We start from the raw sequence: 54,094 nt of genomic DNA, 5'->3' as shown, positions 1-54,094 counted from the left end.
GTGCTAGAGGCACAAGACAGTACACAGACGTGAGGAAAGACCGGCCAGCCGAACAACGGCCCGAGCTGGCTGTGCAGTCGTGTTTTATTACCCGCGCGCCTTGATCATTGGTGCGCGGGGGATGATGATGACGATGCTGCTACAGGGCTCCCCCCCTAGCGAGTGGCCGGAAGGTAATGAGCGATGTGGAGGTGTGGTGCCCAGGAAACTCGGGGGCGAGGGTGCATTTGCGGTGGTTGCGGCGGGCAGCAGGACTGGAGGGGGGGTCGATGGGGAGGGCTAGTGGGATTGCCAAGTTCCAGGTCCGGAGAAACACCGATGGAGCAAGCGTTGGATGTTTCTTGAGGGGCCTCGAGGAAAGCTGGCTTGAGACGTTCCAGTGCGACAGTTTGTTCTCGGCCGCTGACCAGGATGGTGTAGTGGGTGGAGGCTCTGTGCTGTACGGCGTGAGGACCAGAGTAGGGTTGTTGCAAGGGTTTCCTCACGGCGTCGCACCGAAGGAAAACATGCGAGCATGTTTCGAGGGCGGGGTGCTGGAAACCGGTGGCAATGCGTGGTGTGCGGGTGGGGCTGGGACGAAGAGCATTCATCGTGTCTCGTAGGCGGGACACATAGCCGGCTGGTGGTACGGCTGCGGGGTTCGCTGCGGCAGAGATGAGGTCGCCGGGGAGTCGCAATGAGGTTCCATAGACCAACTCGGCTGTTGAGCAACCCAAGTCGGGTTTGAAAGCCGATCGGATCCCGAGAAGGACAATGGGGAGAACTTCGGTCCACGGGACTTGAGGCGACGCCCGGAGGGCGGCTTTTAGCTGACGGTGAAGCCGCTCCACCATGCCATTGGAGGCCGGGTGGTACGCGGTAGTACGAATCCGTCTGGCGCCCAGTATGTTGGTGAGGCTGGTGAAGAGGGCGGACTCAAATTGGGCGCCGCGGTCCGTCGTGATGATGGAAGGAACGCCGTACCGCGACACCCATGTTGTTAGGAGGGCCGAAGCGACGGTGGCCGCGGTGGCGTCGGGGACCGGGGTTGCTTCTGGCCAACGGGTGAAGCGGTCAACGATAGTGAGCATGTAGCGGTGACCGTCGCAGATTGGGAGTGGTCCCACGAGGGCCAAATGGATATGCGCGAAGCGGTCGTCGGGGGGAAGGAACTGGGATGGGGGTCGGTGGGTGTGTCTCTGTATCTTGCAACGCTGACAAGAAAGACAGGTCTGCACCCAGTGCTTGATTTGCTTGCGCATGTTGGGCCAGACATATCGTTGGGTAAGCAGGCTTTGCGAGGCGCGTATGCCGGGATGGGAAAGGTCGTGGTAGGCTTGGAAGAGTTGACGTCGGAGTGATGCGGGAACGAAAGGCCGTGGCCGACCCTGAGATGTATCGCAGGCGAGAGGCCGGACCGAGCCAGGTAAGGCGACGTCGTCAATTGTTAAAGCGGATGTGGGGTTGGCGCGGTACTGTGCCAGCTCATCGTCGGTGAGTTGGGCTTGCGCCAAATCGTCGAGAGACGGTGGGGAGGTCGGTATGCCGATCGTGCTGACACGACTGAGGGCGTCAGCTACCAAATTGTCGGCACCACTGATGTGCTGGATGTCGGTGCTGAACTCTGCCACGAATGCAAGGTGTCGAAGTTCCCGGGGACTATATGTGGTGCTGGCGGAGGAGAACGCGTGGACGAGGGGTTTGTGGTCCGTGAATACCGTAAATGTGCGACCTTCCAAAAAGTGACGAAAGTGCTTGATTGACAGGTACACGGCGAGAAGCTCTCTGCCAAACGTGCTGTACCGCGTCTCCTGGGGCTTAAGTTTACGGGAGAAGAAGGCCAGCGGTCGCCAGGCCCCGGACACATGTTGTTGGAGAACGGCGCCAACGGCTACGCTGGACGCGTCCACCATGAGCGAGGTTGGGGCGTCGTGGCGTGGGTGGAACAGAAGCGACACGGATGCAATTTCCTGCTTGATGCTCTCAAATGCAGCGGTAGCTTCTTGTGTCCACAGTAAACGAGAAGGAGATCTGTCGCGCTTGGTAGTGAGCAGGGCTTCGAGAGGGCGGAGCTTGGAGGCACAGGATGGTATAAAGCGCCGATAGAAATTTATGAAGCCCAAGAACTGGCGTAGCTTGGTCACCGAAGTGGGCAAAGGAAAATCTCTAATGGCGGCGACTCTAGTTGGTAGTGGCCTGATTCCTTGGGAGTCGACGTGGTGGCCAAGGAAATCGAGCTCCGAAACGCCGAATTCGCTCTTCGCCGCGTGAATGATAACGCCGCTGTCTTGTAGGCGGGAGAAAAGCGCGCGTAGATGTTGCTCATGTTCTGCAGGAGAGCGGCTTGCGACGAGGATATCGTCAATATAGGCATAAACAAAAGGAAGCCCGCGGATGATGTTGTCAACGAACCTCTGAAAGGTCTGGGTGGCATTCCTCAATCCGAAGGGCATCCTGAGAAATTCAAACAGGCCAAAAGGGGTGGTAATGGCTGTTTTAGGGATGTCCTCTTCGGCCATGGGAACCTGGTGATAGGCACGAACGAGGTCGATCTTGGAAAATGTATTGGCGCCTTCCAGCTGTGCAGCGAAGTCTAAAATATGGGGGATGGGGTATCGGTCTGGAAGCGTCTCTCGGTTCAGGGCACGGTAGTCGCCGCACGGGCGCCAGTCGCCGGTCTTTTTCGGCACCATATGTAATGGCGAGGCCCACATGCTGGATGATGGTCGAATTATGCCGAGCTCCAGCATATGATCAAACTCGGCTTTCGCTACTTGGAACTTTTCGGGTGCTAGGCGACGCGGGCGGAAATGGACTGGTGGGCCACGGGTGGTGACGTAGTGGAGGACGTCATGCTGCACAGGCTTGGTCCAGTCCGGCGGTTTGGTAAGAGCCGGGTACTCCTTCAATATGGAGGCGAAGGGCAAGTCTGGAGCACAGCAGGACGAGACGCGCAATGGAGAAATAGGCAGTGTGAGGCCGTGAACAGATAAGGAAGTGGTACGGTCTATCAGGCGCTTCCCGTTGACATCGACGAGCAGCTTAAAATGATTCAAGAAGTCAGCTCCCAGAATTGCTTGAGTGACGTCTGCTACGAGGAAAAGCCACCGGAAATCTCTTCGCAGCCCGATATTTAGGGTGAGAGATTTCTGGCCGTAGACGGGGATAGTAGAAGCGTTAGCGGCCTTGAGGGGAGAAGCAGGGTTGTCGAGATCGGGAAAAGCTGCTGCTGGCAGGAATGACGCTGACCTCAGCCCCTGTGTCGACGAGGAACCGAGTGCCATTGGCACGGTCGACGATGTGAAAGAGGCGGCTGTCGTCAAGGCCGGGTCCACTTGCCGCCATTAGTGGGAGGCCGGCGGGTTTCCCGTCCAGGTACAAGGAAGCAGGCAATGATTGGCGTTCGCACCAAAGCGACGGTGGTACCAGCAGAGGCCACCTGAACTGTCCGACCGAGAGCGCGATCGGCGTTCCGACGGGGGGCCTCGGCGGTGTCGAGGGCGGCGCGGACTTGGGGATCGCGGGCGGGTGACAAGTGACGCGACAAGCTGCGTGAGGTGGCTGATCTGCTGCGCCATCACCTGAATGTCGGGTGGAGAAAGGGGGGAACGATGGTCGGCCTGTGGCGGAGGAGTGGCGTTCTGTAAAGCCGCAGGTCGCTCAAGGACGCTGACTTGGTGTGGTGAGGCGACTTCCATGACCGCGTCAGCAAGGGAAGCAAGCTCGTCCAGGGGTAGGTTCGACGCGGTGGCCAGAACCATTTGGACGTTAGTTGGCAGGCGTTGCATGAAAAGTTGGTGCAGGAATCGGTCACCGGCTGCGGAAACGTCGTCTCCCAAAAGCTGCTTCATCCGACGTAAAAGCTGCGTTGGACGCCTATCGCCGAGCTCTTCTGCAGATAACAACTGCCTGAGACGTTCGCGGTCCGATGTGGAAGTGCGTTTGAGCAAAGCAGCCTTAAGTCGGTCGTACGGGTGCTCGGGTGGTGGGGAGGTGATGAGATCGTGCACCTCTTCGGCGGCGGTTGGAGACAGAGCCGAGATGACGTTGTAGAACCGGGTGGTCTGGGAAGTGATGCCGGACAGATGAAACTGCGCTTCGGCTTGGGCAAACCAAATGGCTGGATTGCGGTCCCAGAATGGAGGTAGTTTGACGGCGACAGCGGTTACGTGTGGTGATGATGGCGCCGCGTTGTCGCCTTGAGACATCGTCGGAGAGGGTTGGGATTGTTCGAGAAATTGTTCGGGTCACCAATGTAGTGCTAGAGGCACAAGACAGTACACAGACGTGAGGAAAGACCGGCCAGCCGAACAACGGCCCGAGCTGGCTGTGCAGTCGTGTTTTATTACCCGCGCGCCTTGATCATTGGTGCGCGGGGGATGATGATGACGATGCTGCTACACGTTAACCAAAAGCAAGGCGACTGTTCCGTCGAAAACATACCAGTGGACACATACAGATAAATCGTTGATCGAAGACGGAGGCAGGGAATAATGACACCGGTACTTCTACAACGCGTGGAGTCTCGTGTCTTGATAACACGTCAGTGCTCTCTAACCTCACTTATGGATCTGCCCTTAGGCGGGGACAATGTGCAGCAGCTGCGTGACTGCACGCCGGACGACTTCCAGGAGGTCATCAACCTGGTACATATGGCCACAAAGCCACTTCACGTCAAGAGACTGAAGAAAGCACTGAAAGAGTGGAAACCACAGCCAGGTAAATCGGAAACCAGGTAAACAGGGAACCAAATTTTGAAAAAGGGCAAGATCTTCATGCACAACGTGTTGGCACGCGTGCGTGCTACATAATGGCAGTAGAGAAAGCCGGCAAGAGTTCCTTCGTTGAGTCAGGCCTCAAAGCCCGACCTCACAAACAGAGAAGTTTACCAACTATTTTCTGTATTCTCCGTAGGCATTCCTAATCATTCTAGTAGCGTTCACGAGCCTCCTAAATGGAAACAACGATCGCATTGGCTCTTGTGGGAACGCCCAGTTCTCCCTATGTATAACTGCGGAGAAGTGGAGGACAGTGAGGTAGAATTGCGAGCGGTTGTATTCCTACCCAGAGACTTGACTCAATCGACAGTTGTGCTACCGCCACATAAGCCTTTCTGTCGTTTCAGGAAATCAAAATGTATGTGTCAGCCTAGGAATATTAACGACATTATGTTACAGTCTCGGCAACCTACACTGCGGCAGATGGAGCAAAAGGGGAGCTTCACGAACTACTTCGACGAGCGGATCTCCTCTCGTACCACGACAAGTTCACGCAGATAGGTGAGTCAAATGTGTGTGAATGTCGCCTGATTGTTTCTTTAAAGCGGAACTAAAATTTAAAAACAAGTTGCTATGAAATGAAAGTTAGTGTTTGAAAAACATGTTTTTAACCGGGACTGCTATGCTGTGTGGGGTGGAAAGCCCTTGCACGTGCATCATAAACTAGACAGCACAGATTCACGAGTGGCAACAACATACACTTCTTAGTGCCGAAGCAAGAAAACGTCCGGCATAATAGAGGTTGTAGCTGCGCAACGAAATCGAGTTCTGAATTATCATCGGAAGTACGCAAACGAAAGTAGCGTGTAACGCAATTTGAAGCGAACTTGTTTTTGCATCTTACTGCCCCTTTAAGGCAAACAGCGGACGTGACGTGCTGCCTTCACCAATCGCTGCCAGGTGGGTGGGGTCACTGGCACGGCTGTGTGCTCGCGCCGGCGCATACAGGCAATGAAAGCAGTGGACGAGCAAATTGGAGTACCGACGAAGTAAGCAACGCAGTTGTGAAGTTCGATTGAAAAAGGAGGGCACGGTAGTTTGCAATTTGTGGAATGAACGAAACGTGCGTCCTATTTAGAAAAACTCCTTGATTGTTGCAACGGTTGCTTCCCTCCACTTTTGAAAGCAGTACGGTTCCGCAAAATGGGAGAACTAGCTTCGCATCGTTCTTTAAAACTGCCTATGCATGAAACACTTGATATATTTCCAGTCTCCTTATTTTAGCTTGACCCTACTGATGTCAAATAAAGTATTCATAGCGGAGTTTGAGCCCCTGTCTGTCTGCCTCTTCTTCTGGATCATCCGTCCTCATGAAGTTGAGACGGCTACAGAAGCGATGTCGACAATTGTATATGATACTTTTTTTTCGTTGACTGCCACGTTTCAATTGTTGATCTTCTATACACAGGTCCAACAAAGCTTACAGAACATGCGAGTGGTGTATTTTTTCCTCGGTGCCACACCCTAACGGCGAGCGGAAACGGGCTCGTTTACTCGTTCAGAGCTGTGAGTGAGTGCCCTGATAGCGACACACTGCGGTAGTTTCGGTATCGCTTGAATGCGCTCGAAACGTGGTTTGAATTGGTGTCGCTGCCGGCGCACTTCTCCACCCGTCTTAACGATTGAACAAGACTACTTTCACCTGTCGCTAGGGTTGCGCACCGAGGGGGAAATATACCGCTCGCGTGTTCCGTAAACTTTTGTAGGGCCTGTACTTCTACTCTCGCGACTAAGCATACTCTCGTAAGAAGCTCCGAAGGCGAAGCATCGCCGACGCTGGCCAAAGAACCGCGAGGAATGGCCGTGTGCGGATGGGACTCAGTGGCTTTCTGACGGGCTGACGTTACTACACCGGAACTCGGTGTCTTTCTGTCGCGAAAATGTTGTACACGGGTCTCATTTTGCAGCGCGAGCACCGCCATGTATCGCGGTCGACGGTATCCTTCCTGATATTTCTCGGGTTCACTCACCTTTCAGTGTCTACTATAGCACCCGTAATCGCAGGCAATCCCGTTCAGATTGTTTTAGTAGTACTTATATGACGCATGGAGTCACGTGTCTTCAAACCTTTACCTTCCTTTTGGAATTACCCTTAGGCTGGGACAAGGTTCAGCGGCTTTGTGACTGCACGGCGGACGAATTCCAGGAAGTGACTAATCATGTTGGCATGGCCGAAAAGCAACTTCACGTCAAGAGATTGAAAAATGCGCTGGGCCAGTGGACACGACAGTCAGGTAAATGAACCACCAAACTTGAAGACAGGGCTACACCTTCGTGTACCCCGTATTAGCGTTCGGTAGCGGTGATTACTAGCACACTGAAAACCGGTTAAGGGTATCGGCGTTGGCTGAGAAATCCGGCCTTGCACATAAAGCGGTTGACCAGCTAATTCCAGTGTTCATTATGTAATCCAATAATTAAGCACATGACTTCAGTCCCGAGAGATGTGCATGGTGGACCTCAAACCCGTTGACCGTCATGCCTCCCGCATTTCCGAGCCATACGCGTTTCGGGATTCGCACAAACGAAGTAATACACGACTATTACCTTTTGTTATGAAGCTTGGGACGCAGGTCCTCATTGTATCGGAGAATCTTCTCTTAAATATGTTCCGGGTAAGTTGGGGCGAAATGTTACATGCCCTTCTACTCAAATTCTTCCTCTTCCTGGTCGAGCATGCTCACGTATCCGTTATTGACAGTTCCCTTATGCTGGCAAGTTGACTCTATCTTATCTTGACCAACCATTTTAAATCTCACTCCTCGCACGTTGGTTTTGTATCGCTTACTATGAACTTACTTTGCAGCCGTAACGATGCCCATTGGGCGAAACCAGCGGGAGCGTGAACTCCACGAGCTACTTCAGCGAGCGAATCTGCTCGCCTACTACAACAAGTTCATTGAGAAAGGTGAGCCAAAACGCGACTTTGTGTTGCAGCAGATGCTTCCGTTATTTTTTAACGGTTAAAAACGATGGTTTCTGAATGATTCGCCGAACGATTTATCTGAAGCCAGCCTTAATAGATCAGTGGCAGTGTGGACACGTCGGACCATTTTGTCTCTGGCTTGAAACAGCACGAGCCCTTATGCGACGTCCATATGCGTTGGGTGGTTCGTCCTCCAATGCGATTTTAGCTAAATAGCTTGAAGCATGTGCTGATACCAAACGTGACAAAGGTAGCTGATAGGTGAGCAAATTGTGGACGAGCTTAGGATAATAACGTCTCGCGAATTACATTCCCAAGTTAGTTTAACGATCTACGACATTCTGGAAACGTGCTACGGCAAGAAGTACCAAAAGAGAGCAAACTATGCACGGCATACGTTCATGGGCTCAACCAGGTCTACCTGTACGGATGGATTCTCAGAACGTTACCAACGAAACCAAACAACAACGAAACCAAGCCAAATATCATGCCAAGCCGGAGCACGGGCAAAGCACGAATGTGTCGTCGACACAGGCAGTGAAACTAAAAATTCACTTTTTCGAAAAACCGCGAGGAGTTTGGGATAACTATTTTGCACACATAATCAGTGTTCCCTTATGAACACATCGTGTGAGTACCATTTCATTCTGTAACACTCGGAAAACGGCGTACCTGAGCTTTAATGTACACCGGGATCTTCGTTAGTGATTGATTGGAATTTGTAAATCAGGTCCCGTTGTTCCCTGGCTTTATCTGAGCTAGAGTTCACTTGAAGAATAAAAAGAGCGACGTCATTTATTGAATGACCAGGCTGTTTGAAATGACGAGAAACCGGAAGATTTGGCTTTTTGTTAAAGTCCGACCGGTGGTTGTGGAATCTGATCCGAAAAGACAGTACCTCGTTTCACCTACGTATTGTGCGTGACACGCGTTGGCACAAATGACGTTGGATCAACGTCTACCAAAGTCACTATGAATCTTGGCGAAGAAACTAGAGTTTGAGCTATTAACCACGTGGACTCTGCATTAGTTTGCATATTTGGCTGTCCTGGCCATGTCATCTCCTAGACTAAGCACCTTTCATAAGTTTTCGGGAGCGCATACTTTATTCTCGGACATCTGCGTCTTAATGCTTCGTATTGCCCACCATTAGTTAAAAATACTATGTATGTTGCACTTCCTATACCGAAATTTGAATATGCTTCTGGGATATGGGAACCTCATCAGATTAACTATGGACAAGCGATAGAAGCTGCACAAAACAGGGCCACTCGATTCTTCTTAAATTACTACTACAATCAGAGTAGTGTTTCCGATATGCAAACCGATCAATCCCTTCCTACGTTAGCTCTGCGAACAAAGAGGTCGCTTCCTTCAAAATTTTTATAACAGTCACTGGAGCAATAACTTGTTGAGCAGCATCTCCGAGGCTGGACCTTCAAGGTTAAGTTAAAACATTGCAACCACGATTACATTATTTACTCGTTTTTCGTTTTTTTGCCCCATGACCAAGTGCTGGAGGGAGCTTCCACAAAACATCGTCACTATCAAAGATCCTCCGAAATTTAATAGCTCCGTGAGAAGGCTTTTCTGTAGCGTGCCACCGACTGTTTCACTTGAGTGCTTCGTGTTGGTTTGGTGCGTCTGTACTTGACCACCATAAAGTGTTTTATATTTACTTGGTGCTGCTGTATTGCTAAGTTTCTACGTGACCAGTATGTGTATAGTATTAGTATATTTAGTATTTTATATATAGCTGAACAACTTTTCTAATGTTTCAGTCAGTAATTTTCGCAAATTAATCTGTAATACCCTAATTTGCATAGTTGATTGTTGATAGTTGAGTTTTCATATTACCTAGAGTACCCTGTTGATATGTCTCCTTTTGGAGTTATAGGAGTGTATGCGTAGCCAGTGCCACCTCCGTTACGTAATGCCCCTCAGCGATCATCAGACTAATGACCAATACATAAATAAATCCAGGGGGCTATTTCACTCACTTGTAGAGCAATGAACTTAGTAAATCTCACTCGTAGAGCAGTGCCTTGCATGCTCTATAATGCATGCTAGTAGTAGATCGTCTTCATGAGATTTCGCACGTGTTTAACGTAAGTGTTGAACTTGATCGTAGGCTGGGTCAGTGTGCAGCGGCTTTTTGATGCGACGAAAGAAGAGTTTCAAGAGGTCGTCGACAGTGTTGGCATGGCTGAATACACATTTCACGTCATGAGATTGGAGAACGCACTGGCACATTGGCGATGGCACACAGGTGAGCTACGCACCATTGAACTGAGGCACAGCACTAGGCCCTCGTGTACTCCATCTTGACATTCGTGCGCCGAACATGTTGACATAGAGAATGTCGATATATTTTTCTTCGTTGATTGAGAAGTTACACGCTCACTCACCCTGGGATAATGCTCTCTGTCCAAATTTTAGGAGCTGTTACTTTTTTTTACTATCGCTCTCTGTTCTGGCTATCGTCGGACTGAGAGCGATTGCGCTCAAAAAGTCATCGCGCGTTATGGTCCGCTGCTTCGAAAGCATGATGTTCAGCTATTTTTTTCCGATGGCATGGCTCGTGAATATAACTGTCAATTATCATCAATTTGAGTGAATTGGGCACGCTTTTCATATCGGTGGGGTAAAAAAGTGACATTTACTTTGAAAATTTCCGAGTTGAGTTGTCAAATGTTTACATAGTTAAACTTATGGTACATGACATTCACATCAGGAGGCGGCAAAAACAAACCTAATAAGAACAAACGCCGTTGATCGCATGATTCTAGGTGGCGTAGCTTTTTATTAGAATTCAATGAGACGTTTTATGGGGCACCCAGTATAACCTACTCAATGTTCATTATTTCGAATACGCACAATGCAACGTAGGAGGATTCACAAATGCGCGCTTCATCTCGATGCAGGCTAACTCGGAGGTGTTCATAACGGGGAGCTTCACGTCAAGATGACAAAATGTCCCATATGCCACTTGGAGACCGCCTGTGCCCGTGCGACTCGGTAGCTCCACCCACAGATAATCTTACCTAATCTTACTGCAATCGGAAAATGCGGGTTCGAATGCAACCGATGGTGTATTTCGTCTATCTATCACGCCGAAAGACCACTATCACCTTTAACAAATCTCTGCCACGTGTTTGCAAAAATAAAAATAACATATATTGCTCAGCTGACGCTGCAATATTTTAGCCCATCAACCCACGAACGAAATCACATCACGCCGTAGGGACTCACGTGGCAATGCTCCCTTCATTGACCGACAGGTTTCACCCGGGGCTGAACGCGAGCAGCACCGCTTGCGGGTAGTTCCTGGTTTCGGCCGACTGACAGTATAATTGCCCAAAAACGTTGCGCCACATGAACGCTGCCTGTTTCTGCGACTGTTACCTCGTTGGGTGTCGGTATTAGGGAAAGCTCCTACTACTACAGATGAGCCGATACACTCTCAATGGTAATGGTAATCGTAGGGTATTGGTACGCACAGATACACTTTCAATGATCATTTTTCCAACGTGCCGACCAATAGCCTATTTTCCAGTCCAATTTTCCAGTCCCACTCCGGCAAAGAAACAAAAACAACCGGAGATTTGCCAACTGCTTGAACAAGCGGGACTTGGCTGTTACAAGAAGAAATTCTTGGAAATAGGTGAGTCAAAATGATTAGCACAGCTTGCGCAGCACAAAACACACATGGCGGTTGTTGGTCTGTGCAGGCTATTCTAAGTGTGTATCCATGACCCCGTCTTTCCGTTGGAGCCTAAACACACTTTCAACCACATTCCATAACTTTTTTTGGTCACCATCACATTTAGCAATGGACTGATCCAAATATTGTTTCTTTGCAACGTCTAGCAGATTTCGAAGCAAATTATTGCATCGCTTATATCATGTAAGCAAGTCAAAGTTTGTTGGATGAGAGGGACATTCTTTGTACATATTATTTTGTGTTTTATTGATTTGAGGGCACTAGAAGGTACCCAAGATTTCTTCGGAGTATTTCGTTTTGGTAGCAAGTGTCCGACGAGATAATTTTGTAATAATCGATTGCGAAATACAAAAAAAAAAAAACATTTTTCTTGGGCACCAGAACAACCAGGAAACGAATATATCTCTGAAGACAGATATCGCTCAGCCTGAGCAAAATCGAAAAACGATCGAAAGGTCCCCAAATGGCTGACCGGAGTCGTATTACACGTTACATAAATAAAGCTCGTGGTCACTGATGTCGCAAGCAGCCACACCTTGTGTTAAGAATAATTCGTTTAGATTTGTAATAATATGGCCAATAAGGTTGTTTTTATGGGTGCCAGGAAATCTTGTAGGATGACCTACGATTAGTTGGAAACCATTGGTACTACGTATCTCATTATATGCTTTTGAGGTAGGACTGCTGCTCATCAAATCAATGTTTAAGTCTTCCGGTAAGACTACGTTATACCTTTGAGACCAGCATGTGAACAGTACCCGGTCCAGCTCATCTAAAAAGTGTGTGACAGAACTTCGCGGCTATGTGGCTATGATCAGCAGGTGTGAAAATTCAGGAACACACCCGTGTATTGTGTAGTGAGAGTCATTCATATCACATAACCACTTTTCAGATAAAGGAACAAACGATGTACCACACTTCAGAATTTGCGAAATCAACACAGTAAGATCGTCAAAATGGCTGTTTATGCTTCTAATTTTCAAATGAACAGCAGAGAATATTGAATTTACCATTTCTGCCAAATCACATAACGTAATACCAGTTTATGGTTAATAATAATAATTCTACATACCATCTACAAACGAAAAAAAAAGGAAAAACACAGTTCTAACAGCCAGACCTACAGCAGATCACTGATATGGGTAATTCGATTAGCTTCAGCGCATTCATGACGCCTAACAACAACCTCTATGTTGTACGGTAGTATTGTAGACCACAATCTTTATTTAACCCAGCTCAACGCTTATTCAGGAAAGGACTGTGCATTTATAGAATTTAGAACATCGTTCGACACACTGTACCATTGCTGGCGAATAGCAAAAATTCCACGCTAATCGTATAATTCACAGATAGTGTCTTTCATTTCGAATTGCGTTACGTTCAAACGCCAATTTGAAGCTATTAGCGGCAGTAAGTCTAGCGCGGTGAATATCGGTTCCGGTGTGCCACATTGGTTCCTCTTGGGACCGCTGTTATTGCTTAAGTAGGTGTCTCGCACCGTAAAACCCCGAAATATTATGTCTTATTCCTTATTTATATCAATCATAATTCTGAAAAAAAAATTGCTCATACTCGATGATTCGGAGACGATTGTATTTTGCGCTGAAAAATAACAGGTTTGTGCACTATGAAATAATATAGCATGATGGCGTATGCACTTAAAACTCCACAAAACAGTTTTGATGACATTTACAAAGGAAAAGGTTCCGCATTAAGTGGATTACATTTCTTGCGGACATTGCAGAGACACTTACTCTTTGGACTTTAGTGTCTAGATGGTAAATCTACGAAGTTCGTGCAGTCCAGCTGTCACCTTGTTGATTGAACCCTACACCCCAGCAAAAAAGAAAAAAACAACTCAAGTAATCTCGTCTGGTCCTTTCTGTCCCCGTTACTGCCTAGTGCGTATCTACTGTGTTCCTCGTTCGGATACGAAAGCATACCGCAAAATAGAAAGGAAACGCTCATTTGCATGGAAATCCACGCTCGACTGACGAAGTAACCCATTTCGTTAATTTCTTCGGAGATCACTAGTAAGGGCAGTAGTGGTTTTTTTCGGTAACACGTACAAATGTGGGTATAATAACCCTCATGCGACGCATTCGTATAAGTTGTATTCATAAAGCCTCAGATGATTTTAATCCCAGTGTTGAAATTTCCCATAGGCGCAGACGATATGCAGCAGCTTCACGACTTGACTGGCGAAGAGTTCCATGAGGTCATCGACGGGGTAGAGATGTCCAGGAAGCCGATTCATGTAAAGAAACTCAAGAAGGTACTCGAAGAATGGACGACGCACGCAGGTAACTGAATGACCACCAAATTTGAGGGAAGGGATCCGTTTTCTTGCACATCGTGTTGCACACACTTGCCCACTCAATGATATTATTCCCTGTAGACTCAGTTTAGTGCGTGACGTAACAGCGACGCGTCGGCGCTGCTCTCGTGCTTGCTAGGCAAAAATCGCGCTTTCATTGACTCACTGGGTGTTATTTCATGGCAATTACTAAGGGCACGCCGCAAAGTGGTGTAGCTATTGCAGCTGCTACGCGGTACAGAAAGGGCAACGGTTAACCAATCCTGCTACTTTAGCCTAAGTCATTTAAGGCATTCAAACTATTGATTACCAGTGAATAGACGCGAATACAGGTTAACAGCTTCATCGTAGTTGGATTGGCTCATTTTATATCCCTGACATTGCGGTTTTAGCGCTTTTCATTAATTAGATTGGATAGGTGCGAGTCTGAGTCCGGTGCCTATATGTAAAAGGCCCGTTATCTTGTTATCACTGACAGCCGCCATGTTACCGTGTTGCCGTTAGAGTGAAGTGTCTGTGGAACAAAGTACGCGGGTAAGAGGGACTGGGGAGCTCGACCCGTTTTGACGCATTGACCATTCTTAAGTACGACGTTATAAGGCTGTTTTTCCGCTTGTATCTGAAATTCACAAAGGAAATCTGCTTGGTGTGTTCTTCTCATTCTAACCAGCATGAGGAAGCAAGCTCACGATCACGAATGTATCAACGATCACTTCTGCGGTTAGCGTGGGCAACCTGTAGAGCTCAGAGTGGCTAGTAGTATTACAATATGTCACGTCATGAATGCCACCCCAGACTGCCGTTGGCCCTAAATCTTATATATAATCTTCTATATATATATATATATATATATATATATATATATAAATAAAATGTCGCTTGCTGATTGCTGATGAAGGCCCAATAAGGCCGAAGCGGCTGTCCAATGCTGGTGTGGCGACGTTTGGGACTTATAAACATATATATATATATATATATACGGGGGCGTATGCTACATAGTGCGACATTTCTGGGCGTAGTGACATTTTCGCGCGTGACACTATATCTATTTGAGAGACGGACTTATGCTGCCATAGAGTGAATCACTTATGCCAGAGAAACCTACAAAAAAATTGTGGTTACCATTCACTGCGTAATAACATAAACACGGCCACGGAAACTTTCGTCTTCATGTGTTTCCTATGTGCAATGCCGATAGATGGAGGTTGAAGAATGCATGGTCATATTTATTTTGTTACGCAGTGCTAGGTAACCACAATCGTTTCGTAGGTTCCTCTAGCATAAATTATTCATTTTGAGGCAGAGGAAGTCTTTTCGTGATAGAGGTATAGCATCAAGGACGTATCACTTCCGGCACGAAAATGTGACTGACCTTTTATAGCATACACCCTGTATATATATATATATATATAATGCAGGGGAAAAAGCCATTAAAGGAACAAATAAATGATACTAGATGTGTTTGTAATTCAAACTTACAGATTAACATGGCTTCTATGGCTGCACGCAGAAAAACAGCTACTCATGGAACGATGCGGCAGCACGAGAGGACACGTGTTTCGCCGTGTTTGCGGCTCGTCGGCCCTGGGTAGCTGCGCATCGTTCCGAATTGGCAAACCAGGGGTCACTCAGCGAGCGATATACACCTGGGAGGGTGACTGAGCACTCCTCAATGGCACAGTGCAAGCCAGCGAATTATAATGCAGGGGAAAAAGCCATTAAAGGAACAAATAAATGATACTAGATGTGTTGGTAATTCAAATTTACAGATTAACATGGCTTCTATGGCTGCACGCAGAAAAACAGATACTCATGGAACGATGCGGCAGCACCAGCGGACACGTGTTTCGCCGTGTTTGCGGCTCGTCGGCCCTGGGTAGCTGCGCATCGTTCGGGATTGGCATCGTTCGGGATATATATATATATATATACTCAAGGATACTCATGGAACGATGCGACAGCACCAGAGGACACGTGTTTCGCCGTGTTTGCGGCTCGTCGGCCTGGGTAGCTGCGCATCGTTCGGGATTGGCATCGTTCGGGATATATATATATATATATACTCAAGGATACTCATGGAACGATGCGACAGCACCAGAGGACACGTGTTTCGCCGTGTTTGCGGCTCGTCGGCCTGGGTAGCTGCGCATCGTTCGGGATTGGCATCGTTCGGGATATATATATATATATATATATATATATATATATATACTCAAGGATACTCATGGAACGATGCGACAGCACCAGAGGACACGTGTTTCGCCGTGTTTGCGGCTCGTCGGCCTGGGTAGCTGCGCATCGTTCGGGATTGGCATCGTTCGGGATATATATATATATATATATATATATACTCAAGGATACTCATGGAACGATGCGACAGCACCAGAGGACACGTGTTTCGCCGTGTTTGCGGCTCGTCAGCCCTGGGTAGCTGCGCATCGTTATATATATATATATCGCATATATATATATATACGTAAACGTAGACATAAATATATATATATATATATATACAAAGTGAAAATAGCCGAAGCTCTCTAGCTGCACGTTGAGCATATATTTACAATTTGACCGTGCACTCCCAGCCAAGTACAGCTGTTTCGTCCTACTTGTGACTCGTCAGCCTGGCGTAGGGAAGCGACAAGACCTTGGGTCGGCACTAACAGTGCGTCTCGGCGAGACGTCAGTGTTCCACGGTGATGGCGCCACCTCTGGATGCCGCAGTGCAAGCTAGCAAGTACATATACAAAGTGAAAATAGCCGAAGCTCTGTATCTGCGCCGAACACGAATATGACATAAACAGTGTTTCTGAAGTTCGAGTGGTATGCCAAAGCAACTTTGGATTTACTGATAGCGATATCTCACGTGGATGATTTCACAGTAGAACAACAAGTACATTGGCTGCATTGGTACACACATTCACAGATCCAGCATGAGAGAGAACGTGTCCATATCTTTTGCTGCTTGTATAGGGTTATGGTTGACCCGTCAGAAAGCAACTTGTGCAGCTGCTATGCCGAAAGATGATGCTCCAAGCACCCAGAGTGGCTTATCCATTCCACTGTATCCATGCAGATGGTTTTTTGAAGCAGCTCTGCGTTGAGTGCTCATATCTGAGCAAAAAAGTTCAGAATAGCGATCAGAAACCTGAAAACTGAAAATTCTACTGGCCGAGATGCTGTGTTTACGCCACTGGTGTGGTGCTATGCTATGCTAAGCGGCAGAATGGAATGGGAACTGGCCTACCTCTCATCGAGTGGGTAGTGGAAAAACGCAGTATTTATCCTTCTTGAATCGTTGTCGGAACAAGCAAGCGAAGCAGACCTGCCTGCCACTTATCTGTCACTGAATTGAACTGCACAAGTATCCAAGAGGTTCGGAGTTTTTCAGAATCGGTATCGACAACATGTTAGGGGAAGGACACTAAAAACTATCCACAAGTCTGCTCCTAATTACGTATGTCTGACATTCATTATAGTTAACTTCAACTTTTTTTTTAACAACAGCTTTTTCCATTCCTCCTCCTAATCCGCGCTCCTAATGCTTCCGGATTAAGAGGAACATGTGCTTCCACGGCGTATGGGTGACGTGTGTGAGCATCTGCCACCAAGGCTGTGGCGCGTTCGAGGGGAGTTCCTACATTCGTCAATGGGGTCGCAAGCGATGCAGTGATTTTCAGAGATAATCTAATAGCAAACGTTATGGTGATTGACTTGTGGCGTTTTACTACATTTCGACTACACGTTTTCCAGGCACATCGCAAGTTCGCCTACCAATACTGGTCGACAGATCTCCTGAGACTGCGGCTGACAGAGCTGGGATGCATTCTGCCATCGACAGGAGAGACGTCGAGCAAGTGCGAAAGTATATGCAGGAAAAACCGTGGCTAAAGATGTGGCTCAATCCAGATACGGATGAGTCTGCTATGCATCGAGCTGTGAAGAAGAACGCGTTTAACGTCTATGCCCTTCTGCTGTCGGAGAAATGTGTATTCAAGAACACTGCCGAAAGTGATTGTCTTCGGGGCTTGAATAATCTCCAAAAGTCCGAACTCGAGCGACAAGAAAATTTCGTAACCCAATCCCAAGAATCTCACATCTATGCCCTCAAGAGCAGATCGAAGAGCCCATCCGCTCGTGAAGGATTTGACGAAGTTCTCGATAACTTGTATCGTGCTCTCGACAGCAGCGACTTACTCCGGCCCGTGTTGAACGTAGTATCAAGGGCCCCCTATTTGAGTATTCTCTTGGACTTTGAGCGAGAGCACACCCAGTGCATGACGGGCCACGGCAGTGAATGCCTCGGGATAGCTTATCCAGAAAAGCAAAGAATCTTTGTAGGAGCCAAAGGGCTCCGCGGCGGACCAACGCAGGCCACGAATGATCGCACAAACGAAGTCGCAGGGATCATGGTCCACGAGCTATGTCATTTTGCTCTTTCTCTGGTATACAGAAATGAAGCAAAGCCCTACCGGCACACGGATGCAATCAGAAGAAAAGATTACGCAAGTATCCTGGAGGACGCTAAAGCTAGAAAAGACTTGCATTATATCTTAAAATGGGTATTTAATGAGGAAGACAAAAATGAGGATGCAGAACTTATTGTTCGGGTACCTCATATTCTTGCTCTTGATCCTACAGAAGGCGACAAAATTCTCAGGAAACAAGTCCCGAAGCTTTATCAGTTCTTCAAAGAGCACGTCATCCCTGATATGGTACAGTGCATACGGAATGGTTGTCCTATAAAGGACATTGAGGAAATCAGGGAGTTCAACGGAAAATTAGGGAGGGCGTCTTCAACAGAGGATCTGAAAATAGAATTTAACACAACGCTTGACCACAGTGTTCTTGTACGTAAGCCGTTTGTTGTCCTCGCAGCATCAAATCTATCGTTCCTCGAAGTAATGGTTAATGATCTCGTGAGAAAGGAAGGTGTTTCCTATCTGTTTCTCGAGGCATCGCAGTTGAAGCAGGAAACATATGCCATTCTAAACGAGAACAAGTGCAGCTTCTTGCTGCTGTCGTGTGAGGGCAAAGCTGACCTCGAACGCATTCTCAAGTACTGGAAATATCTGCATCACATCACGGGCACGAACGCCATTCTGCTGACGTCAATAGCCAACCTGGTGCACTGTCGCCAAGAGGTTGAGAAGATAGCACTATCTGAGAGCGAAGTTCACGAAGACATACGGTGTGCTAGTTATGAGAATGTCACATCAAAGTGCAAGAGAGCAATTGTCGAAAAGTCAAAGATTGCACTTCAGGCTCCCGACCACCACTCTGATATTCACCTCATCCTAGACACGAATTGGTTTTTGAAAATTTGCGACGAGAAGACGTTTCTAACATTGTGCAGAAAAAATGTTCTACATTTTGGTCCACAGCTGAAGGCACTTAGCGAAAATGTAAGCAAGTGCTACATTGAACAAAAGTGTCGAAGGTCCGTAAAAGTGGATTTGAAACAGATCGAAGAACGTTCAAGGCACGACGCTTTCGCTATCCTCGGGTGCGAAGAGGAAACACTTCGGTCATATCTACCAAAACGGCATGCTCTGAAGCGAATGAGCACCTTGAACAAGTTCGAGGAAATCGTCATTCTGGACAGCGACGGTGACTACAATGATCTTGTTGACATGGAATACTACAAGGGGAAGACAGTCCACCTGCTAGAATTCGATGATGGATGCTTCATATGGAGAGAATCAAATGGCGCCCTTAGTCACCTTCCCATGATCGGTGAAGAAAACTGCTCAGCAATTTCTCTACATGAAAGAAGTGAGAAAGTCATCGTTGTGTCCGGAGACTCAGGAACGGGTAAAACCGTGTTGGCGACCCGGCTTTGCACAAAAATCAAGGACTCAGACAAGCAAGCATGGGTGATTCATGTCAGTAATTATTCGCAGGTGCAAGAGGCTATGACTATACACAGTGGACAAACTGGTGTAATTAATTTCATACCGTTCGCGAAGTTGTGTGGCGTATCAACAAGCGGAGTAGAGTTTGAACTGTTTCAGAAAAGCGTCACTGAGGGAGGTCCGTTTAACGTGTGGGTCATTTTCGACGCCCTTGACGAAATTCAGGAGACTAGCCAGAAAATTATCCTTGATCTCACGAAGGTCTTGGTGAAAGCAAAGCTTTCTAAGATACTGCTGTTCACACGCACCATATGTACAAATTCGATTCAAGATGAAATGCACGTGGTGTCTTTCCACATGAGTCCGTTCTCCGAGGACGACCAAGTGCAATTTCTGCAGAAATACACTGATCAAACGCCTTCATCTCTATTGGCTCCGGCCAGTAACACTCAGGCCAGTGGCAAAAGGTTCGAAAAGCTCCTTCACCAGGTTAGAATGAAGGATAGGTCCATTCTAGGCAATCCTCTTCTTCTCCGAATGATGGCCGAGGTGGGGCGAGGAGAAACTTCTGACCCCGATTGCTACGACTTGGTGCAAAGTATGTTGAACTCTCATAATTGCTATTTTCTGTTATCCGTGTACAGGTTGTTTGTCGAGTACAAATACCTGCGATATCGCAAAGAAAAAAAGAATGAGGATATAAGAATAGCCGCCGTCCAAGATGATGACAAGAGGTTGAAGTCGAAATTTTACAAGGACTATGGTCGTCTAGCACTCAAGGCGGTTCTCTCCCAGGACGTCCTTAAGGGACTGCTAAGTGAAACTGAGTCCCGTGACTTGGAACCCAGTGGGAAGCTAACGACGTGTGTCAAGGAGAACAGGCTAAAACACGGTCTGATACAGGAACTGAGCAACGATGTGCCTCGCTTTGTGCATCAGAGCTTCGCCGAGTTTTTCGCAGCAGATTCGCTCTTCAAGAGGGTACAAAAAGTGGATGCTAGAAGCCGTGAAGACATCACACGTATCGTTTCCAGGTTGTATGGACAATCTAGCTATGAGGGCATGTTGACTTTCTTGGATGGATTCGCAGCGGAGCAACACGCACTACAGAGCAGTATTATGAACAACGACACTGAAAGCGGTAAAAGAGCTGCAGAATGTGACTGCTCTCCGACGGTCTCAAAAGAACACCTCTACACGTCGCTGCGCTGCATGGTGATCAGGGCTTTCTAAAGTGGCTTCCGATTAACGAAGCACTGACAGAAGAGGATATGTTAGGTATGACACCTCTCATGTACGCCGATAAGACTCGCTCGTGGGAAAGGCTAGACACTTTGTGTTCCCGTAGTGTCGGTCTGGCTATCAACTGGTTTGATCAAATTCCGACGGCGTACGACAACATTACCACTCAACTTGATTTCGATAGTTCTATTTTACGCGATGTCGTTTACCACAGGCTCAAGGGACTTTTATCTGTCCTGCTTAGAGAGTTTTGCAAAAGTAAATGGTGTTCCTGGCCACCAGAGTCCTTCAGGGGAAACGTCAGCCTTTCTGAAGCCGCAGTGCATACCCCTGTGGATATTGATCGTATTAAGAATGAATGGCAGGGTACCCCCTACACCAAAGTGCCATGTTGAATAGACTTGATATTGTCCAGTTGCTCCTGCCTTATTCCGCACTTAACGTACGTGATAGTGTTGGCGATACACCGTTTCAGGCGTGCACTTTCATGGGTTGCACAGACATCCTGAAGCATCTACTCCCTTTAGAACCAGATCACGTTTGGTATGCCTCTGAAATTAAGCCCGGGCCACCACGGTGTATAAGCCTGTGCCACGTTGTATCTTTGCATAATTCTGATACTGTAGACGTTCTACTCCCACATTTATGGACTGGATCCTCTATTAAACATGACCTGTTGCTTTGTAGCATTGCTCTGGGACGCACTGAAGTGACGAGAGCTATTCTTCCTCACAGTGATGAAAGTGATCGCCGTACGCATCTAGGCACATCGACTTTACAAGCAAGCGTGCGCTTTGGTTACTTGGATGCGGTGAGACTGATGCTTTCTCACACTGATGTTGACGGAAGGGACATGCAAGATATCAGACCACTTCTCATGGATGTTGACGACAGTGATTCGCAGCATAAAAGTGGATTCTACAGGGATCGGCAGTTGGATGACGTAGAAAACGAGAAGGAGAACGATTACGAATGTAATGCTCGAATTGCCATTGTGAAACTCCTTATTGTTCATTCGAACACCGGCTCCCTTAACATCGACGCCAAAACAGCTCTGTGGATTGGCATCAGGTGTACAAACCCCTTTGCCACTTTCAAACTGCTTCTTCCTCATTTGTCAGACTCATCCAGTGCCATAAGACAAGCAATCTCTGCCCATTACGCTGCAAAGGCCGGAGAGGGTGATATCCTAAAGTATTTGTTTCCTTACGCTCCAATTAACACAGTAGATGAAAATAGACGTACACCACTGGAGTACTGCAGCCGTAATGGACACTTGACATTGGCGAAGCTTCTCCTTCCTCTTACAGCATTTGGCGCACTTGAAAGCGTAGCATTGCTGCGCAGTGTGCTCGGAAGCAAGCGTCGTATTGGAGAGGTGCTTCTCCCCCACTTGTTCAAACATAGTATCGACATCGTGTTGCCAGCTGTCGTTACGCTCGGATGGGCGGACGCGATAAAATTGGTTCTTCCCCATGTTGATGTGAACGCTCCCACACAGGGGGAAAGGACGGCGTGGCATGAAAGTGTGAGCCGAGGTGGCTCCGTGCAGCTCTTTCTGCCGTACACAGATAGACATGACAGTGACATGAGTATAAACATGGCACTGCTGTTGAATGCTTGCAAAGTGTCGAAAGCCAGTCGCGAATCATCGAACGCAAACGATAAGTACACTGGGGAAATGAACGTTGGAGATGTCAAAATATTTAAGCTGCTTCTCCTCCACTCGAGCTTCAATATTGCGGATGCAGATCGGGCCCTCCCACTCGACGGGAGCGTCGCAGTCACTGACATAGTCGAGTTATCCTGCCCGCATCCGTTGCTGAGAAAGCTATCCTTTCCGCATTCGCTACTCACGACTCGTAGTATAAGTGTGACAGAGTTCATCGAGTGTGTTGAAAGCACTGAGAGGGAGGATGTACTGAAGTATCTCATTTCCTTCACCCCAATTAACAAGTCCCATGAAAACGGAGATACACCACTGGAATACTGTAGCCGTAATGGACACTTGATAGCGGCGAAGCTTCTCCTTCCTCTCACCGTAGTTGACGAACCTTTAAACAAACCATTGCTTGTGAGTATGTGCGGTGGCAACTGTCATGTCGTAGAGATGCTTCTCCCCCACTCTTTGAAACATATTAGCGACAGTGTGTTGCAAGTTCGCGCCATTTCAAGACAAGACGGTTCCGAGAAGTTGCTTCTTCCCCATGTTGATGTGAACGCTCGTACGGTGGTGAAAAGGACGGCGTGGCATGAAAGTGTGCGCCGAGGTGGCTTCGTGCAGCTCTTTCTGCCGTACACAGATAGACATGACAGTGACATGAGTATAAACATGGCACTGCTGTTGAATGCTTGCAAAGTGTCGAAAGGCAGTCGCGAATCATCGAACGCAAGCGATAAGTATACCGGGGAAATGAACGTTGGAGATGTCAAAATATTTAAGCTGCTTCTCCTCCACTCGAGCTTCAATATTGCGGATGCAAATCGGGCCCTCCCACTCGACGGGAGCGTCGCAGTCACTGACATAATCGAGTTATTCTGCCCACATCCGTTGCTGAGAAAGCTATCCATTCCGCATTCGCTACTCACGACTCGTAGTATAAGTGTGACAGAGTTCATCGAGTGTGTTGAAAGCACTGAGACGGAGGATGTACTGAAATATCTCATTTCCTTCACCCCAGTTAACAAGTCCGATGAAAACGGAGATACACCACTGGGATACTGTAGCCGTAATGGGCACTTGATAGCGGCGAAGCTTCTCCTTCCTCTCACCGTAATTGACGAACCTCTAAACGAACCATTGTTTGTGAGTATGTGCAGAGGCAACTGCCATGTCGTAGAGATGCTTCTCCCCCACTCCTTGAAACATATTAGCGACAGTGTGTTTCGAGTTCGCGCCGTTTCAAGACAAGAAGGTTCGAAGAAGTTGCTTCTTCCCCATGTTGATGTGAACGCTCGTACAGTGGTGAAAAGGACGTCGTGGCATGAAAGTGTGCTTCGAGGTGACTGGGTATCGATGCAGCTCCTTGTACCCTACACAAATGCACCTGATAGCGACGTCAGCCAGAACAGACCGTTATTGTTGGATGCATGCAAAACGCCGAAACAGCAAGAGGAAGAAGGGGAAGATGAAAATGAAGGTGAAGAAGAAGAGGAGGAAGGAGGGAGAGGAGAAGAAGTGGAAGAGGGTGATGATTATGATTATGACGATGATGATGAAGAGAATGGGGAAATGCGCGTTTCACGTATAAAACTATTGAAGCTGCTTATCCTCCACTCGGACTTCCATATTGTGGATGCGGATAGGGCTCTGCCACTCGACGGGAGCATCAAAAACATTCACATGATGAAGTTACTGCAACCGCATTCAAAGATTAAGAAGCCTCTGCTTGTGGACACACTGCCTAAACCCGTAATGCTGGTAACATCCATGTGCTGAAGCTCCTTCTGGGCCATTCACTTTTTTTTAACGGTATAGTGATCACAGATGTTCCATCACGCTCTACCTGTGCGTTTTTGCCTTTCTTTCTGTCGTCATACCATGCTGCTAAATCATTGCGCTCTAGCCGTCGTCATCTACTCTTCTAATCAATCTCACCATTTTTGTACCGCGGTGCCGTTCTCGATTGATATTCTTATTTACAATGTCGTCACCTTGCTGTCGAACGGAATGGAATCCACGTGCGACGAAATGACAGTTGCAGGTGGCATGTCATAAATTCATATCATCTATCCATCTGAGGATCACACTTCATTATAAAATGACATCATTCGCATTCATAATAGCATTAACAACAATATAATGCCCGCAATAATATTGCAATTGTATTCGCGTTTGTTTATTGATACCGCATTCAATGTTAGCATTTTTCGGTAATAAATATTTGCAGCAATTGAGTTGTCTCTCTGATGTGTCTTTCTAAGAAGATGAGATATTAATGTTTGCGAGCGTTCCAGAGGGGTAGATATAGCTCATGATGGAACTTGGATGCTACGAACCAAAAGAAAAATCATTGTACTTTTATTATGTTCAGAAGGGTTTTCTTCATGACAACTGATGCCGAGGTAATGTAGAGTCATAGAGTGATCCATGGAGCCAGCTGTGATCCAATGTTTGTACAAATTTGGCAAACCAAGATAGCCATGACCCTCCCGAGCTTGGCGAAATGTCGCCTTTCACGCGTGGGTTCGGTTCCTTGGTCGGCTAATGCATGGCCTTCGGTTGGCCACTGTCTACACACACATGTCGTTCTGCTGTATATACCACAGAGAAATAGGGCAAAATGAACGTCTTAAGAGTATTAAATAAATAAATAAATTAACTATTTAAATTGTAATTAAATGTAGTCACGTATGTTACTGCCTAGAGATACAGGATATCTTTTTTTAGCTGAAAATCATGTATTTTAAATTCTGAATGGCAACTCTGATGCCATTATAGCACAAATGTGTGTGAAAAACACACTTGGCGTCTATGAGCAGATATTGTGTGAGGAATAGCTTGGGCAAAACATGCCTTAGCCTGTGCTGGCTTTCTGTAAGGCGTTCCATCTGAAAGGTTGATTACGGAGCTGCTGTCAGTGCGCAGTGTATAGAAAATGTACTGGTAGTTATTCCGCAGGAGTCGCGCGGTTCCTCCTAATCGAACGCCCACCGTGACTGTCTTGAGCATAATATTCCCACACTTTGCATCTAAAAATTCCCGTCGGGCTCCATAAGCGTTCGTTCCCAGAACCTACGTGATGGGGAACCCCAATGCAAATGATATGCCCCCTATGCCCCCGGCCTCTATAATGTGGGGCCGCTCCATCTCTTACGTTCCCACAAGTTCAAATAATATGTATGATACGGGACCTAACTCATTTTGGACCTGTTAAGTATATGTTCCTCAGGTATAAATATATCGTACATATGGTCCTCGTATGTACAGAGCCTGTTCTTGTTCCTCTTTTTAGTCACTATTTTGTGCAGGCGCGTTATGCGGTCGAGGGAACATAAGCCACTGAACGAGTTTGTCACCACGGGACAACTAATGAAGCAAAATCCATCAATAAACAATAAAATATCATTTCTAAAAGTGAGTAGGCATCCGTTATTACAAAATAAAGTCATGGTTTTGATTATTTTTCACCACGAACGTTGCTAAATGATATCCTAAAGTACGTTCGCTTTTCCGAACTGTTTCATAAGAACGATGACTTTGAGTAATAACTGGATCTAATTATGTTATCTTGCACTTTCCAAAAGCATCTGTGCGAATTGATTAATTTCGGCTTAGTCGTCTTATTGTTAGATACGCTGGCCTACGGGATGTCCAGCTTGCCGAATAACCTGCGTGTACAAATAAAACTTTTGCTGTTCTTGCAGCTTTTTTATTGAAAATATTCAACGAAGGAAAAAAAAAGTACACCCGACATCACAGATTCGTAAATTTATGTACACTAGCAAGAGTGAGAATTTGGGACGTTTGCTACAGCTTGCTACAATGTTAATTTTAACGCGTCGACTGACTTGCGGAGTAGTTGGTCACCCTATCGGTGCGCGAATAGTACTGTGAGCAGAGAGCGTTGTGCGCTATCCCACTCATGCACGGAAGTGTTAGTCGAGAAGACCCCTTCCCCTCCTCCGCGCACTCGGAGCGGAGAGCCTGCTGCTCCACAAGCATCCTGAACCATGGGTGGAATAGCTCACAACACACTCTCTCAGTAGTTCCACTTAGTGCCAGTGTGGTGGCTTTCCAACAGCCCTTCCAGGTGTCGAAGAGCTAAAGTTAACATTGCAGCAGGCTGTATATTGTTCAAAGCGCTATAAAGCAACACAGGGCGTAACTCAAACGCCCAGAATAAATGAAGTCAAACAATCTCGCAAGAATGTGCCGACGCCATGACGAACGGTAGCATCCCTAACTGGAAACAAGGATGTACCCTCGTCATCCTGATGGACTGATGTACTGATGGAATATGATTGATCTAATGGGCCCTTCCCGATCTGGATCCGCCCCATATGCTGGCGCCAGCATTTTTTTTCCTGAATTGTTGCTTGAACACACAAGTGACAGCTAGCCTTGCAGCTGGAAGTGAGAGCGCATACACTCTCAGAAAGAAACCGGATAGTAAGAGTCAAAAATCGTCAAATTTTTGACCCATATTCTAAGGGTCAACACCTTACGCATACAAGGATGACGGATAGTAAGCGTAAAAAATCGTCAAATTTTTGACCCTTATTTTAAGCGGTGTTTGATACCGGTTATTCTATGGGCTGTTTTGCTACCCTTATAATACCGTTTACTGCACCCAAAAATACCACACGGTATGCGTCAAACCTGAGCACCTCAGGCGTCACGTGACCTCACGGTCCTTGCACAGGCAATGGCTGCAATTCTGAAATGACCCGCAATGCGGTTTTCCGGTGGCTGTTCTGAAAACGGGAATGTGGTTCCCGATTGCCAAAAGCATCAGGAAGCAGTTTCCACAAGCCGGAAAATCGGATTGCCTGTCAATTCTGCATTGCAGCTATATTGCCTGCTCAAGGAACGCTGACATCACGCAGCGCCTAAGGTTCCCAGATATGATGCGTACTTTGCAGCATTCTGGGGGTGCAATTCTCTGTGCAAAGATGGCATATGATGCGAAACCGTTTCATAGGGAAAAAAGAACAGCTGCTAACGTAGGATCTCGATTATACGTATCATCCGAGACACGTCAGCAGTACCACATAGGTGCACAAAGCATGTACGCATGGGAGCCCGTTCACTTTTATATGCTATGGTTGAAAAGATATCCATGACATGACTTTTATACTTCACTTTGTTAATGGCCTCCAAAACCAACTGCCCTATAGTGCAAAAAGACCAAACGCTGGCGCGATACCGAAACCACGTGGTCCTCAGAAACTCACGTCAGGGCCAATGCGCGTGCATGATCGCCTTTCATTAAGTCGAGCGAACTTGTTCATCGCGTCGTCGTTGTTGTTTTTCATCATGCAGTATGGAGCAATTGGGTTAAAACATGAATCGCGTGCGGTTTCATTTTCCTCGTCGATGCTCGTCGCGGTTACTACCGCCTCCTCTGCCCTCCTCATCCTCTCTCGGAAGGCGACGACCTTTTGCGTACCGCCCTCAACGCATGACGCGGCATGAATGGGCATGACAGAACGGGCATGAAATAAAGTAATGTTCGCGGATAGTTACACTTTTATTGATTAAAAGGATCCAGGTTTGCAGGAAGGTTGTCACAGCCATAACATGACCAGAACACTTCGGACATGCAAATACAGAACAGAGACGGAATCACACTGTGTCACTGGCATTCATTCGGTATTTGCTTCTTAAGCGCTCCTCATAGCCACTGCATGCTCTCATTGTTCTTCTCTTATTCTTTTGCATTGCTACTGGTGTTCACACAAATTATGTTAACGCTGATCTAGACACGGGCATATTTTTACATTTTACTCTATGCATGAACGAAGTCCTGTAAATCTTTGGCTCCGTACATTGTACTTTCTCTGTGACAAATGCTGCTCTTGTCACGACGTACAAATGGATACCGAGGACACAGTAGGCAGAAGGATCTGTCGGTATAACGTTCTCATCGAGGCTTGACCTTGGTATAACAAATAGAACTGGCTCACTCTCCAAGCTTCATAATGCGCAAGGCCACTGCAAGCTTCAGGAGCTGCTCCATGCTTCCACCCCGAAAGGCTGGCATCACACCTGTTTTTTTCTGCAATTGAATAACACCATATAAGCAAACAGTACAGAAAGGCGGCTCAAAATTGGACCTACAATCATGGCTGATGATCACTTGAAAACCTCTTGCTTGAACCCATCTGTAACACCAGGAAGGGTTCTCAAAGTGCCTGGCTGTCCTGTCAGAGGCTTCGTAGGCATGGGTGGAATGCACCGTATCGTAGGCTTGTACAGGTGGATCAACATTACATGTTGGGCTCCAAAAGTACAAGCAGTTTTGCGGTAATGTGTGCCGTACACTTCCTAACGAAAATGACATAGCACAGGAATAAACATATAGGAACGTGGGAGGGTGGATGTGTGACTGTGAACCAAGTACAGAAGGAGCATCAGAATTGTCAAGACATGGAATTGCATGGTATACAGGTATATTGTAGTGCTCGACGGACGGCAGCGACTAGGAGATATGTAAGTGAGCTTTAGCATTGTTCTCCAACACATTTTATTAATGAAAGTCGAATGGCAAGTACATTTGTTGAAAGCAACTAGCAAACAACAGACATAACCGTTTTGATTAAAACATATTAAATGACTTGTGACTAGCTTATATTTGTATGAGTTGTATGATATAAAATGCACAGCACACAATATTACATGAAGTTTTCCCAAAAGACTCCCATCCTTCCTTCCTCAGCAAGCACATACTTTTTAAACTTTGTTTTTTTCCCCATGAAAAAAGTGAGGACAAAACAAGGTTACATGCCGCAGGTTAAAGCAACAAATGTGATATCGAGGGTGCTCAACGAAAGGTTCACAACATTAAAACCAACAACATGTAAGTGGCAAGGATGACATAAGTGACTTATGACTAGCTTACTTTTCGCTGGCATGCAAGGTGTCCCCAGTAACCTGTCCAAAAATTCTAACAAAAAAAAAAGCCATAATGTTACACGGTCAATGTTTAACTGAGACAACTTTTGCCATCATTTGATGCAACTCGGATTAATTTTCAGTTGCGCAAAACCTAGTTTATTGAATTGAACTTTCTAAAAATTTGCTAGTGAACCTCACTTTATCTTCCTAAAGCCAGAAAGCACTCACGTTCGCCACAAAGTACGTCCATAGCATGCTCAAACTCACTGAAATTATTTAGCAAAAATAAACAAAAGCAGTTACATGGCCACTCCAATTTTACCGCAGAAAATTTTTGCCAACAACAGAGCGACGAAATAGTGATAGCATCACGCTCGGTTAATCTGCTGGTAGCGACTGGATTTGTTGCCCTCTCACAAAAACAAAAATGCGAAGAAACTGTGACCTTGTCATCCATTTATTGTTTGGCAGTGGACCTTTCCCACTGGAGAGAGGGAGTGGCAAAGCAGCATTTTTTTATGTTTGGTAATTAATTTCAGTGACTTCGAACATTGTATAGTCAGGGCTTGACCTTTAACCCGAATTTTCCTGAAAAGCAGTTCCATAAAGTTGCTCCTGTGCTCCAACTTACTCCAATAGTCATATGGATGTAACGCAAATATGCATGAATTTTGCAGTTTTTACCCATGTTGTGCTAAATTGCAATTAATAACCGAATTTTTTAAATACGTCGGAAAGGGGAAAAAAAAAAGAGAAACACTGTCAAGGAGCCCGGAAAGAGGGAATCACACACGTAACATGAAAAACGGTTAGGAGCAACTAAGATTTATTTGAACAAGAACTTTCGAGCAAGAGACTGCACTTCTTCAGGTTACAAAACTAAGTGCGACACAAGTATACAGGGTGTTCCATCTAAGATTGACCCCACCTTTAAAAAATAATGAATCATCGCAGAAGAATGAAACCAAGTGCATCGTGTTACCAGTGACCTGGAGCATTTAATAGTATTTTTTGTCGCACAATTAACTGATTAATTAATTAATTTAATTTTCTAGCTTTTTAATTAGGAGGATCACACCGGCGATGTCAACTGTGAAGTTGTGGGCGTTGACATGAGAAAGCGAATGCAGTGTGTTGCAACTCTCTAGCTCATACGAGTCTTTTTTTCCCGGGCCAGCAGAAAGGGCCCGGAGTTCCGAAACTACGACGGAATCAGTTTCCGTCGCGCGAAAAGAGCGCTTGATTGCAGCGCTTTCTCACGACCGCTTGACGAACAAGCATTGATGTCGTCCGTCCCGCCTATGCTGTTATCTGTCACGGGTGCGGGGACACCAGCGAGATCACTGCGGCGCTTTATCTCCTGATTCTTTGTTTTTTAGGCGTGAAGCGACACAAAACACGGGAAGCGGAAGATATCTGCTCACGGCTTACCTTGAACCACGAGCGCGAGATTATTAAATCCATAAGAAAGAAAGAAAAGCTGTGGGCTATGAAATTTATGAAGCCGCTCTTTTACACCTTTTCATTTGCACCCACTCTCTGCGTTGTAGCACAAGTTGTCTTTTCCAACGAAGAGACACAACGAAGTGCTACAACGCAGAGAGTGGGTGCAAATGAAATGGTGTAAAAGACAAAAGACGTGCTAAGACAAGACAAAAGAAGTGCTACAACGCAGAGAGTGGGTGCAAATGAAAAGGTGTAAAAGAGCGGCTTCATAAATTTCATAGCCCACAGCTTTTCTTTCTTTCTTAGCGATTTAATAATCTCGCGCTCGTGGTTCAAGGTAAACCGTGAGCAGATATCTTCCGCTTCCCGTGTTTTGTGTCGCTTCACGCCTAAAAAACAAAGAATCAAGAGATAAAGCGCCGCAGTGACCTCGCTGGTGTCCCCGCACCCGTGACAGATAACAGCATAGGCGGGACGGACGACATCAATGCTTGTTCGTCAAGCGGCCATGAGAAAGCGCTGCCATCAAGCGCTCTTTTCGCGCGACGGAAACTGATTCCGTCGTAGTTTCGGAACTCCGGGCCCTTTCTGCTGGGCGGGAAAAAAATACTCGTATGAGCTAGAGAGTTGCAACACACTGCATTCGCTTTCTCATGTCAACGCCCACAACTTCACAGTTGACATCTCCGGTGTGATCCTCCTAATTAAAAAGTTAGAAAATTAAATTAATTAATTAATTAGTTAATTGCGGGACAAAAAATACTATTAAATGCTCCAGGTCACTGGTAACACTATGCACTTGGTTTCATTCTTCTGCGATGATTCATTATTTTTTAAAGGTGGGGTCAATCTTAAATGGAACACCCTGTATATATAACCCAAGAGAACAGATACAATAAAACAGGTTTCCAGAACCAGACAGTAATACAATGCATCACGTGGATCCACCTGTGCCCCCATTTTGTCACCACCAAATCCTTTGAACCCCAATTCTCCGAATGTCTCATTTACCCGTACATTTTCTCTTTCCTGATTCTTATGTGACGGTTGCTCACGTGATGCATTGTATTACTGTCTGGTTCTGGAAACCTGTTTTATTGTATCTGTTCTCTTGGGTTATATATATACTTGTGTCGCACTTAGTTTTGTAACCTGAAGAAGTGCAGTCTCTTGCACGAAAGTTCTTGTTCAAATAAATCTTAGTTGCTCCTAACCGTTTTTCATGTTACGTGCGAAATTTTCAACTGAAAATACTACGCAATATTCCGCTCCCTCCCCCACCCCCAAAAAATAGGCCAAAAAATATCACCCGAAAGAGTCTGCCCTACATGTATGCAGAAAAACTTTGTGGTGAATTCGTGCAGACACAAGCAATGCTTTCTGCTTTTGTGCAGAAACAGTGGGACATAGATGGTAATTTCCAGAGAAGAAATTCGATTATTCCACTAATTCCAATTAAAATTAAATTCCACTCGAGGAATTCAATTTCCAGGAATTGGAAATTTGCATTAGATGCCGGGAAAAGCTGTCTAAAGTCAAGCATTGTTGACCACTTTACAATCTACCATGTTCTGGCAAGCAATTCTAGCTACTTTTTGTTACAATTGTTTTACACATAAGGCAGCACACTCTGTATAATACAAAAAGTACATATAAGCACACAAAGTTATATGAAGTTATTCAAAAAATGGAGTACCTATCCCAGCTAACATACCTATGCGTAGTATTCTTCCATTGCTTACATGTTTCCTCCATAAGAAATGGGGACGCACATAAAAATCACGTTCCAGCAACAAACGTGATGCAGAGCAAGCTTGACGAGAGGTTCACAACGTTAAAAACAAAACAATATAAGCAAAAAAGAGAAAGTATGCTCCACTGCATTGACAGCGATCAAAACGGGTGACTTAGGATGGGGAAAATGTTGTAAATAACAGTCACAAAGGACTAGAATATTCATGTTGTGAAAACCTTTCCTCCAAATTTAGTTCCTCACTGTCATCCAACATGCTCCACATCTGCACCAATACATGAACATCTTCACTCTGCAGTGAACAAACTGAGCTCACACTGCACGCATTCCTGGCACTGTTTTCATTTTGCACTGCACGCGTCAATTAAATCCTGCAAACGTTTTGTTCTATAACATTTTTCGAAGGCAGGACCTCGTTTCACGATGAAGACTTGCAAGAAACCAAGGAGCTGTCCATACGATGATGGATACGTGAGTCCCTTTATGTAGTATATTACTAGCAATAAAATTACAGCTTCACCCTGCTCTACGAAACGGCGAAGGGTCACTTTCTGCACTCCATTAGGCGCTGGGGACACAATTACTTTGGTGCCCTCTCCAAGGAAAACAGTCGGTCCTGGCACTTTTGGGATTTCTTCGTGTGTCTCTTCCTAAAATGTAACCCAAGGTATACACTTACAAGGAAACATCACATGTAGAATTAGCAAAATGCTTTCTTACAAGCATCAGAGCATTTTGCTTCACTGTTCGTGACTTGAGGTAGTTTTCAATGTCCCAAATAGTTGCTGAAGTAACTTTGCAGTACTTCTCAAAGCTGCGAAGGAGGCTTGACAAGATTCCGTTCATCTCTGAATGCTGTCGTCCGAAGCGCAGCTCAGCCTCATGCATTAGCTAAAACAGAAATAAATTTGTTTCGTATTAAGTACGGGTGTGCAAATAGTCAAAATGTTGAATATGAATCAATTTTGAATAATGCTAATATTTGACTTTGAATATTGGATCGCATAGCGAATAAATGCATCATGACTACATGGTGCAATGGCGTATTGCCACTTATATGCCTTTACTCCAGGGGGACACTAAAGCCACTAATACGGCCACAGTGCTATTCAAATGGAAAGCTTCTCCTCTGGACACTATCCAAAAGAAATGATATCAAAAAAGGCTGTGTAGTGTAGGATGGCACAGGTTACTTCCTTCTATTATTGTTACTGAGCTGAAACACAAGTCACAACCACAGACCTCTATTACATGAACCTACCTTACCAAAGCAGTGTTCATCACAGAACTTAAACTGCTCAGCTTAGTGCAGCCTCTAAGAACGGAGGACAAAATTCAAGAAAATGCAAACTAATCACAGCTGGACAATATACAGGGAGAAAACCAGAAAAAAGAGACACAGCTGGACCAGTTGATGCAAACTACAAGTTGGCAGGCCACAAACACTCCTGTAAAGTGGGCTTTCCCCTAATACTTGCCTGCATGTACGGAGTGAGGCACACTTTAGAAACCGAACGATCATGAATGCATTCGTAAAACCTTCAAAAAATCTTATCGACTTTAGAAAACTGCAACAAATTATCTGCTACTTTAATGAATAAACGAACATTCATTTATTCCCACGTGCTAGCAATTATGCACAACACGATGAAAGCCTGTCTGTTTCCCATGAAACTCCCCCCACCCCGAAAAAAAAGGCGATTCCGCGAGATGCCGTGCCAAACCCTTATGTCAGTGACATCAGACTATCTGTGCAAATCTCTGTGACTTTGTAACAGCTCTCTGCTTTTCTATGTTGCTACACAGCCGGTTATGCAATACGCAGTCATGTGCAGGTCAGGTGTCAGCAAGGCGAGAAATGGTACCAGTATATCAGTACATCATGTTGAGAGCACAGCTGGCTATGAAGTTGTCCGGAGCATTGAAGGATGTTGAAGGCAGACTTACACAATCTTCATGTAGAAAATAGACTGGCAGAAAATCCACAGGTTTCTTTTCACGTTGTCTAAAGGTAGCGGCAAGAAGCTCCTTAATTCGTGGGATATTCAGAGTCTCCTTGTCCTTAACTGCTTCCTCAATTGCCTGCAATCCATGCATTTTATATAGTCATGTTTTCTCTAACATAGCACAGCATGGTCAAACGGAGCATGCACAGGCCACAGAGATGATATGGGACCCTCTTACAGGAGTGCAACAATCAATCTGCATTTTTCGGAAAAGCAAGCAAACTTCCGCAGATTTTGAAACAAGTTCTTTGCACTATTGAGCTCGTGACTTGTGTAAGTGCATTTCACAAATGCAATAACTATGTGCCTGTGAAAGCACTGAGTGAATATTATTACAATTTTTGTTGTTACATCTGAGCAACACACTCTTTCACAGCACTCTGCAGTCTGTCCTCTTTTAAACGAAACACCTTTTTCATTAAAAATGTAAAAACGGCAGGCTAATTCTGCTTTTGAGTATCACCTACACAGAGCAGCAGAAGTATAATGGTCAACAGCGTAAGCACCTGCCGATTAAATAATTAACAATAAATAAATAATTTTTGATAACTTTTTAATTAGTGGTGTTTTGAAAAGTCTGAGGTGGCAGAAATGTTGCCTGGCCTCAGAAACCCCCATATGTGTTCGCTAAAAATCACAATAAATGTGCGCACGCTCCGGTAAGGGCCAACGCAAATCACATGCAAATTAGGAAGGAAAGAGAGAAGATGCTTCGCACAGTGCGTTGAGAGGGAGAAACCATTAAAGCCATTGTACCTGGCGCCCACGAGACAGTCAGATAAGCTACTTTTCTATCATGTTTCGTAGCTTCGTTACTCTCAGAAGCACACTTTCGGTTCATTTTGGATAATTTGCATGCGGTTTACGTTGGCCCGTACCAGAGTGTGCATGCGTTTATTGTTATCATTAGTGAACGATATGGGGGTTTCTGAGGCCGGGCAGCAATTCTGCTATCTTAGATTTTTCGAAAACTGCTAATTAAAAAGTTAATTATAGAATTTTACTTCATTAGTTAATCGGCAGGTGCTTAATGTTGACCATTAAACTTTCGCCACCTTGTGAAAGTTATATGCAAAAACAGAATTCGCTTGCCATTACGCTGCCTCTGCAAGCAACCACAAGAACTTGGGGGACGGATTAAAAAGCAAGCACAGCACGGAGGTGATATGATCAAAACTGGTAAAGAAAGATCACTGATGCTCATGTGGGCAGCCTATGTGACACAGCAGCGCTGTCTTTGTGAACAATGTGTTCTCACTGTAGATCACAACATTTCAGTTACCTCGAGTTCCCGGAGTGCATCGTCTGGAGTAAGATCTTTCACAGCGGGTGTCACTTCCACAGTAGCTGGTAAAGCTGAGGCTGCTGCAACCCGCCTCCTCATTTTCCTCATAGTGCTGAGACGCTGCATGAACACGCTCTGGAATTCAATAGCCGAGATGGCCCAAGAATGCTGGATTTTATTATGAATGGTTGGCATTGGATTGCTGTTTGGTTTGGTTGGTTTCTTTGGTTTGGAGTTGCTAACGACTGCACTTGGGTATGTTTGCTTTGAAACACCTTACCCACACATTTCTTGGCATTGTTTGGCCTCTCTTTGTGCCAGCCCTCGCTTTGTCCCACATGAGATGTGGATAACGTTCAGCCAAGGCATTCCCAAGAGACGCATACATCCAACGCCGCTCCGCGGAATTCTGCTCTGTTATCAGGTCATGCTGACTGAAGCAAAAGAAAGCAATGAGCGCTTTAGTATAGTGTAGGGTCACATACAGGTGTACGTACATACTCCAAATATGATAAAATTTCATCTTTGAGCTGCAATGACAGCCTAGCCTGCATCTTGCCATCCAGGGGTTCCCCACTGAGCAATGGTGAGACAGAGATTGAAAACCGTGGCAAGTCGCCATTCCACTTTTCTTGGTATTTCTACAAGGAGAAAAAGTATATACAATGGAACTTATTATCATGTGTAGCCTGAGCAAGCATATGATGCAACACATGCTCATGAGCGAGAGGAAATACTAGTGTGTTTCATGAATAGCTCCCAACAATCTCGCACATAGAAGCATAATTTGGGAACAACCCTTCTAAAAGCTGGCTTCCCTTCACTGTAGGAATGCCTTGGAAGATAACACATCAAACCCTTACAGCTGTATGGAAGGACTTTTTGGAAGGCTGAGAGGGCAACCCAAAACCCGCACTATTATCAACATGCTATCGTTGGACCAAGCGCAGCTGTCATATTTTACTCAGCTTTTTTGTTTCTTTTTCTTTCTTCCTGTCTTTTCACTTCTTTTCTGCAGTTGCATAGCCAGGAAAAAATTTCGGGAGGGGCTCTGTGGAATGTTTGTATGGGAGAGGCGGACTTCACTTTGCCGTTCGGACTTGCCGTTCAACATACAGTATGTACGTGCGGAGTGCGACCTTTACAAGCATAATCTGAATGCCTGTCCGGGTCCGGACTGTCCCTTTATTGAACGTTCCTTCTTCATGTTGCTTATTTTTCAAGGCATCCCTGCAGTGTGGAGCATCAGGTTTCAGACAGCGTCTCTGAATTTTGGTCATACGGTCTGAAAAAGTGCCTGTAGCTCACAGACTGCATTCATCCGCACCATTCACTGCTGGTAATTCCTAATAGCACTGCTGCGTTTGCAGGAAGATTTTACGGATGAGTTCCCGTGACTGCGAGATTCCTTTTTCTTTTCTTTTTTTTTTTTTTTTTTTGGGGGGGGGGGGATATACATTTTGAGGCTACACAGTGATCAGTGGATTTTCACCCGTTCCGTCACTTCTACTATAGGCACCAACGAAGTGGCATTTCAAAAGTACATGCAACTCACCAGGATGCCAGCAACACTTAATAACTCGTAATACTGTTTCCGACGTTTCGGAGGGGCCCTAACAGCCGCAGATGTAAGTCGAACAGTGCCGACAGTGCAGCCCGCAGGGAACCTCACACTGACCATATTTTCCCTCAAAGCTAACAGTGCCGTTGTCATCACCCAAAGAACGTAACACTAGCAGACAAATGCTAGATGATATCTGCGGAACAAATTATAACTGACTTTGTTGGGGAAACGCAAGGACACTCCCACAAAATTCATCTCAATACCTCGAATTCTGCTCATTTTATAGCGGGAATTCCAGCGGTCTCGCCACATTATTCGAAATCTTTGAATATTTGAATTTCTCAAATACGAACAGAGATAAAATATGAACAATATTCGGAAAATATTCAAAATTTCAAATGCCCGCACACCTCTACTATTTTTTCGTTTCGCACTTTGTTAAGTAAAGAACACACATGAGGTAAATTAACTTACTGAACTTTTTATCAGTTTATTCTGCTCCAGCGTTATACTGTACATGTACTATATGGGTTAAAATGGCATCACAATGAAAATCCACCCCTTAGATGGGATAAGAGAAAGTGTTCCACACATGACGCATTATCAAAAGTTTCCACATCTAGGAATACACAAAGTTCCTCCATCTCGGTTGTAACAGATTAGAGGCCATGGATAAAAAAAATCACTCTCTGTGATGATTACACTATTGGCAGCTGGCTTCAAAAGAAACCCACTGAAGCGTGCATGGTCCTCTGCCCTGTACATAACATCACAAAGGAAGTACCATTTCTCTAGGTAGTGAACAATCTTAGTTATCTTTACAAAGCTGAATGTGCTTCCACTGTGACCTTTAGTCACCACAATGTCTCCGATTCTCAAAGTAACATTATAGAAAATTACAGACAGGTAACTAGTAGCCATGTTGCCAGCATCAGGGTTAACGACATTGGCAGAAACAAACAGGTCATCTAGGTACACTAGTACCCCTTGTGTGTGTGTCTGAACGTTACAGGGACTTATTGGTTCACCATCAGCGTGCCATAAAAGGTAGGAAGTGTTCAGCTGCATGTACTCAGCTACTGAGAATGGAACATTGGTATAGTTGAACAACTTCTTTCCTTTTGGAACCGCGTTTTTTCCCTCAAAACGCATGGTCCAATGGTGCCTTGCAGGACCATGCTGGCGTACCTGCTCGACGAGGTGCACTAGCATGTGCATTTTAGGTATGAAACTTTCACGTCCATAACATTCAATATAGAGCTCATGATGCTCTGCCACAAGGTCTCCTAAGGTGGAGATATCTTCGGAACTCAAAATAGGTGACAACGCAAGCTGTGTAATTTTACAGAGAAGTGCCAGGCACGTTAAATTAGGGTGTCCCTCTGCAGGCAGGTACGCCTCAATTATCAGCGGCAAGTGTAGTATCAAAATCAGAGAGGCACTTGCAGAAGAAACAAGAGCTAAATCCGATTCAAACAGCCTGGGGATGTCACTCTTGCTCACAGACTGTGCAAAAGAAAATTTCAGTATAGTGTCGTTCAGCTGTTTCCTTGACAGCCATTTCTGCTCATGGACTGCAGCATTCAGAAACAGTTTCACTTCTTTTGGGATTATGCCTTCCAGGAGAATGTGCATTGGATCGTAGAAGACATCATGAATGAGAGAAAAATGTGTGAACGAGGAAAGCACAGAGCTACCTTTCATGCCATGCTGGATAGAGAGCGCGACCTTTTCTGCAATAGTGGGTGCAGAGTCAATCTGCTTAGCCTGCTCTTTTACTTGTTCATCATTCCTTAGCAAGCAGTCATCGTGGTGAGAGCAGTTGGGAAACTGTGCAGACTGCTCGCAGCATGTACGGCAAGGCATCCTAACGTTTGGACCAAAAGATTCTTTAAATCCCGCCATGGAATGGGCAGCCAATGAATCCCCTGCAAATCCTAGCAGGCCACCCTTGAAATGCTCTGCCTTACTACCACACATGAAGGTGATGCCTTCATCACTAAGCTCATTGACAGTACGAAGAAAGTCTCGCAGCAACTCTGTCTTCGCCTGCATGCTTTTTAAGTCCTTAGACTGACCTACACCAAGCAGAAAAATGTTGGACAGCTTTGATCGATCTGAGGGTGGAATGTTGATAAAAGAGACATAAAACATAAGCAGCTTGCCCCTCCTTCCCCTTTTCATACCGAGAGCATTTGCAAGCTCAATTTCGTCTGCATATAGCAGAATTCTTATGACGCTCGGCAAGTTCTGCTGAAATAGAGGATGTGACCTATATCGGAGGCCATCGGGAAAGTCCCTCAAAATTCCGTCGGTGGATTGGACAGCTGGTTTCTTGAAATGACAAAGGAAGTATGGGTGTTGCAGGAGATTCTCAATGAGTTTCTTCAGAGGAATGTAATATGCACTGCCTCCTGCACTAAGCGTGACCTTCTCAGGAGGAACATAAATCTTACACTTCTCATAAAATTTCCGCCTGGCGTAATCTGACTCTAGTTCTTTGGTGTCAACCTCCACACCAGAATGCTGCAGAATTTTTGAGACACATGATACAACAGTATCAACTGCAACTTTAGGACACTTATGCTGCCCTTCCAAAACTCTGCACAGAGAACTAAGCTGTCCGATAGTATCAATGCACTGGTAATCACTGATTGGAATCTCAGGATCCAAAATGTTTGATGGGTCCAATTCATATGTGTCACAGCTTTCTGCAACTGGTGGATTCTGTGGGGGGGCAACGTGACAGACATGCCACCTCAAGTTATCCCTGGACCGAAAAGGTGTTCACAGGAGAAGCACATAAAAGATCCACTCCTCTCATTATGGCACCTTATGTGTGCATTATACCTCGCCCAGACGGATGTGACAAAATTACACTTTGGACAGTGCAGCAATCTTACACGTCTCGGAGGAGCTCTGCTGAGGTCAGGCAAGTCAGGGTGCTGGTGTGCTTGCTGATGATCATCCTCGGACCTCTGCATTACGACCTCTGCAGACGTTACAAATATTAATATGGTTTTGAGCACAACGTCCCCTATGCATTACGTACCAATGTCCTCATCATTTGGTTCTTGCTGTGCCTCCCCATGAGCACTACCTATTTGCAACAGGAGTTACATACAGATTCAGCACACTTCTCTAAAGTAACCCACAACTTACTAGTCAGTTCTGCTGGCACCCTCTGTAATTGCGTGTTCATCAATAGCGCAGGATGAGGTGGCACCTCCTTTGAAGTAGAGCAATCGTGCACGTGAGAAGGTTGACTTATGGTTGCTGAAGGTCGGTAGATGCCTCCTGCCAAGACTTAACAGAGAGTTTAGATATCAGGACTGGGAGCTGTGTGCGAACTTGGGGAATTATCATCCGTAACACTTACTACTTGGTGGTTGTGATGTGATGACATTTTCAGCATAGTAGCCCATGAAAGCTTAACAGGAAGATATTTGATAATTAATGTGGAAAAGAGGACTAATTCAGATGGCACCCAGTGATGGAACAGCTTCTCGGCATATGGGTGCAGTTGCTGGCACGAGAATAGCACATTGTAGCGTACATTTGCTGCAGAATCCTGATTTGCAATAAAAACTTCTAGCAAGCGGAAGAACCTTCAAGTTGGCCGTGCATGACCTCAAGTCCACACTGACGCTCTAAAGCTAAGCTACTTCATCCTGCAACGCATAATGAATCCTTGCGGTTATGTGTGCTGCAACAGCGAACTGCAGCACAGCATTATTGCATGTCATCTGCCGCAATTGTTAGGAACCCCATCGTTCTGCAGCTTGTCAAACAAAAAAAAAACTTGCAGCAATTGGGAAGGCTAAGTTCATGGGTGATGTAGAACTGAAGAGACCAAAATGCTGTGTCATGCAAACCAACAAATATATTTTTCTTAGCCCCAGAAGATGGCTGCTTGTGAATATTCCAAAGCAAGTTTGTTAGTGTCGTGCCATGCACTTCAGCCTTCTAACTTGGTAATTCTGCTTTGCACTTTGGATTTCAGCGGACATGAGATTTGCTTTTTCGGTATTCATTCGATGCGCTACGCCAAAGTAGTATCATGACCTTTTCTGACCAACTTTACAATCTCAAACGCGAAGTTTACAGCTGAACGAGGTGAAGGACTTTTAAACTTATCACGCCAAAAATATTCTGTTATGCCTTTTGTCCTATTTAGCTGCGCTTTAGGATGACACAACAGCCCCTTCCCAATAAGCAGCTTCCCAATAAGTTGAACTCGTGCCATGAACGTACGTGTCAGTTTCGTTCACTGCATGTGCGCGTGGAACTTGCTGTCACCGGCTTTACTATTTTCATTTGTCCATTACTTATTAGGCCAAATCTATGCAGCATGTAGTTGACATTCCAGTTTGTTCCCCTGTGCAATCTGCCTGCAATCATTCCAGTTGGCACAAAGTCGTTGAAAATGACTGTTTTGGCGAAGGGTTGCGTTGGTCATTAATGATGGTTCACAGTGGCACAAATCGCACAGCGGTTCCATCACTGGGGTGTGGTCAGAAAAACAACTCACAGTTTCGGTAGCTGTCAGCAAAAGCTGGCCTAGGAAAGCAGCTGAGAAAGCTTCCAGCTGCAAAAGGAAGTTGCAGTATTTAAGTGTGGTATTTAAAAAAACTCTCAATAAGTCAAACACTCGCTACCCAGACAGGTCTGTATGTCTTAAGCAGTAATCCGACTTATTCTGTGCACTTTGCAATACAGTTATGGTGCACAGTACATAGGAGTGTTTGGATATAAGCATATATTTCTTCTTATCGGGTGTTTGACGTAAAGAGGGTTCACTGTACACTGTACCAAGAAGCATGCATTGAGTACAACATGAACTGCTCATTATGCTACGAGGAATAGGGCAGATGCTTACTTTTCTTGCTGTGATGAAAACAGATAAGAAGAAAATGAGGTGTGACTGTCCACCTTTATCATGACTATAGCTCGGAATTCATGCAATTTGCAAATTTTTTTCCCGTTCCTGCCTATTGTGCTGGTTGAATACATCAGCATGAATTATAGGATAAGGAATATTTTAAGAAAGCGTTGATGATGCCTATAACTGCCTATTTCGACGTTAGCGCCTCTTTTAAAGCTTCGCTGCCTAAAAACTCCTATTTCCGGAAATTCAACCTTTTCCATTGTTTTGTAGCATTGGCTATAGCAACTTGGTCAAGTACTTCCGATTGGGGCTCGATTTTTCCACCTCTCCTCTGGGACTTGACCGTTCATGCTCATGTAAACTTGAGAAAGACACCTACTGCGACACTAACCCCTCTCTTTCTCTGTTGTTTGAGTACCATGTAAGAAAGTGACCCAATGCTCAGTAGCCCACCCGATATTTTTCAGTTTCACTTCACTCCGCCCAGCCAGCACAAGACAGGTTAACGTAATATTCCCTTGATGAGGAACTTTGGTTAGTAGTTTGCCATCTACACGAAAATTTCATAAGGGGACACCTTTGCTGGAATTAGAAATTCGTGAACAGTGCGTTTCCAGGAATATGGCACGACCCAATGTTCAAAATCTCATCTGTATTAAAATCCCTACCTCTGGCCTGTTCCTGTGTTGAAGAAAATCCTCCATCTCGCAAAGGGCCTAACACGAAGAAGGGTGCACAATTGTTGTAGATACTCTTAACAGCAACAATAACAAACAATAAGGCCAAAAGGTAATAATTAGGGAGTGACATTTGCAGGTTAACTGCTATTAAATTTGGGATGCTCTTAAATTCCTACCTGAGTAATGCCTGCCATGCTCCTGTGTTGAAGAAAATCCTCCATCTTGCAAAGGGCCTAATGCAAAGAAGAGAGCACAATTTCTGTAGATACTCCTGAACAATAACAAACAATAAAGACAAAAAGGTAATAATTAGGAAGTGACATTTGCAGGTTAACTGCTATTAAATTCGGGATGCTATTAAAATTCTTACCTGAGTAGTGCCTGCCCCGCTCCTGTGTTGAAGAAAATCCTCCATCTTGCAAGGGGCCTAATGCAAAGAAGAGAGAACAATTTCTGTAGCTACTCTTTAACAACAATGACAACAAAGAATAAAGCCAAAAAAGTAATAATTAGGAAGTGACACCTGCAGGACACCTGCAATGCTATTAAATTAAATGGTACTGTTGGGATGGGACATAAAAATTTGGAGTTATTTTTGAGTCCAAAAATCAGAGCAAAACCAGGTGGTACTCTAACTGTTCAGTGTTATCGGGCATTTTATTTCATTCATTTATGTCTTGCAACACTCCCGGGTTTGATGGTTCTTTGTGAAACGAAACATTAGTGTTGTTTTTAAGAAATTGCTGTGGCGCAGTGCACATACAAGGAGTAGGTGCAAATGGGACACGTGTAACTTTCCTGACACCACAGGCTAAAGGTGCACATGACAAAGTAGGTGAAGAGTCTGCTAATAATTGATATGGGTTGGAATTCCGGGAGAATTAGGGATTAACACGAACTAATCAGAAGCGAATCTGGAAGGGAAAATCCGCGTGGGACCGGGTTTCACACGAATTGGTCAGAAGTGAATCTGCTAGGGAAAATTGGGGTGGAACCGGGTTAATTAAACCTGAAAATGTTACTCCAGTCCTTATTCAAGCCTTAATTGTTAGGCATTTGCCTGGAAATGCCTATAACTGCCTAGAACCAACGTTTTTAAGCATTGATGCCTTTCTCCAGTTCTGTCTTATAATCGTCTTTTTCCTGGTTATGGTGTCTTATAGCCCCCCATTTTTTTGGCCTTTACGAAGGCACGCAGAGCTGCTAGGCATCCTACAATTGCATCATTAAAGCTAAAAGAATCTATTATCCCTGTCCCATAGCCCATAACCGTTTTGTGTCATCCGACAAATGCCCATAGGTAGGGTCTGGAAATTGTCTCTGGCAGTTGCATAAAAATGCCTGCAAATACCTATAACGGCTTTTTCCAAGCTTAAATGAGTTCCTTTTTTGTTTTTATTGTTTTCACTTCTGTCCGGCTGGTGCCTTTTTCCATCTTTCTGTGCTCTATAAAGGTCCATTTTCGAGCAAACAGGAAGAGTTGCAAGGTTGGAAAATTTAAAATTGACCTGAATTGTCTCATGTTATCTGAAAATTGCGAACATAGCGGGCAAATACGCTAACTATTAACGCGCCTATATTTGCCTATTTAGAGTTTTTGAGAGCCTAAACGCTTGCCTGTTTCGGGCGTTTCTTGCGCCTAAAAACACGTGCCCTAGTCATTATGCACCTTACTTGACGCGTGAGCGTTTCAATGGCACTGAGATTGTTAGGAATAAAGATGGTGGAATACCTTGTGACCCGATGGGATAGAGAAATCAAAATAAGCGATCGCTGACACTGATCGGAAAGAACGCTGCAACGCTGATCCGGAACGGAAAACCAAACGGCTTGATAAACAAGAGTACCTATAACGCCGTGGTCCGCAGGCGGGTGGCCACACATCAGGCACCAACCAGGAGGGCACTTGTCATAAGAAAAGGCATCTGCGGCACGCAGATATCCCGAGCAGTCACAGTTACTGCAGCGTCCTCGGACCTGACCGACCAGGTCAGTTGATGTGGTCGTCATTGCACTGTCAATCAGTGGCACACATGATCCGTCAGAGACACGACAACCTCAGGGAATTGTAAAAGCAGACTTACGTTTTAATACGACGTGTTGTTAATGCAGTTGAAAAGTTGCCATGAGACGCACATGTACAAGCGTCCAGCTCACGAACGAAACGCACACCCGCATTGCCCGCGCTTCGAGACGCATGACTTTGTCCGAGATAAACGACGCAGCGTGTTCGCGCGGCGCTAGTGTACATAAACATTTGTAGTTGAGAGACGGGTTAAAACGGCTAAAGCCATGCCGTTGCTAATTTTCCTTACTATGAACATGATAGTTATTACGTTTGACAAACTTCCTGAACTCTAAAAATTGCATATTATGGTGGATGGGTACGTAGCAGCAGCAATCGAAGTAAAGTGAAATTTTGAAAACGAAAACTGTGCCTCCAGTGAACTTGTCCGCAGTTACGTCATCTGCTTAGTCATTTTAGTCATCTGGGTTAAGTGAAACAGTCTTTTTTTCGAACGGGTGGGATAACTGTTTTGAGTTGCGTGCACAACACAAAGCTAGGCAGTGCTTCGTTAGGTTTTCCTGTTTTGTCGTCTGCTACTCGCTCGCCATGTTTCTGTCATGCTTTGTGCACCTGTGATGTTACGGAAGCTGCACTTGTGCGATTTTAGCTGCTACCGTTGCCTGTTTCATGACGCTTGCGTAATCAGTACAAATGTAGACATTATTAGCATGGGCGCCGCTAGGATTTTCTCCAGGGGGGGGGGGGGGGCAACCAACCGCCCGGCCGGCCAGCCGGGGGGGGGGGGGGGGGGGTATGGGTGCCGAGCGGAGGTGTTCGGGCTGGTGCTCAAGGTGCGGGATATTCCTCTAGCTCTGGGTGTCGAATGCGCCCGCAACCATATTGTTTTGGATCAGTTTTGGCTCAGTAACCCTATATGCTTCGGAATTTTTACGTTTTGCTGTTTCTCGGCAACGCAATCCCTTGTCCGGGCCAAGGCTCGCTCCTGATTTTTTGTTTCATACTACGTTTGCTGTCGCCACTCCTGCTGCACTTTCCGTCAGCGATTATATAATAGAAGGTAAATATCCTTAGTCAGCATAATGTACAGCAGGCCATGCCACTCACCTGTAACTGCTCACATGAAAAGCCAGCCATTTAATTAACGAGGAACAGAAAGTTCGTTACGCACCCCACCAAGCTAACCATGTAAAACAAAGAAAAGAAAGAAAACGTGATTGTGTTCAAACGACCATGTTAGATGGGCCAGGGGGGGGGGGCAACTGCACCCCTTGCCTCCCCCCCCCCCCTTGACGGCGCCCATGATTATTAGTGACTCACGCAGTGGCGGAACAGATTGAAGAATGCCGCAGGTGTTTTGTTTTGCATCCGGCAGCATGCGCGGTCTTCAACCAAGGCCGGGATGGGTTCCGCGGGCGAGATAGCCCGGCAGTGCTCCAACATGGACGAAGGCTCTCGTCTTTCTGTATCATCTTGCAAGAGGAGTACCATATCGTAATCCCCTCAAGACCGTGGCTTTCGTGCACGTCCTTGTTCACCTCTAGCTTAGAGCATACTTCAGTTCTAACAAATTTGTCACCCTGTCGAACACTATGACGTCATTTATTTATAAACAGGGAGAAGCCTATTGTTGGACATATGCGAAAACGATAAAAGCGTGTTGCGCTCCTCCGCGGGCAACTCAAGATCTAACTCAGCTGCTCACACGCACTGCACCTGCGTAATGCTATTTTGTGTCCGAAGTAACTCGTTCTTTTTTTAAGTAACCCAGTAACTGCGAGTTACGTTTCAAGCTGAAGAACTTCGTTGTTACATCTTTCACACGGTAGCTTAACTTGTAACGAGTTATTTTTTACGGGTAATTTCTCAATCAATGCGTGAGAGTGAGTAACGCATTGCATTTTGACAGCTTGCGCGCATGGGTAGAATGAGGCAGCTTATTTGACGACCACAAAGACATTCATTAAGAGTGTACGTGCACCCAGGCTTGACATTTTGCAAACCATTGATCGATGCGCGCCATGCTTACTCCGCCATGCAGTCTGGGGTAATCGCGAGGAGCGGGAGGGAGCAGAAGGGCCGTCCCGCCGTTATTTCCAATGGACGCTATATTTCTTTTTTTTTTTTATTGTTGTTATTGAGCTCGAACGCAGTAAGCGTCAAACAGGGCACACCCGGGAAGGGTGCCCTCCTGTATCAGTCAAATTTAAGGGTAAACTGCGATCGAGTCCACAAATTACGCATAAAACACGCCCCACCGCCTACCTTGACGGATACTATGCGTAAAATGAGGCTTGACGGTTACAGCATTAGCAGTTTCCCTCTTACTAAGCGTAAAACATGATGTAAGCGTAAACATAAGCGTTACGTTTCTGAGAGTGTAGGTATGTAGAGGAGGTGGTGTCCCTCTATAAGTGTCCTGATCGGGGATTATAGAATGCCCCAGCGGGCAGATGGTCGTGGCCTCACGCTTGGACGGTTCCGGTAGAACTGGCTGGCAGACGCAGTGGCGCGTGCCATCAGAGGCAAGTCTTCATCGTCGTCCACGGGCCGCCACATCACTCCCCCCCTCAGACGCGGAGCGGTGTAGTGCTAGTGGTGGAGGTTCGCGTCGATACGTGAAGAGGAGAAAGGGGGTCGACATGGTGGAACAGGGACGGCTGAACTTGCGTCTTGTGGTCGATGGGCAGAAGTTGCGGATCAAAGATGCGGACAAGCGTTGATCGTGCGGGTCCCAGGGGTGGTCCGAAGCAGTGTGCAGGCAGGCAGGCCAAAGTGATCAAGAGAGTGTGGCGACAGAACCGCGACCGGTTCTTGAGCGGTGAGCTCGTAGTCTCGCCAAGGAGAGTGCCAGGGAGGACCATCGTGAAGCACGGGAAGACCGGTAGTAGAACTCCCCGTGGACTCAGTGCGTGTCCCCGGTGTAACGTTGGTCCCGATTCTTCTCGTCCGCAACTGGATGAGCTGCCAGCATCTTGTAGTGAAGCATGGTAGGAAGGCAAGGAGGGCAGAGTTCTTAGACCGCTAGCGTTACGGATACGGTGGTGCAGTCGATAGCGGCGTACCGCGATCGGTACGCGAGTCGGATGCTCGGGACCGTGCCGATGGTGGAAGTACGAGGAGCGCGATCCGGAAGCCTGGCGACGTGAGCTCGGTTAATGTGTAAGGTGGGTAGAACCATGGTGTTGAGCGGTGAGTGGAGCCGCGGTTTATTGACGCCGTCGCCTAGCGGCTCCTGTGTGGAACGATGCACCGTACCTCGGGAGATGGTTTGCAGGCGGGCTCGCAGAAATTTGGGGTGGTATTGGGCCGAATTACGCCGAACGTGGTGTTCATAGTTCTGGTCACCAAATGTAAAGGAGGATGGTCTTCTCTACATGAGTTCTGACCGGCGATGATGGAATGTTCCAGCGTGCAGATGGTAGTGGCCTCGCGCTAGGACGTTGCCGGTAGAGCTGGCTGGCAGGCGGATTTGCGCGCGCCAGCCGAGGCAAACCTTCATCGTTGTCCACGGGCCGCCACAGGTACGTTGCTCCGTGCGAGATATATGCAAACAGAAAACAAATAATTGTTCTAAAAAGTACTAAGTAGTGGAGACGAAGGTTTTCTCGCGAAATGTTTTTCGCTGAAGGTTGAATTGAAAATTGATGAGCTTCATTTACTTAACCAGCGTATATGCAAATGAGCTGCTCACTGCTGCTTGCCCGATGTCTCAAGGACGGCCAATAAGGACAAAGCCATTTGAGTGCACGAATTGTTCAGCCTAGGGTTTTCGTGAAACAACCAGTATAGCTTACGACTTTATAAATTGATGTCGTTAACCATGCTGCCGATGTGCTGTATGAAGAGGTCGGCGTGTCGTCTGGCATCAAGGCTTCAAAGGCATCAAGGCTCAAAAGTGTAATTGGCATACTAAGACAAGGTATCTCAAGTGTGACAACATGTGGCAAAAAAAAAAAAGTCCGAAAATGTGCCGATTATATGATGGCGAGTTTAACCTGTCACACTTCATTATTCGCTACACTCCTGTATCGTGAACAGTGAGTCAGGGCTTTGCAGTCCAGCGTCATTGAAGGTTCCAGCTCCCTTCAAGAGATTTAAGAAGCAGGCTTAACACTGTAAAAAATATTAAAACACCAGCGCCAGAGAAACATAAAACACAAGACCACGCGTGCACCCAGTGAAAAACATTAACAAACATTACATAACAACACTGCTCATAAAACAAGGTCGAGAGCCATATCTTTCACCAGGATTGGTCCTGAATTCAGAACGTTTGCTAGAATGTACCAGGTTTTTTCATGCATAAAACCCTCCATCTCTCGACCCGCACATTCTTTTATCACATCCGGCTCAGATGGAAACCCTCATCAGACCATCAAAATGTCCATCGCAAAAGAATCCTCGCGCTGCCTTTGCTATATCGTTGAAGGTGTCCACGAAAAAGTGCCAGCGATGTGTTTCTTCGCGGTATCAATAAGGAGTTTCTGGGAACCGGTGGTAGCGTCATGGTACAGCGGCAAGGAATCGGTCGAAGCCAGGTCAGGCTCTCTGAAAATGCCTTCGGGAACCGGAGAAAGATACCGCTACGATACTTTTGACGCCTTCATTCGGCAAAAGTAGAAATAGAGAGAGCTCGAATTTTGTGGAAGTGATCGAAAGCTGAAAGACTGACGTGTTCGTATGCGGAATCTACCTAGAATTTGCGGAATATTCCGCGAAGTGCTTCAGTGGTCAGCGGTAGAACCGATTGGCAGAGACGGCCGCTGAGCGCATGCGTATTTTCTAGTGCTGGCTACACACCAGGTCGGGGTACCTCCCTGACCGTTTCAGGGCGTTTTCTTCTTCTTTTTTTCTTTTTCTGCGACGATACGTGACTTGTGCAGGCTATGCCGAGCTTCTTGCCATATTTCGTGCAGTATTTCAATCAATTTAAGTCGACATATGTCTTTAAAAGCAGTCCGATTTCTAGTTCCTTCAACCACGGGACTCGAACCTGAAAAGGAGAAAATGCGGAGAATAACCCGTTGAACTTTGTCTCGGTGGGCTAACAAAGGAATTTAATGTTGGAAGTCGTTTGTCCCATTTGGATGCGTTGTCGAAACAAAGCTTCTTTATGATAGTTTTTATAGTCGCTTCATGGTCGGTGACAGCTTAGTCCGAGATTCAGAGTGACTGTTGGGCAAAACACGAAGTGAATGCTGTGTTGTAAGGCAACAAGCAATAGCAAATTACTTCCCTCTGGATTGTCGTTGACTGGGTAACGGAAAAAATAGGGGTTCCATCTCTCGAATCGTTTCTCCACAGAGCAACAGAGCAGAAATGTTGAACAGGCATTTTCCCCGGCGGCTGTGACTTTTGAAAGCCACTGACTCCATCAGAAATGTACCCAACCGGTGTCAGTCCGACGAAACAGTGTGGCAAACTCAGCCCACAGAGTGCCAGTAGAAAGCAGGGTGTCGGGGCGTACCGAAAACCAGAACCGAAAACCGAAAAAAAAACCGCTATTTTGATGCGAACCGGAACGGAATCGAAACCGTATACGTTTTTTTCGCTCAGGAGGGAAACCGAAAAATATATTTAACGGTTTTCGGTCCAAGAAAAAACTTCGCCGGTTTGGACTACGGATAGGCGAATGAAACAGACGTCGTGTGCTTTGAAGTCATGTCATGGATACTATACGGGGGTTACGGTGGGATGTATGTCGGTATACTATGACCCTTAGGCTCCCTTTGTAATGGTTTATCATTCACCCAAGGGAGCTGTATAACGGCTTCTTTATCGGTAATGTCGCGCAACGCGTCCCTTGCTTGATAGCAGCTATGTTGAATACATTTACGTATACGCGAGGGCAAGCCCGTGCGAAGTGGCAACTCTTTTGTGGACAGGACATGAAGAAAATAAAACGGAGCCGTCGAGCGCGTTTGTGAGTGAAGGTGTTCCTCGACTTGCGTCCTACACGTGCGGTGGTGCTTGCTGGCTAGCAGCCATGGGCAGTATCGAAGATACATGTATCTTCGATACTATCTTTCGATACATTTTGTGTATCGGTATTCGGTATCGCGTGCCAAAAATGAGAGTATCGGAGTATCGGTATCGAAAATACATTTTTAGCGTATCGTGTATTTTAACGATACTTGATACTAACAAAAGACGCAAATATTGAGGCTGTTGTGAGACTTGGGCTCAGCGGCACTCGCTCAGGCGGTAGTACAAGCCAGGCCGCAGCGGCGTAGGCATGTCGACCATGAATTCGCTCCAAGCTTACGTCCGCGCGTTGCTCCATCGTCAAGGTCGCCTGGAGAGGCCCTGGGCTGTGCCCCGGGACGTGCGCACATGAGCGCGTCAAAGGGCACGGCTCCCAGGGCAGGGCATGGCTTCTAGAAAACTTTCCCATATTTTCCAGAAATAGGTTCCAGAAAAATCTCTTGCGTCTCTTTCTACGGCGTGCGCGTCGAAAACGCTCGGCGTCATCCATAGCAGCCTTACAGAGGACCAACCTCACGGCTTCTGGAGCTGCGCTGCCCGATGTCCCCCTGCTCAGTGTACAAGAGCACGCCCACTTATCTTGAAGTGTGAATTCTACATCTGTCATGCCGAAAGAATAGCCGCCGGCTTAACCTGAGCGCTGTAACCCGTTATACAGCTCACTATTCACAATGGCCAACTAAGGAAATCAAGTCAGAAGCAAAGCCAGAGGCTACCGGATAAGTACTGCAGTACCAAACGAAAAGCAACAGAAAAAAGCTTCAGGTTTACTCGTCGGTAGGTCAGGTGCTCACAGACCGGTACGCATGAAGAACATTATCTTAAAGTTTTTTTTTTTTGCTAGACTGCCTGTTGAAGCGATCGTTTCAACGTACCCATGCCTTCAGTCCATTCAAAAGTTCTAACAAGACTAGCTGCTCAGACAGTGCAGCTTCATTAAATCCGTGCGATCCGATACGTTTAAGCCCTTTCACAAAGTGTGCACTATAAGAATACAGCAAAGGTTCCAGAAATAACGGATAATTTTTTTTACTCCCCTAATTGTATTACCAGCTTTATCATATTCGGGATTTCAGTGATGTATCGAAGCATCGACGATACAGTACCGAACATCTGTATCGAAAATCAATTTCGGTTGCGTATCTTGTATCGGCATCGGAAATACAATTTTTGAGGGTATCGAGCATCGGCATCGAAGATACTTTTTTGAAGTATCGTGCCCAGACCTGCTGGCCTGACAGTAGCAACAGACATTCGGATGGGACGCGATCATTCCAATCCAGCAAGAAAGTACTTTACGTATGACATCACGACAAACAAGTCCGTTTGTAGCATGCGCTTCAAGAAAGGAGAAAGCCCATTTGAACAGACAGTAATTTAACCTACAGGAACCAGGAGCTACCAATTTCACAGCTGTCTATTAATATTAAATACCATGTATGCGGAATAAACGGGTTTACATTTTGTAACATTGATTTTTTTTTTTTTTTGTGGGGATGAATATTCCCAGCATAAGCGGAACCGGTTAAAAACCGGTATGAACCGTTATTTTTTTGCTCCGGAGCAGAACCGGTACCGGATCGTTTATGATGTAACCGGAACGAAAACCGGAACGAAAAACGTTTCGGTTCGACACCCTGGTAGAAAGAGATAACACAGTCATGTTCATGGCGTATCGCATCTGGCTGCGTTCCAATACCTCGCGCCCGCGAAGCCGCCTGACTAGGCAGCTGAGTAGACCCCTTTGCTTGTCACTATTGGAAGAGGCTTGCCTAGCCGAGGCGCCTGTGCTCACGCAAGAAATGCGTCCGGCGCAAGCACTAATGCGCTAAGTTTGTAGGACATCGTACATAAACTGTCACCTTCACAACTAAACATGTATTGCAACTTTCTACGCAGTTTTCAAAAACATACCACTATGTGCAACTTTACATTTAAAGCCAGCAGAAACAGCGGGCACGCTGGTGCCGTCAACGCGCGTCTCCATCCCGGCTGTCAAATGGTCAGGCGTATAAGTAGACTCCATCGATGCGCACTAGGCGGTAGCCGATTGAATAGCGGACTTGGCGAGATTTGGAACGAGACTCAACAATGCGGCACTTCCGGTTAGACCGATAGGCAGTCGACTAACCGGGGTATTGGAACGCACCCCTGGCTTCGCTGGGATCATCCCTACCCTTTCCCAATTTCAGCAACTGTCGCTTTTTTTTTTTTTTTTTTTTTACTATCACTTTGTGGGCTGAGTTTGCGACCTCCTTTTGTCGCACTTGCAACGGCTGCGCTTAAAAAGTCATCTAGCGCTATGTTCCTGATGCCCGAAGAAGCATGATGTTCGGCTTTTCTTTTTGTGATATAATACACCCTGAATATTCCTGTTAATTCTCATGAAGTTAAGTGAATTCGGCACGCTCTTCGCATTGCTGGAATAAAAGAGTGACCTACACCTGGCAGTTTTGAGTTCATTTCGCAAAAATTGTCGCCATTAAACTTACGTTATATGACATTCACACACTGAGGAGAAGTCAGCAGAACGAACTCTCCCGCGCCGCCGTTGAGAAAGCGTGGAAGCGATTCCTCGAGTTTAATTGTGGCAGCTGCGCGGTGCTCGCGCTCCGTCAGGTACATAGCCATATACAGAGAGAGTTTGCCCATCTTTTGGTCTCTTGCCGCTTCACGGGCGGAGCCTGTTTAGACGTCAGAATCGGTGCTGCACTGCCCAAAAACCCTGAAACACGATTGTCGTGAATCAAGAAAGATCTTTCGAAGAATGTTCAACTGCAGTTCTTGTTGGTGCAAAGCGAGACGCTCTTATTTTCCAATGTGGGGTATTTTCCGCGGTGGCCCGAAGGCTTGAATGACTCCGTCAGTGGAGTGCTCTCGCAGTCAATACGCTGTCAACAATCGCTGAACAACGATTTTTTTTAATTATTTGATATAACAAGACACTCAAAGAAGCACAAAGGTTGTTGTCTAATATCGTACAGGATGGTACGGGCAGTGTTGCAGTTCTAGTGACTTTGTCGCCAGATTTAGAGGCTTTCACGGCAGCTCAGCGGCCAAATATACTTGTCTAGCAC

The 54,094-nt window shown here is 46.0% G+C and overlaps 3 protein-coding genes and 1 long non-coding RNA gene across 4 annotated transcripts; 1 reads left to right on the top strand and 3 right to left on the bottom strand.

The window, feature by feature from the left end:
• Positions 1-3,323: 3,323 nt before the first annotated feature.
• Positions 3,324-4,187, bottom strand: LOC135375899 (uncharacterized). Its single transcript, XM_064608532.1, has one exon. It carries the CDS (start codon positions 4,185-4,187, stop codon positions 3,324-3,326), a length of 864 nt encoding a protein of 287 aa, XP_064464602.1.
• Positions 4,188-6,795: 2,608 nt separating this feature from the next.
• On the top strand, positions 6,796-20,827 carry LOC135375898 (uncharacterized). The gene is made up of 6 exons (XM_064608531.1): positions 6,796-6,991; positions 7,564-7,665; positions 9,815-9,952; positions 11,228-11,347; positions 13,573-13,710; positions 17,478-20,827. The coding sequence occupies exons 1-6, from the start codon at positions 6,796-6,798 to the stop codon at positions 20,810-20,812; spliced, it is 4,029 nt and encodes a 1,342-aa protein (XP_064464601.1). The 3' UTR covers positions 20,813-20,827.
• Positions 20,828-34,452: 13,625 nt separating this feature from the next.
• Positions 34,453-40,860, bottom strand: LOC135375897 (uncharacterized). Its single transcript, XM_064608530.1, has 8 exons — positions 40,815-40,860; positions 40,598-40,741; positions 40,488-40,535; positions 40,339-40,427; positions 36,373-36,512; positions 36,152-36,305; positions 35,869-36,006; positions 34,453-34,662 (listed from the first exon to the last, which is right to left on the bottom strand). The coding sequence occupies exons 1-8, from the start codon at positions 40,858-40,860 to the stop codon at positions 34,453-34,455; spliced, it is 969 nt and encodes a 322-aa protein (XP_064464600.1).
• A 2,320-nt stretch (positions 40,861-43,180) lies between these two features.
• On the bottom strand, positions 43,181-45,187 carry LOC135375915 (uncharacterized). Its single transcript, XR_010417433.1, has 4 exons — positions 45,088-45,187; positions 44,851-45,017; positions 43,374-43,430; positions 43,181-43,236 (listed from the first exon to the last, which is right to left on the bottom strand). It is a non-coding gene; the product is annotated as an uncharacterized LOC135375915 (long non-coding RNA).
• Between the last annotated feature and the right edge of the window lie 8,907 nt (positions 45,188-54,094).

The sequence above is a fragment of the Ornithodoros turicata genome, unplaced genomic scaffold (assembly GCF_037126465.1).
Source record: "Ornithodoros turicata isolate Travis unplaced genomic scaffold, ASM3712646v1 ctg00000955.1, whole genome shotgun sequence".
In the NCBI taxonomy this organism is placed as follows: Eukaryota; Metazoa; Arthropoda; class Arachnida; order Ixodida; family Argasidae; genus Ornithodoros; species Ornithodoros turicata.
This window is presented reverse-complemented; position numbering and strand designations above follow the sequence as displayed.

What these genes read in the sequence shown, in the direction of transcription:
- LOC135375899 (XM_064608532.1), bottom strand. Translation starts at nt 4,187, where the DNA reads ATGTCTCAAGGCGACAACGCGGCGCCATCATCACCACACGTAACCGCT.
- LOC135375898 (XM_064608531.1), top strand. Translation starts at nt 6,796, where the DNA reads ATGACGCATGGAGTCACGTGTCTTCAAACCTTTACCTTCCTTTTGGAA. An exon ending in CCAGTGGACACGACAGTCAG is followed by an intron (nt 6,992 to 7,563) that starts GTAAATGAACCA and finishes CTTACTTTGCAG; the next exon opens with CCGTAACGATGCCCATTGGG. An exon ending in AGAATGGACGACGCACGCAG is followed by an intron (nt 13,711 to 17,477) that starts GTAACTGAATGA and finishes CACGTTTTCCAG; the next exon opens with GCACATCGCAAGTTCGCCTA.
- LOC135375897 (XM_064608530.1), bottom strand. Translation starts at nt 40,860, where the DNA reads ATGGGCTACTATGCTGAAAATGTCATCACATCACAACCACCAAGTA. An exon ending in CACATCACAACCACCAAGTA is followed by an intron (nt 40,742 to 40,814) that starts GTAAGTGTTACG and finishes CTCTCTGTTAAG; the next exon opens with TCTTGGCAGGAGGCATCTAC. An exon ending in ACCAAATGATGAGGACATTG is followed by an intron (nt 40,428 to 40,487) that starts GTACGTAATGCA and finishes TAACGTCTGCAG; the next exon opens with AGGTCGTAATGCAGAGGTCC.